This window comes from Nelumbo lutea, chromosome 5, assembly GCF_056320005.1.
Source record: "Nelumbo lutea isolate HS-2025 chromosome 5, American lotus-T2T, whole genome shotgun sequence".
NCBI lineage: Eukaryota > Viridiplantae > Streptophyta > Magnoliopsida > Proteales > Nelumbonaceae > Nelumbo > Nelumbo lutea.
Genome location: NC_142688.1, coordinates 26573466 through 26634413, shown reverse-complemented (window position 1 = coordinate 26634413; position 60948 = coordinate 26573466). Strand labels below are relative to the sequence as shown.

The following is a 60948-nucleotide window of genomic DNA, read 5'->3' as shown; positions in this document are numbered from 1 at the left end:
GGCTGAAGTTGGGGTTTCGTCAAAATTTAGATGCGCCTGGCCTGAAAACCCAAGCTCAATGCAGTGTAATATTAGACTTGCACCCGTACTTCCAAGTTGTTATTTTCATTGGCAAGTATAGATGCCAAGTATAGTCAAGTCTAGTCAGTTCGTACCCAACTGCCTTATTAAAAATTGATTCGGTTTGCTTCTCTCCCTTCCTAATTAATAATTGGTTTGGGATTGAAACATCTGTCTTGAACCAAGTTCAACTTGATAACTTCAATTACTAAGGTGGTGTTTGGCTTTATTTTCAGAAAAATGACAATGCAATGATGTGAGAAAATGATAATTTGTACATGTGCTTGATTCTATTGTCGTTTTTCGAGAAAGTGGTGCCACGTTGGAGCCATGTTAGTGATAATACATTGTGATGTTCTTGAGAAAGCAAGAAAATGTCAGAAATTATGTTTCTCAAAATGTTTTTTTTTTCTTTTTCTTGAAACAAATGATGAACCAATCAGCATATTACAAATTTACAATGCACTTTCTGCCATTCTTGAAAATATCTAATGTGGCTCCAATGTGATACCACTTTTCTTGTAAAACAACAATGAAACCAAATAAAATCGGATTTGCTCCTCACACATTTGGTCTTCACAACCCTTGCATCTGTGCACTGGGAACGTTTCTCCATGAATAAAACATGTAAGTACGGAGATGTTATAGATGCGTCTGGCTGCAAAAGCTGTGAGGACTGATTTTGTTAAGAGAAATTCAGAACTCCCAAACACTGTATCCTCTGCTACTGTTGGAGCTGCAATAAAACCTGCATCAGACCCTGCAACCATGGCATGGTGGCATTGATGGACTGCTACCAGTAAGCTGGGATTTCGGAAACTCCTTGATCTATACTGGAGGCCAATGCAAGATTGGAGCTGCAAAGATGGACTGTTGCCGGAGGTAAGGTGAGATTTGGCCGGAATTCCTGCAGAGTTAAAGGTTACGGCAACGGATCTGGTAGCAGCAGCCATGAAAGTTCTAGCAAATGTCCCAACGACAACTGTTACTGGGTTTATCACTTGGAACATCTTCTTCCCCTTCCAACCTTGTTAAAGCTTCCATGGGCTCATTTTCCCTCTTCTAGGAAAAGTAGCGACGTCTCTCTTAGCATCAGCGACTGTGGTCACCTTGAACGTTGAAATCTTCCCTGTAGCCCTTAGTATTCTTGACTGCACACCCCCTGTGTTCCGGCCAGGTGACCCCCGTCTTTGAGGCCGCCCCTATTCCTTCCTCTTCATCCTCCACTACCATCCATCGAAGCTTTCTAGCCAGTCTAGCAAACAATGAATCTGACCCTTATGACTTTTGCAGTCAGGGCCTCGGGGATCTCGTGTGCTGCCTCAAGGTCCCCCCATTTCAAGTTTTCTTCTACAACTTCGGTGAAACCCCACTGTTTCAGCGGTTCCGATGACTTTTGCAGTCAGATTTTCTTCTATAACTCTATTATTTGACAGTTACAGCGGTTCCAATGGTAACAACGAAGGAAATGAGAAGGAGAGGTGGAGAACCGGTGGAGGTTAACACATATCTGTTAACAGACGTTAACGATTAAGAAGGAATTACTTAATTATCAAAAACAATAGGGATAGTATCAGCCAATTTTCAAACAGTATTAATACACTTATTCAATTAATTTTGGGTATGGTTAGTCAATTACCTAAATCATAAGGGTAGTTTAAAAAATTTACCCTTTTATATGTCGGAGTTTGGCTCGGGCCTGAATGTATTTTTTGTTAATAAAGAGGCAAAGCCCGGCCGTGAAGAGGTCTCGTTGGTGGGTTGTAAGTTTTCCGGTATCATGTCCTTCCGGTTAACCGTTGATATCAAAAGGAGGTAAACGAGCTTCTTCTATTCAAAAGCCGACCACTTTTACGAGCGACCCTCACTGCAAAACGGTTCCATCCAGCACTACAACTGCAACCAAGAAACTCCACCCATAAGAGATTAGTAGGAGGGTGGTGGTGCAGGAATTCGAAATTTCTTCCATGAAACCAGCTCCCAACGAGGTTGCGAAGCTAATAGGCAAAGCACTAATATCAGCTTCGAATCGTTTAAGACCAATTCGGTCATGGAACCCTTCACTTGAGCAGACACTCCACCAACTTAGTTGTCGAGACTCGCTCACCCCATCACTCGTTGCCCGAGTAATTGACCCGTATCTCCTCGATCACCATTCACTTGCTGTTGGCTTTTTCAATTGGGCTTCTCAGCAACCTGGATTTTCACATACATCTGTTACCTATCAATCTCTCCTCAAATCACTCTCAGTCTCGCGCCGATCCAATTTGGTTGAAAAATTTCTTAGACAAATCAAGGCCCAGAAATTTGTTCCTGATTCTTCAGTCTACGGCTCTCTAATTGCTTCACAGATTATTAGTAAGAAATCTCGGAGTGCTTTTGCAATACTCAATGAAGCGAATGAATTGGGTCATGAAATTGGACACAACATTTGTAACTCACTCCTTGCCGCTCTTGCCTCCGATGGGCACATTGATTCAGCCAAACGGATGTTTGACGAAATGTGTAACAGGGATATCCGTGTGAGTACTTTTGGGTTTGGAGTTTTTATTGGAAGGTTTTGCAAAGTCGTAGATCTAAATGAGACATTGAGTTTATTAGATAGGATTAAGTGTGGTAGATCGGAACTTAATAGGTCAATTATTGCACTTTTGATTGTTGATGGGCTTTGCCGAGTGTCTAGGATTTCGGAGGCTTTTTCAGTATTGGAGGAACTTAGGAGCAGAGAATACAAGCCTGATTTTATGGCGTATAGGGTTGTAGCCGAAGCTTTTAAGTTGGCTGGTCAACCAATAGAAGCTGAGAATGTCTTGAAGAAGAAGAGGAAGTTAGGAGTGGCGCCAAGGGCGAAGGAATATAGGGAATTCATTTTTGCTTTGATTTCTGGAAGACAGATTCAGCAAGCAAAAGATTTAGGTGAGGTGATTATAAATGGGAACTTCCCAATAGAGGATGATGTTCTTAATGCTTTGATAGGATCAGTTTCAGCCAGTGATCCTGATTCAGCAATTCTGTTTTGCAAGTTTCTCATTGAGAAAGAGAGGTTCCCTACTATTCTTACATTGAGCAATTTAAGTAGAAATCTATGTAAGAATGGCAAGATCAATGAAATGTTGGAGGTTTTTCAGATTCTGACTTCGAAGGATTACTTCTCAGATGTGGATAGTTACAATTTGATGATTTCATTTTTGTGCACAGCGGGAAGGGTGAAAGAAGCTTACACAGTCCTTCAGGAAATGAGGAAGAAGGGATTCAGCCCCAATGTCTCTTCTTTTAATTCTCTAATGGAAGCTTGTTGTAAAGAAGACCTTCTACGCCCTGCAAAAAGGCTGTGGGATGAGATGTTTGCGAGTGGGTGTCATGGAAACCTAAAGACTTACAACACTCTTATCAGGAAGTTCTCGGAGACAGGTGAAGTTGAAGATGCTCAGCGGCTCTTTCATCACATGTTAGAGAAAGGGGTAGCTCCAGATATTATAACCTATACGTCTCTCCTCGAAGGGCTTTGCCGAGAAGCAAAAATTGAAGCTGCTTGTGAGATCTTTAACAGGTCTACTGAACGGGACATTGCACTTTCGCAAATGATATTAAGTACATTAGTCCGTTCTCTATGCAGGGAAGGTACATTCTTCATAAATCGAAACCATTTATTATGAAACATACCTTTGTATAGCTTACATTTATAGACTTTTTTGTACTTGCATTTTTTTCCAAATTATTTTTAATTTTTCTCATGAACGTTCTAGTGTTTAATAGAGCTAGATGTTCACTATCAGTTCTTATTATTTTTAAAATATTATATCCTCCATACAGGTTATTTTTATGTGGCTTCAAAGGTAATCCGTGGTCTGACGCCTGATATAGAAAATCATGACTCCCATGTGATTTTTCTAAAGTCTTTAGTGAATGCTGGAGAAATTGGGATGGCCGTTGAACATGTACAACAGATCAAGGACAATGCATCTACTTTGCAAGCAATATGCAATGAACTTGTTGCATCTCTTTCTTCTTCCTTAAGGCCAGAACCAATCCTACAGTTGCTTAGTCTAATGCAGGAAAAGGGTCTTGTTTACAAAGATGATGCTTGGATTGGTGTGCACAATAGAATGTTGGAGGATTTTAGACGAGAGCCTGTTAAATAAAATTCCACATGATCCAGTGCACAATAGAATTGGTGTGCACAATAGAATTGTTGTGACCAATTCCAGGTAATCATTTATTAATTACTAATCACATAGCTTTGTAGTGACACATAGCCATACATCTTTACATGCAAGTGTTCCACCAACAGCAACAAGGCTTCTAATTGATATTTTTGCAATAAAATTTGCTCCTACTTTTTTCAATGTTGATGTAAATCTTGCAACATTCCACCAGATGTAAATCTAAGAGCATGCACATTCACATATTAAGATTTTCAGTATTCTTGGAACACTGATTTTGTTCTATGTTTTAAGCATGATAGATAATTAGTGTATATTGACATCATGGGAAGTAGCAAGAAAGATGAAAAGTTTAGGCAAATGGCCTCATATGATGAGAAATTTGATGCATTGTATTAAATGGATAAGGAAGCGACAATCACAGGAAGAGAGAGGAATCTATGCAACCTTGACCATACCTGACAAAAAAGACAAATCAGACACCATCAGTGACTAAAGTCTAACTAGAATTTGCTCTGTTTGATTGTAGACAAGGGGAGACATGGATTTTAGTCAGGAATTTGTAGTGCTTGATGCCAATAAAACCACCAAGGCTACCTTTTCAACTTACAAGAACAACCAGCTTAATGGAGATTTCCCACTTTCGGGATCTAATGGAAGCTATTGGTTTTCCTTCCTGATATAATATAGTTGAATCATACCTTTAAGTTTATTGGGCATTTGGGGTTTTGGTTGTTGAATGATATGAAATATATTGGATTTATGTTCTGTTGATTTTCTAAAAAAGAAAAAAAAAAAGAGGAACATGGATTCAATTAATCCATCTCATATTGTAATATGATTAAGGGCATGTTTGGTTTTTGGATTTTGAGAGGGGGGAAAGTTGGTCAATGGGATTTTGCAGGTATAGAAGAATGCAGTAGCTCAGAAGATCGAGAAGAGGCCTTAAGATTTGAAGTTCCAGTCAGAAGACTTGGGGTTGATTTAGGCCAAAGAAGAACTTCTGATATCAAGGTTAGGGGTGATGGTGATCCTGAGACTTTGAGGAAAGGAAAAGAAACAAACGGGTTCCATCTTGTCCATGTGTCAAAAGTTTTCTCTCGTTTGAAAGATGGGCTTGTTGGTGCAGATCCCACGAAAAAATTTAAGAAAGTATATAAGAAGAGAGGTTCAATAGCTAAAGGTTCGAAGACGAAGATAACTGAGCTCTGAGTTGTTAAAAGTCAAGATCTAGGAGGGAAGGTTCAGAAGACACCGGTGTCTGAGGAAGGTTTGGTTCCAAGGTCAGAGACTGAGGATAAAAAGGAGAGGGGTGATCAAGGCAATGTGGAAAACTCATCTGTCTTCTTTAGCCATTGTAATTGAGAGGGGGGAGTGGGGATTAAATGTTTTGTTGACGGGGAGGTTAAGGTGGGCAAGAGTTTAGGTCTGTTCTTTTGGGGTGGAGAGGAATTCGCTAGAAGGGCTTTCGAAGTATTTGAAAAAAACAAGAGGGAGGAGAGCTTAGGGAAGATCACTGTTGGGAAAGGAGGAGAGGCATGGAATGAAGGAGATGGACAAGACAATTTTCTTGAAGAAGACATTTAAATTGCTGTGTAACGATTGGGTTTCTCCATTGTGACTTGGGTGACCAGGGCTCAAATCTTGGAAACAGCCTCTCTGTATGTGCAGGGGTAAGGCTGTCTACATCTGTCCCTTCCTAGACCCTGTATTGGCAAGAGCCTCATGCACTATGTTGCCCTTTTGTTTTAGATATGGGATTTGTAATTTAGGCTCCGTTTGGAAGGAGTACAAATACAAATATGTAGAGTGCAAAACCTTGTATTTTGTATGTATTTGCACTGTGCATATTTGCATTTGTACTCCTTCAAAACAGAGCCTCAGGAAATCTGGATTGAAGCCTCTCTATCCTAAAAGCTATAAATATTTTGGTTAGTTTTATCTTTCCTGGTAATTAGTCCATATATTTTCTCGATATCCAGGTTTATTTTCCAACAATACTACATTGCAAAAGTGCCTAGGGTGCATACATTAATTTTATGTCTATGCTAACGGGTATTTTATCCTCTTTAATCCATATGCTTCTTTCTTTATCAGCTTTAGTCACAATAGCACTAACCTTGCCAAATTCAGGTTAGAATCCTGATATTTCAGGTTATTAAAAACCTCCATGTTTCCTGTGCATTTATTTATTTAAATGTGTTTCGATTGTCTTAGTGATTGGATAAGTAAATGTGTTTCTCTAAAAGAAAGAAAGTCTGAGCTTCTACTTACCACTGCTGTGCTTCTTTAGACTATATGGAAATCAAGAAATTTTATTTTATTCGAAGATGCTAACTCCCCTCCCCTTTTGATATGAGCTATGTTTCTAGGCAAGTGAAGATATTGATAGAGTTTGAAGCAATACTCGCCAGATTCAATATCCAGAGACAATGGCAGTTCAGTTTTCCTTTTTGCGTCCCCTCTTGTAGCAGGGGTTGGTAAAACTTAATACAGATGGAGGTTTTTTTATTCCAAGTTTGGTGAGTTTTTTGTGTCATAGCCAGATATCAAAGTGGGGAAGCCTTGAGGTTTTTTTATTCCATGTTGGGCCTTAATTGTTCCACAAACAGAAGCTATAGTGATTTTGGAAGCCTTGAATTTAGCAAGAAGTCTGGGTTTTGACAGGGTGATTGTGGAATCTGATAGCAAGGTTCTGGTTACAAGCCTTAGGGCTAAAAGTTTCAATTTATCCCCAGAAGTGTTCTTTCTCGTGAAGCTGAAGTGCTCTCAGTCTCCTGTTTTGTTAGCAGGAAGCTAAACATGGTGGTGCACTCTCCGGCTAGGAAAGATCTGATTGATCAAGGTTCTTTTGTCCATCCTTGCCCGGACTGGGTTGAGGCTCTAGCTAGAGCAGATTTGATTAATTTATTGTGGTTTCTCTAGTTTTTGTCTATGCATTTTTTAGGTTGCTTTGTAAGTCTGGACCTCTGTTTCTTTGAAATGAATATTCAGGTGTTTTTAGTACCCCAAAAAAAAGGAATCGTAGGGAAGTATGGACTACTTCAAGACAGGAGGACATGATTCATTGTTTATTTTCCAAATATGTAAAAGTAAAACCAAGAGGAAATCTTCATGATACGCTTCTATGGTTGAGATTGCTAGTCCCAAGGTACTTTTGCCATTGTAGTAGAGGTCATGTCAAATATGTATCCCAGATTTACAAGTTTATACATTTGAAGAATTTACACGTTGTAATTTACAAGTTTATACATTTGAGTAATTTACTCTTCACTGGGCCTGAGAGCATTCAAATTTTGACGAATGTTCAACTTCAACTCAAGTCTACCCAAGTTGCATAAGATGATTTTATATAGAACATTTACAATAAATTCAAAATGCATAATAACCCACTATCACAAATTAATATGCATAATGCATCCAAACTTAAAGAATATGTTATACGTGAATGGCAAACCAATAGGTGATGGATGAGTGGTAAAACTAAGTCATATGAAGGAACTTGGGAGTAGCTCCAATAGGTGATAAAATGAGAGAAGGTAGATTGAGATGGTTTGGTCATATGCATAGAAGAACATCTACATTAGAAACATCCATCTGTTACAAGTTGAAGGGGCTAAAAGAGATAGGGACAGACAGAAAAGGACTTGATTGGAAATGATAATAAATGATTCAAGTGCCTATAGATAATGCAAGAATGGATGTCATATAGCACTGAAGAGAAAGAAATGGAAAAATAGGATTAATGTACTCCCGCCCTCTGATAAGTGGCATATAAGAGCTAAATTTCGAAAAATACAACTAAGATCCAGTGAACAAACCCTGTGTTCCATTTGCAGAGGGGAAATCTTCACTAGTGAGTACAGCTCAAGAGATCCACTAGGAGGTCAGTTCCACAGGCACGACCGCATGAGGCACCACATTTTGATCTGTTTCAAACAAGATTTTTAAAACCGAACCAGACAACTAACCATTCAGGGGTCTGGTTTCTAGGTCGAATGGTCTGACTGTTCAAACTGAACAGACTGTCCGTTCTGACAAAAAATAAAAAAATAAAAAACAGCCAAAAAACACTGGACAGTTCAAATGGTTCGAATGCCTGGGTTAGTGATTTGCTGACCAAATCAACGGTTTTTTGCCAAAATGATGGTTCTGGGGCAAAATGGACAGGTTCCCGGTTTTTCGGTCCAGTTTTGAAAACCATGGCCTCATGTGATCATTTCCAACAGTATGTTAGTTACAAACTTGTCTTGAGACCTCACTAAAAAGGAGATTACCCAATGTTGGTCCCCACTATCTGTCTAGGTCTGGAGACTTCATTCATGGACAGAAATATAGGTTTTATTTATGCTCTAAAATCGGACTTGAGGAAGAATTGAAGGTGGTTATTGATTGAGGATTGCCGGGGAATTGCAAATGACTCTGAACTGGAGACCAAATATTCTCATGTTATAGCAAAGCCAATCAACATGCTGATACAGAACTAATGTGGACCATTGGAGAAGCATTACTGAGATTTCTTCTATTTTGTAATTTCATTTTCATGTTATTGCTTTAGCCGACTCTTGGGGCTGATCTGTCCCAAAATATGTTTATTTTCCTTCTGTTACCAAAAAAAAAAGATGCCTTGCTAGACCATACATGCTTCCAACAGACTTTGGTGGCTGTTTTATGTATTTGGATCTTGTTTTTGTGAAAAAAAAAGTAAGGTAGTATTATTTCTGAAGAAACACGTACAAATGGAGGAGCATACACAACATCAGATGTCCATAAACTAACTGAATTTAGAATCGGAAACATGTTTTGATTGCTAAACTCAGGAACAACTGATAACTAAGAAGCAAGTTTAGCCACAATACAATTGATCAACTCATCAGAACTTTTACAAAGATCATTAAAAATTCTATTGTTCCTCTCAGACCAAATAGTGCTGACCACTGCGGCTGGAATGGTCCTCCAAATGATTTTTCCTCTTTTTTGATAGACCCGAAATATACCAGCTGTGAAGAAGTTCCTGAATCGATCCTGGCATCACCCAGTTAATGCCCATCACATGCAAGAAGTGAGACCAAATCCTTCAAGCAAAAGAGCAATGAATACATAAGTGATCCATGGACTCTTCCATTTGACCACAGATCCCACAATTTAGGTCATCCAAGGTGATTCTTCTTCTCATCAGACTGCTTTTTGTTAGACATTTCTTTAGAGTTGCAGCCCAAGCTAGGCAATTGATTTTGGAAGGGGTAAAATAAGATGCAAATGTAGGATGGAACTTCCTGTAAGTTGGGTAATGGCCTTTTTTTTTGTAAAAAATAAAAATTATTTTATGTTTTGATTTGATTCAACATTCTGTACGACTTGTGATACGATTATAATCTTTAAAACATTTAAAGACATGTTTGCTTTTGTGTGTCTAATAAACAGTTAGGCTCAGTTTGAAAAGAGTACAAATAAATACAAATATATACAGTATAAATTCATACAAAATACAATATTTTATACTCCAAACTGAGCCTTAATAATGTTGGTTGTCCAACTAATTGGATGTGTACCAACTCATTCAAAAGTTTGGGTCATCAGAGAATCTAGCCAGGTGGTGATTTGCCATGACATGTAATTTCTTGTCTCGTCTGTGCATAATTTGGATCTTGAGCAAGCAATGCCTGTTCATGCATCATAGGCTCCAACAATAACACAATCTTGTTATATATGCACGTTATCGCCCAAACACAATCTAGTTATCTCCTGTTAAGCTGTTTCTGAGTTCAATACTTAGAAAAGAAAACTACGATCGATCTCTTTTTTTTTTTTTTTTGTAAAAGTAAGGATGAATGGTGAAAAATGTAAGAGTGCTGTGAGTGTAGTCATATAAATTTGTGTATTGTAAATTGCAAAGAGTTTGGTTAAGAGAGTATTGTAATTGTAAATTGTAAATTTGCTCAATTCAGTACATTGGTGTAGGGTACTGTTGAACTTGAGATGGTTCTAGTTGCTCGCGCTCTCAACACTCAACCGTGTGCAGTATGCTTCGTGGTAATTGCTTAAATTAACCACTGTCGTAGCGGAATTTGGTGAGACAGAGGATGGTAGCAGGAGGGGGGGGGGGGGGGGGGGGGGGGGGGGGAACTTTTACCAGGAACATCCGGAGTCGCAAGTACAAAGTTAGAATTCGAAACCCACATTAAATAGAAAATTTTCCACACTTAATTCATCTGCATTCTTCGATTACGAACTCATGAAAGTATTCATTCACGAACCAATGAGAAAATATACAGCAGCTTCTACTCAGAAGGCCATAGAGGACGAAACCCTAACCCTAGAATCATATGTGAGAGAAGAAACTCTGTGCGTCAAGCTTTTTTCTTTGAAAAATTATTAATGAAAAATCAGATCAGATAAGCTTGAAGGGGAGAGGCCACGGAGTGGATCTGGGGACCTCGACCTTGTCCTTGATCCTCTCGATCTTCTTCTCCTTCTTCGGTCTTGCGTTGCCGTAAGATCCCTTGAACCGCTTCCCTTTCTTCGTCTTCTTGTCCCCTCGACCACATAGTACTGGAAATGGCGCTGCAGCTCGCTCCGTCATCATCATTCTCCTGGCTATCGCGCTACACCACTGCATCGCCATTTTCCGTTCCTCCCAACAACACCTCAACCGCAGTCTGCAGAGCTATACACTCACCAACTTAAGACCTGCTGTAACGTGCAAAATTGTAAATTAATAAATTTGGTTACTCGATGTAATTAATATACGAATTACGAAAGGGCACCGCCGTAGGATTATGGGTTCTTTCTTCCCACTCTCATCATCCGCCGTCCAACTTTATTACATCCTGCTCCTACTGTAGAAAACTTTGGAGCGAAGGCTGAACGAAGCGAACATTTATGAGATCCCGTTATCTGTTAAGGTCCGTTTGGTTTTTAGGAATAGGGGTTTGGAATTGGAATGGGAATAACCGAATAAGGGTTTCCAGGAACAACTATGATATCCTGTTATTCAGATTCCTATCGTTTGTTTGATAGGAACGGGATTCCGATTCTCATTCTTAAAGAGAACAGGGATTCTCACATGTGTATGGGGGATGTGATACTCATTCCATGATCAAGCAGTAAAGAACTCGTGATAAAAAGCCCACAAACCCTAATATTATTATTTTAAAATAATAAAATATTATTAAGGCCATGCTTGAAATTACTTAAAAAAATGATTATTTTAAAAATAAGGGTATATTTTTAAGCCCAATCAGATGGTAGACTAGGTTGATCTACCAGAGGAGGATAAAAGAACTCGGGGTGGCTAACCTGACGAGGTTGCTCCGATGCTTAAGTTAGCAAACTTGTTGCGAGCTGAAAATTGCTGGGAATATTAAGAGTTAGAGAGCAGAGAAATCATGCATACCTTGTGCCCTCGAGGTTGGAGCCTTTATATAGTTGAGTCATCGCGGGTTTCGCGGAGTGGTTCTGGGATCCTTGTCACGATGAGATCCATTTCCGCATTAATTGAGGGATAACGTTGCCAACTGATAAGGCTTATCAATTCCACCCGAAACCGGGCAGGGGGAAGATAAGGCTTACCATTACAAGGCATGATTCCGTGAAGCCCGAAATCCGATGGAGAGATTCCTAGGGTCGTCACGTAGGAGTCTGAGTCAATATCCCCGAACTGATGCTCTTTAGTTCCAAACTGGAGTGAACGCCGAAGTGCCTTGGGACCGAGGTGGTCCTGATGCGACCTCGTACCAAGGTGACTTCGTCCCGAGGTGAACCGTGCCGAGGTGGTTTGATTATCTGAGCTCGATCTGTTGCGGACTTGGTATGTCGGGCTGAGCTATCATCTATTAGTTAGGTTGTGTCCATGTGTCCCCCTATTACTAGGTCGGTCCAAATCACCATTCATCAATAATAATAATAATAATAATAATAATAAAGTACAAATAAAATATTAATATAATATAATTAAAGAAATAATAAAATATAGTAATAACAATATTATTAATGTAATAACAAAAAAAATAATAAATTAATAAAATATTCATAAATTAATGATAAATACTAAGATATTAATTACCAAATACTAATAAAATAATAATAACAAAGTACTAATAAATAATAATTATATTTTCATAAAATATTAATAAAGTAATAATAAAATAATAAATAGATTAATTGAAAATTTTTAGTTGATTCCAATTTCAACTCCCAATGGACCAAACAACAATAATTAGAATATGATTCCAATTCCTAATTGAACCATATAGGCATTATGAATAAATGATTCTTATTCCAAGGGATTTTGTTTTTGGTTCTGACTATGGTCCTACCCATGAACCAAATAGACCCTTAATCTCTAACAATCTAATAGTCCAAACCAATGTTTTAAAAAATGACCCGGAACTAAAACCATTTTGGTCATTGGTTTCCCGATTGACGGTTCGACTATCCAGTTCAAATGGATGGCTTGTTCTGACAAAAAAAAATTAAAATAAAAAATGACCAAAAATCATTAAATGAGTCGATGGTTCAACCACTCAAGTCAAACGATGGTTCGACTGTCCAGTTCAAATGGATGGCCTATTCTAAAAAAAAATTAAAATAAAAAATAACCAAAAATCATTAAATGAATCGATATTTCAACCACTCAAGTCAAACGATCCAACCATTTGGGTGCAGGGATCGTCCAAATCAGTGGCCTATGAAGTTGTGATCGAGAGATTTGAACTTGTTGGTCCAACAAGAAACACGATGAGCTCCTCTCCGGTCTTCTCTATTAAACATCCATTATCTAGAGTTTTCTAGCCCAACCACTCTTTCTCCTATAGTCCTATGTACGATTTTCAATTTATTGATAGTGCTCTACAGAGCTCCACCGCTTCAAATTCCTGGACCTGCATTACAAGTATCTAATCTTCTGCTATTACTATAACTTCTGTTAATTTTATATTTCTCGATAAGTTTTTACCAACTTACTACTTCATCTTGGGCGATAAAGAGGTCTAGGGTCTTCTATGTCAACAACACCAACTACAAGAGTTGATGTAATCAAGGAAAGGACTCATAAGGTATGTTATATGTTTTTTTTTATGTTAGGGTCCGTTTGGGTTCTAGAACAGGTGTCAGGAATCGGAATCGGAATCCGAATGACCCATTCCAATTCTAATTGTTTATTTGGTAGTAATGAAATTTCCATTCCAAAAACTAGAGACTAGTAAGAATTAAAGAACTCGTGACAAAACCCTCCAAATTCTAATATTAATAAAATAATAAAAATATTAGTAGATTATTAACAATAATATAAAATAGTAATAAAATAATAGTACTATTATTATAGACAAAAACGAAAACGAAATTTTCCCTATCACTCAATTGTAATATGATTGTTTCTTGTGCTAGAACTACTTGTGCCTAATGGGATGATTTTTGCCCGACTTCACCCCATTATTGAAACTGTGTCAGAAGTAGAGAAGGTGAATAAGCGATCAAGATTTGGAACTCAAATTTGAACAAAATAAAGTTAAACACAACGTAATGCATGAACAAAAGTCTTCAACTAAGCTTTGTCCAAGTTCCTAACGAGCTAGGATTGTCAATGTTTACTTGACCTCGGTTGGTGGAGTTCCAACCTCTACAGTCTGCCCCAAAATTAGATTAGAGTTAAAGGTATGTTGAAATTGATTGAGGGATAGTAATGAATCGCAAATTTGATTATCCTGACATCGTGAATATGGTTATGTATGCTTACATTAATTTTCCTACATATAAAAGAATATCTAGCACCCTTATCATTTGAATTTCAATCTTTAGTTTCCTCCGCTAAGACATTGCAAGTCACTCTCATATCCGAGTAAGGCTGTGCAACGGTTGGGTTGCTCCATTGTGACTTTGTGACCAAGATTCGGAAATAGTCTCTTTGTGTGTGCATAATCCCTCCCCATACCCCGTATGCTGCCCTTTTATCCTAGTTATTTAGGAAATCTGGATTGGAGCCTCTCTATCGTAAAATCTATAAATATTTTGATTAGTTTTATCTTTCTTGGTAGTTAGTACATATATTTACATATGCAATATCCAGGTTTATTTTCCAACCATATTGCATTAATCATTACAAAAATGCTTATGGTCCATTTGGTTTCCGAGAAATAGTGGGATGAGAAAGGATGAGATGAGAAAGGAAGAATTTATTTTCTAATTTTTTGGTCAGGTGTTTGTTTGTTGAGACCTACTATCCTATAGAATATGCTTCTAGCGTTTGATTGATGAGACAAATGGATGAAGAAATATTGTAGAACTGGAACAAATCCATGGGGCTAGGAAACAAAACCACCAGAAACATTACCTTTGCCAGAGAAGAAGACAATAACATGTCCTCGTTGTCTGAGATTTGAAGACAATAACTGCCAGAAACAAAGACATAACTTGTCCTTCATGTCCTTGCTGTCTTCGCCAGAGAAGACGAAGACAATAACCGCCGGAAATATTTCCTTCGCCAGAGAAGATAAAGATAATGACCTGTCTTTGCTGTCTTCGCCAGAGAAGACGAAGACAATAACCGCCAGAAACGTTACTTCGCTGGAGATGAAGGATACAGGTGATTGGAGTTCGGACCACTGCAAAGGTGGGAGATGAAAACAGTCCACCCCACATCCCATATTTTGATAATGATATTATCCCATCGCAGCATCTCTCACAAAACAAATATGAGAAAATAGGAATATTCCTCATCCAAGTCGTGCGAACCAAACATACCATTAGGTTACATACATTAATTTTATGTCTATGCTAATGGTTATTTTATCCTCTTTAATCCATATGCTTCTTTCTTTATAAGCTTTAAGCTTAGTTTGGAAGGAGTATAAATACAAATATGTACAATGCAAATCCTTGTATTTTGTATATATTTGTATTTGTACTCCTTCCAAATTGAGCCTAGTCACAATATCATTAACCTTGCCAATAATTCAAGTTAGGATCCTGATATTTTAGGTTATTAGAAAAGCACATGTTTCCTGTGCGTTTATTTATTTAAATTTTTTCAATTGGCTTAGTGATTGGATAAGTAAATGTGTTTCTCTAGGCCATGTTTGGTTTCAAAGTAGGTGAAAATAATGCAAGAAATTGGAAAGGAAACCAATGAAAATTGTATTTAGAATAGTAACATTATAGAATTATAGAGAAAACCAAGCCACTTATCAAAGACTTCGACTTGTCTAATTGTTCTAGAATATTCCTTGTAACAGATTTTACAGTTGTCCAGTTGGCTAGTCTAATACCCCCTCTCATTTGGTGCATGAAGAGTTTTAATGAGTAACTTGCCCGATAAGAAGGTGAATTGATCAACACCAAGAGCTTTGGTGAATAAATCTATTGGCTGGAACTTGCTAGATATGTGAAAGGTTTGGATATATTCACATTGAATATGTTCACGAATGAAGTAGCAATCTATGTCGATATACTTTTTGTTCATATGTGAAATACGGGATTTGTTGTTATGTGGAGTGTTGCTTGGCTATTACAATGGAGCTGTAAACGGGATTTCTAGGTCTTGGAAAAGATGTTTCAACCATAATAATTATGTGGTTGCTACAGCCATGGCACGATATTCAGCCTCAACCAAGGACCTAGAAGTCGTGTCTTGTTTCTTCATCTTCCATGAAATGGGCAAATTTCCAAGCATGATGATATATCTCATAGTAGATTGGCAAGTAAGTGGGCAATTGGCTTAGTCAGTATCACAATAAGCCTTCAATGTGAAGTCATTATCAGATGGGAGGGAAAATACCATGAAGTGGTGAGGACTTGAGGTATCGAAGGATGTGTAGAGCAACATCAAGGTGCTCTTAATGTGGGGCACTCAAAAACTAAGAAAGTGCATGGACAACATAGCTGATTTATGGGCAAGTAATGGTGAGATAAGTCGGTCGTCCAACAAGACGATGATAAGACAGAGGATTTGTAAGAATAGGACTTGAATCATCAATAAGATGTCGTTGTCATTCCATTGGTGATGAACATGACATGCAATGCAGCATGTTGGTTTCTTGTAAGAGGTCCATGAGGTATTTGTGTTGGACTTCAATTCCAAGAAAACAGATCCGGGTGCCCAAATATTTGAGAGAAAAGCAATTGTTGAGATATTGTTTGAATGAGGCGATTAGCTCAAGAGCATCTCCAGTGATAATAAGATCATCTATATACCAGCACAGCTAGGTAATGACCATTATGTCGTAAGGCAAATTACGAGTGGTCAACAACTAATTGGAAGAACATAGTCCCGAACAGTGTGGGCGAATTTCTTAAACCACATAAGAGAAGCTTGTCAAAGATTATATAGTAATTTATGAAGCCTACAAACTTGACGATCATTGGGAGAGCAGAAACTAGGTGGAATCACCATGTAAACTTCCTCATGAAGGTCCCCATGAAAAAAAACATTGTTCACATCAAGTTGATGAAGTTCTCGTCCTTTAATAGTAGCAAATGAGAGTAAACAATGAACACTCACAAGTTTGGCAACCAATGCATAAAGTCTCATGAAAATCCAAGCCTTCCACTTGGGTATAACCTTTGGCAATCAATCATGCTTTATAGCACTTAGTAGTTCCATTAGAATAGAATTTTATCTTATAAACCCAACATACACCAATGGGTTTCTTCCAGGTGGTAAGTCCACCAAAGCCCATGTATTATTTCTCTTCAACATTGTTATTTTTTCGACCATAGAATGCTGTCAATTGGGTCATTGACTACTTTTGAGAAGGACTGGGGCTCTATATGAAAAGAAACATGGTTGAGGAATGCGACATGAGATAGAGAAAGTTCATCATAATGTAAGAATTGAGAAATATGGTGGGATTCTGATTTTGTGGTTTGGGAGTTATTACATATGTAATCATGGAGCCGGATGGGTGGCTTATGAATGCATTAGGGTCTAGTGGATGGTTCTAGTAGGTGGAGTCCTTGTGAGTGTATTGGCTCAGTGGACCCAATGGGCTTAGTTGGCACAATGGTATGATGATTGTCAATGTGGCATGATGGTTCAAGAAGAAGGATGTCATCAACAAGGGGAGGTATAGGAATTGTAGGAGTGTTAGAAACAATTGGTTGTTGGTTCTAAAAAGGGAATTTTGTCTCATAATAAACCACCTCCCATGACACAAATATGCACTTAGAAGAGAGATCATATAGATTGTATCCCTTCTAACCTAAAGAATAGCCTAGAAATATGCATTTAGATGCATGGTCAATAAATTTGTCTCATGGTTTGGAGTGTTCATGGGCATAGAACAAGCACTCAAACACTCATAAATGATCATTAGATGACACCCAATCAAAGAGTATTTCGTATGGTGATTTCCCTTAAAATGTTGATGTGGGAGTGAAATTGATAATATATGTTGTTGTCAATACACACTCCCCCTAGAATTGAATAGGAAGAGATACTTGAGAACTTAAGACTTGAGATACTTCCAAGAGATGATGATGCTTACGTTTAACAACACCATTTTGTTGTGGTGTATCAACACAAGTGTTGATGCAAAATACCATGTTGAGCCAAATAATCTTGAAATGGGCCAAATACAAATTCAAGTCCATTATCATAATGGATCACATTAACAAAACAATTAAATTGGTTTTTCACCATATTACAAAAATAAATGAGAAATGAAATAGCATCATGCTTATATTTGAGAAGGTATAATCAGGTACATCTAGTAAAATCGTCCACAATGGTAGGGAAAAAAATTAGCACCCTACAATGGAGTCTGATATCCGCCCCAAATGTACATAAATCAGATGAAACGATGTTGGTGTTGTTGTGGAACTAGAAGAAAATGATGCCCATGTTTGTTTGCCTTTATGATGGATGTCATAACAGAACTCTGGAGCATAACTGGAAGGTAAACTGGGAACCAACGACATTCGATGTCGAGAGGCATGTTCCAAAAGCATATGCCATGTGCTTAAAGAAATAGCACTTATTGTTGAAGAAGCAACACGATTCAAAAGTTGTAAGGTGTAGATTCCACAATTAATTTCAGCATTTCTAATTAATTTATTCGATACTAAGTATTGAATGAGACAAGATGTGGAGAAGAACGTAATAACATAATTGTGTTGTTTGGTCAATTTACTAACTAGCAATAAATTGTAGTGGAAACCAGGCACAAACATGACATCATTAACAATGGAATCATTGAACAATAAAACAGAGCCCTAATGTTTGGCATATAGAATCGAACCATTCAATAACTGAACAAATTTAGGACAATCTAATTGAATAGATTAAATAAACAAGTTTGGAGCTAAAAATCATGTGATTAGAAGCTCTGTTATCCAAAATCTAGGAATGAACTAATACATTCTTACAAGAGACATCAGCAATGAAGATGACTTATTTGTCATTTCATAAAAGATTCTTGAGTTGTATGTATTCATCCATGGTGAAACTAGCTAACAACGGAGATTGAGCAATCTGATTTCCTGTGTAGTTAGCCTGAGCATATTATTCTCACGAGAAGATTTGTTATGATCTCTGTTTGGCAAATAGCCAATTAGTTTGTAACATCTATCTTTGGTGTGCCTAGTTTTGTTACAATGATCACATTGTAGCTTAGGTTTTCCATTGGAGTTTTGAGAATTGGACTTAGCGGTTGTTCCATATAAAGTTGTGAGCTCAATATTTGGATTACTATGATAGCACGGAGTGAGGGAAATATGCTTTTCTTCTTGAATTACTAGTGCATATGCACGATTAATATTAGGAAGAGGCTTAGAGGTTGTTGCATATAAAGCTGTAAGATCAAGATCCGAATTACTATGGTTGTCTAGAGTGAGGGAAAGATGCTTTTCTTATTGAATTACCAGTGCATATGCACGGATAATATTAGGAAGAGGCTCTATGCTCTAAATGTTTGATCTAACTATATTAAAGGCTTCATAGAGGCACATGAGAAATTGGCGCAGTTTCTCACTTTCCCAATCAATAAGAATCTCCTTCATTGCTTCACAAGAACACTCAAGAACAGGATTGAGCACATTTAGATGATCCCATAACGTCTTTAGTTTGGCAAAATAGGTAGCAACTAAGAAATTACCTCACTGAATGAGTGTTAAGTAACATTTCAACTGATGAATCCAAAGTGTTTTATTATTATTATTATTATTATTTTTTGAGAGTATCATTATTCAAGATCCTTCCAAATCTTATATGCCCTTTTAGTATAGACGATGCTCTCATGCAATTCTTTGGCCAATGAATTAAACAACCAAAATATGACAATGGAGTTGCATTTCTTCCATGCCAACTCTTGTGGTGAACCTCGATTTGGATGAGTGAGTGAACCGTCTATTTGCAAGCTAATAATAATCCACTACCACAAATTAATAATAATCCACTACCACATTTTAATATGCACAATACATCCAAACTTAAATAATATGTTATACATGTGAATGACAAACCAATTGCAAATTAATGCATACAAATATCTTATAGTATGGTTTACATACAGAGACAAAAAAAAGCCAGTTCTTTGGATTAATTATCCATGATTAATAAGGAAATTAAATAGGATGTTGTGTATAATAGAGTAGTCTGCATAGCAAGGTTTTAAAAACCAACCCAAAACCATAACTATTATAGGCACCGGTTTTTGGATCAATGGTTTGACTATTTCGTTCAAAGGAAGGGCCCATTCAAACGAAAAAAAATAAAAATTAATTAAAATAAAATGGCCAAAACCACTGAATGGGTCAACAATTTGACTACCTGGGTCAACATGTCATTGATCAATTCAACAATTTTTGGCTATGGGCCAGTTTTAGGGTAAAATAGAATCGGTTACTTGGACATGCTAGCCAATGATGTTAAAATATTATAAAATGGTTATGAGACCTACATTATTATGAGATGCTACATGCTAAATCTGCGTGCAACTGGTTAATGGACTAGGATAATGACATGCCTCCACATGCAACATCTTTTATGCTAAACCAATAGATAGTAGCCATGGGTTAGTGGGGTTAGGTGCAAAGTGTCAATTCATTAATTGGTAAGGTCTCTTTCTAGTTGTAGTAAATGATTTGAGTCGGCCTGCACCCAGATTTGAAAGGGGTCATGGGCATGGTTTTTAAAACTGACTCGGTGATCGAAATGGTTAGGGGTCTAATTATCGGGTCGAACGGTTTGACACCTGAATGGCCGGTCCGTTATGACAAAAAAAATTAGAAGAAATTTGAAAAAAATTAAAAAACAATCAAAACCGTTTGAATGGTTCGAATAGTTAACTGGCCGGTTCAGCGGTTTGCTGACCAAAATCAATGGTTTTGGGGAAAAGCGAAACCGGTCCTGATGGGCAATCCCTATCGTATAGCCTCATCTCATGGAATCAAAAAGGAAAAAAGGGCTAAGAAGAATAGGGGAGAGGGTTAAGCTGATAGAGATGCAAGTAGGAATTGGTGGCTTACACAATGCAAGATTATTCTTTTCCAGTGGAAGCCCCGTAGAGAAGATGCATGCAAACGGATTGAATCTTCTATACTTTTTCTTTTTCTATGCTTGTTACATGATGGGTGAGTCATAACTTGTCATAAAGACCATGCATATGATAATATATGAGTTTTAAACCAAGTCTTAGAAATCTATCACGCATCGATTGTGTAGTGTAGAATTCAAACTTTGAATAAATGGGATTGAGACTTAGGTGGCGTTTGATAACACTTTTCAAACCTATGAAGTCTAAAAATGTTGCTTTTTAGACATCAGATGTGTTTGGAAGTGTATATGAATTTGGGTCTGAAAATTATTTTTAGATATGAAATAATAAGACATGGGGCAGGCATTGAACGCATTCAGATGCATTCCAGACTTGGCCGAAAGTTCAAAATACCCTTAAAAATGTTGCTTGCGTCTCTCTTCTTCTTCTTCTTCTTCTTCTTCCCTTGCCATTGCAACCGAATAGTCTAATTTAAGGGTAAAATAGTAAAATTAGTGAATTTAAAATGTTAAAGGTTTAATCGAACACAAACAACCTTCTTTACCCAGAGCCTCTAAAAAGTCAAAAAACAACTGTCTCTTTTTAGATTTTAGACACTTAATATATCTTTTTAACTTTTTAGATTTATCAAACACCACCTTAGTGTCATTTCTTATCCTTTTATAAATGATTTTTCTTTTTATGGTTTAAGGTATCCACACTACTCACTTCCTTGTCATTGGTTAGTCTTGTATTTTGATGCTGAGTTGCTGACTCTTACGTAGGTACCATGGGATGAGTTTTCACATGGACTATTTGGGTCTAGATGTATACCCAAAACCAATTTTATTTCTATGTGAGGTAGTTGGGGGCTTGGGGCATTTGGACCTTTTACATAATCTAATTTTTATAATAGAGATGTTTTGTGATATAAAATTTTTTGGCAAAGTACCTCGTTATTCAACCCGGTAGTGGCGCGCCTTAGTGACGACCTACTTGGTGGCGAACTCCCTGGGGGAGAACTGCTTGGTGACTAACTGCTTGGTGGCGAACTGCCTTGGTGGTGAACTGCCTGGTGGCGAATTGCCTGGGGGCGAACTGCCTTGGTGGCGAACTGCCTGGGGGCGAGCTGCCTTGGTGGCGAACTGCCTGGTGGAGAACTCCCTGGTGGCGAATTGCCTTGGTGGCGAACTGCCTTGGTGGCGAACTGCTTGGGGGCGAACTGCCTGGGGGCGAATTGCCTTGGTGGCGAACTGCTTGGGGGCGAACTGCCTGGTGGCGAACTCCCTGGTGGCGAACTGCCTGGGGATGAACTGCCTGGGGGCGAACTGCCTGGCGAACTCCCTACTAGGCGGCTGATGCCTTAGAGAATGTTGGAGCTCCTTGGTGCGGTGCAATCCGACTGCCCTCATCATGAGGTGGTCTTCTTTCCTTTGTAGGCTGCGGGAGATGAGGGACCTGCGAGAACTTCATCTTTTCCTCCTCTTTGTAGGTGGCAGGAGCTGAGATACATGCGAGAACTCCATCTTTTCCTCCTCTTTGTAGGTGGTGGGAGCTAAGGGACCTCCGAGAACTCCATCTTTTCCTCCTCCTTGTAGGTGGCGGGAGCTGAGGGACCTCCGGGAACTGCATCTTTTCCTCCTCTTCATAGGCGACGGGAGCTGAAGGACCTGCGAGAACTGAATCAAAGGTCCCGGGGGTACTTTCCCGGTGGGGGCTCTCCGATGCTTAAGTTAGCACTCTTATTGTAGAGAGCTTTGAAGATAATATGAGAGAGCTAGAGAGCAGGGTTACTTCCCTTTCTTTTTCCTCCCCTTCTCCTTTGGGGGTGAGGTCTTTATATACCGGAGTCCTCGCGGGTTAGGTGGGTGAAAAGCCTCCAAACGGTAAGACTCGTCGCATCCTGTCATAATCGGGGTACGGTGGTGAACTCCTCGAGGTCATCAGGCTGGCGCTTGTGTCAGGCGGCCAGGTTGGCGCCTGGGCCGGGTTGTCAAAGGGGTGCCTGCATCAGTTAGTGGGTCAGTGTCTAGGCCAGGTCGTCAGGTCGGCGCCTGTGTCAGTCGGCGGGTCAGTGTCTAGATCAGGTCGTCAAGCTGGCGCCTGTGTCAGTCGGCGGGTCAGTGTCTAGGCCAGGTCGTCAGGTCGGCGCCTGTGTCAGTCGGCGGGTCAGTGTCTAGATCAGGTCGTCAAGCTGGCGCCTGTGTCAGTCGGCGGGTCAGTGTCTAGACTGGTCCAAGTCGGCTAGGCGCGCGTCAGGCCGCGTGCAGGTCGCGCCAGGCCGGCCAGACTGGTGCCTGGGTGGGTCACCAACTTCGTAAGTTTGTTGGCTAGGTGTTTTCCTAATTGTCACGAGGTGCCACGTGTCACAATTTTACTGGAGGGCCAAATCTGCCCTCATCAGGTCTAGATGTATACCCAAAACCAATTTTATTTCTATGTGAGGTAGTTGGGGGCTTGGGGCATTTGGAGCTTTTACATAATCTAATTTTTATAATAGAGAAAATTTATAATTATTATCCTGTATTTTGGGCCTAGTGCCACTTTGGCTCCCAAACTTTAAAATGCGACAAATCAATACCCAAACTTTCAAAACGTGCCAATTTGGTACCTACCGTTAACCAGCCCATTAAATAGCATTTGAAAAGATGCAAATGTTCTTCAAGTGTCATCTAAATTTCTTTATCAACCATCCAAACATTGATAAAAAATGAACAGTCCCGAATCATTGCCTCTTCTATTCAATAAAGTTAGAGTTACTAAAATGCCCACTGAGACTTGATCCCAACTTTCTTGAATAGAAGAGGGAAGGATTTGGGATTGTTCATTTTTTGTCAATGTTGACAAAGAAAATTAGATGACACTTGAAGGGCTGGTTAACAACAAGTACTAGATTGGCACGTTTAAAAAGTTCGGGTACTAAATTGTTACGTTTTAAAGTTTGGGGACAAAAGTGGCATTAGACCCAAAGTACATGGTACTAATCGGGAATTTTCCCTTTACAACATGTTGCCACACTTTCCATCATATGCAAAATTGATTCGTTATTTTTTCTTTCCCTCTCATTTTGCTCCTCCCCTCTTTCAATTCTTTATTATTAAGTCTTATATTTAAGGTATCAATTCCCATTATCTCTTATTAAATCGTATGCTTAAATTTGTTTTTCTCACCAATAAATTATACTATGGCATCATAGATGAACTCTAAGGTATATGACATACAATCGATACTTTTGAAAAACAAACAAAGAATGAAGCCATTATTTTGTATCATATGGCCAAAATGGGTCATATAATGCCATATTTAAACAATACAACTTTAAAATATAAATAAATGCAACAAAATAAAAATATTTATAGAAAAAATTGGGCATATCTCTAGCATTTTATTTTACACCAATAATCACATCATATGATAAATAAGAATTATTTTTATGTATGATAGAAATAAAATACAAAATTTAAAATCGGCCCAAGAATGAACTTGTTTTCTTGTTTGGTGGCGTGTTAATAGTTCAACAATAAAATCACATAAATATTGAAAATTCATATAAAACACTTGGATACATCTATGATATTATATATTTATTTCATTAAACAAAAATAAGTGTAATAAATAAAATTTATTAAACACATAGAATTATAAAAGTATATATAAAAAAGTATAGAAGAATTTATATATTATTATTATTATTGTTGTTGTTTTGTTGTTATTTTCATTTGAAATTGACATATACAAATTTAATATTATATATGTGTATATATTTGCGAAGAGGATTTGATCCTTCCACCCAATTGCAGGAATAATATGATCCTTAGTAGCCGGAAAACAGGGCAAGGTCCTTAGGCTATGTTTGGTTTGACTGAATGTTGAGGGATAGTTAAATAACCTGTACGGCTGTACCCATCTGATGTCCCTCAAAGGGATTGCAACTGCAGATGGGAAGGCGATGTGAATGAGGTGTCCAGTGTCCACCCAACGAACGTCGCAGATCCCTTGTGCGTTAATCCGATGCTGACGATATTAAATTCGCACTTCGAACTTACGACTTCCTAACTCGTCTCAGAGAGAGAGAGAGAGAGAGAGAGAAAAGGGGGCAGGCATGAGTGCTTCATACCTAGCGAGGAGGGCTGCTCAGAAGGAGCGGGTGAGGATCCTCTACAGAAGGGCTCTCAAAGACACTCTCAACTGGGCCGTCCATCGCCATCTCTTCTATCAAGATGTAAGAGCATTTCTTCCCCTCTCGCCATCCATGATGATTATTACCACACCTTTGCTCCATCTCTTTACCTACACTGCGATCTTTATCACGTTCTCTCACAAGAGATCCATCCCTCTCATTTTTTAATTTCAGAATTTGTTTATCTACGTTACGCGGTTTGGATTTTGTTCAAATTTCTCAAAAATTATTTTAACTCTTTCTACAATTTTCAATTTTAGGCATCCGGCCTCAGAGAAAAGTTCGAGGCCAACAAACATGTGGTTTGTTCTCTTGAATCCCGGAAATCAAGCTCTTTTATATTTCTAATGCTCTTTCTTATTTGTGTTTCATCAGTTTCTTGCACTCGACGTGCAAATAATGCATATTTGTGTTCTTTGTGCCGGTCTGGAATTTACTTGTAATGTGATAAATCAGTGTTTTGTCAAAGACTGTTAGATAATTTTCACTTTGGTTTCATGCTCCGAACAAAATTACGGTTTCCAATGGAATGGATGTAAATTCAGGTGCAACTGATACGAAATAAGTGTCAGAACTTGGATAAATGATAAAATTCTAAGTTGAACATATACTAGCGATAGCGGAACCGCCATCTTTATATAGATTCCATTAAACTCTTATGTAGTCTTTTGGTTTAAAATGTTGTATTCGAAATATGAATCAAATGTCATATCTACGTTGCCTAGTCGACTTGGGAACACTGCTTTCTTGTTTCTTTGCAACTAGTCCTGTTTGCCTCTATGTATATTGCAGCTTCCTCACTTGACTTCGTATCTCCTACTTCTGTGACCAAAATCGCTTTCTTCCTGAGGTGCTTAATGCACGTTACTGGACTTCAAAATTATAATACTGATTTTCCACAGAAGAAAGGAAATGCAAAATGATTACAATTTCTAAATTCTAGAAGGTATTCTAAGATAATTTCAATTGATTTATTATTATTTTTATAAAATGTCTGGGATAATGTAGGTATTGTATATATCTACGATAAGTATATACTTATGATGTTGAGATCTCATAAAATCCATTTGTCAAATGAACTGATTTTGAAGATTGTATTAGGATGGTCCTGACATTCGCCTGTGCTTCCAGGCATATGGGCTGATTCCCATATACAAAATTTAAATACATGACCACTAACTCACTATATCTCATGTAAAAGATGACTATAATATCATGTTAGTTGTTACAAAAATAAGTGAATTCAAGTTCACAATTATTATTTAAAAAAAGACACTCCACTGTGCGAGAGACAGAGAGATCAGCTTTGGAATGTAGTCAAAGATATGCTTGTCGCCTTTTATCAACAATTCACAAAAGGGAGCTAGGTTCCAAAGTATTTATGCCCCTTCCCCTGTGCTAAAGCCTTTAATAGGCCAAGCACCAATAAGTGAAACTAGATCTCTTAGAATGACACATTGTCTTCCAAACAGCCACAAAATTAAAAGATGTGAAAAAGCCTGAAGTAAATAACCACAATGGAAGGGTAGGTGTGTCATGTATTCCTTCTCATACTGACATGAGAATCATAAGTTGTTCATATCTCTTCCTACTCATCTCAACTCAACTCAACTAAGCCTTGTCCCAACTATATAGAGTTGGCTACATGAATCATGTTCTACCATTCCATTTTGTTCAGTTGAGCACGAAATGGCATTCAGGAGGTATTTGTTGGAAGTGTTCTTGGAAAGAATACCTGCGGTTTGCTCCAAAGGAAAAGACCAAGTTACCTCATTGGTGTATTCTTTGTAAGGCCAATGGAGAATCTTGCTATCACTTATTAATCTCTTAATCTCCTGCCCATTTATGTCTCCCATTTGGGACTGGTTTTTTTTCTTTGTTAGGGTGTAGGTGGAGCCCTCTACCAAATTTGCAAAATTTGTTTGCCTCTACATTCTTCAGTTGGCATAAGAAGAGGGGAAGGTTGTTATGGAGATGTGTAAGAGCTGCCTTAGTGTGGACCATCTAGGAAGAAAGCAATGCAAGAATATTTTCAGGCAATGAAGAAGCGGAGAAGCCATTGTCAAGTCTATCACTGTCAGGGCTGTTCAATGGGAAAAATCCTTGAAGCTCTTGGTTGATTTTTCAGCAAGTGACATCTTGAGAAATTGGAAGGAAGTTGCTAGTCCAGATCGTCATAAGCCTGTAACTAGTCCTAGTTGGTCTACTCTGCTTCATGGTTTCGTAAAGCTGAACTTTGATGGGAGTAGTACAGGGAACCCAGGTCTCCCTCAGTTATTGGCGGTGTTTTCAGGAATGAAGAGGGCAGCATTGTTGGTCTATTTTCTGGGCCAATAGGTGAAAGGGATTCATTAAGGGCTGAGATGTTGGCTATGGTGGAAGGAGTGCAAAGAGCAAAGCACATGAACATCAGTGAATTGATTATAGAAGGAGATTCAAAGCTAATGGTTGGATGGGTGCAAAAGGAAGAAGTTGGGCTGTGGATTTATAGCAATAAAAGGAAGAAATTTAAATGGTTGACACGAGTCATGGATGTGATAGTTAGCTGTGTTAAAAGAACAGTTAATGGTTTTGCTGATGCCTTGTCTAAACAAGTGATGGGAAGAAATCAATTGTAGTTTTGCTTTATATATATATATATATATATTTTAGGAGAGTTAAGAGTTTTTACCTATCCTCCTTTGTAATTTGCTCTTTCTGTTTTAATGAATTTGAAGTTATTGATAAAAAAAAAGAGCTTGGCAAAAAATTTAATGCCAGATGCTAGCCTAGCACAAGTTATACAACCCTCTTCTACCTGGTCTTGGGACAGTCAGTTTAAGACAATCTCAACACTGTTCATATCTCTTCCTCTAAGGGTTAAATGATCAATGGCAAGGATCTTGTCAAGATAGACTGTTTACATGAAGTTGGGGAAAAACACAAACTTTTCTCCACTGTTGCTTCATCTGTGACAGATGTCTAACATCAGAAAATTTGATGAAAAGAGAGATTGCACTAGACAACTTGAATTGCATGTTCTGTGACAGTTGTAAGGAATCGGCAAATCATTTTTTTGTCCACTTTTTCTTCCCGTCCAAATTTTGGATGAGGGTTCTGGGAATTTTTGGAGTACAAATATGCTTTCCAGAAACAGTACGACAAATTTTTGAAGCCTGACAGATTAGAGCTTGAGCAAAGGTCGTAAGGCAGCATGGGGAATGATACCTACAGAAGTATTCAGGGTCATCTAGGGGAAAGGAATGCTTGCATTTTTTGACAACAAAGCAAGCAAGGAGACAATGGTAGCTATGAAGATTAAAGTAATGTTATTGTCATAGGTAATTGTAAAAAAAATGTTATTGTCATAGGTGGCCTCACATTACTTGTTTAGAGGAGGATTTTACAATTCCTTTTTGATTCAGATTTTCTGTTTTATAATTACTTTCCCGAATACAACTATACTTTTTGTTAGTTCTCCAATGTTATGGCCCCTTTGTTGTACATGGCTGCTATTTTTTCTCCAATACTCTACCAACTAGAAAAAGGTGAACTTTGGGTGGTGTATTTGAAGATCATATCCATTGCAAAGTTGCAAGGGTGGGCCTTGGCACAATGGTTGGGTTACTCCATCGCGACCTGGGTGACCAATAGGGGTGATCATGGGCCGGGCTTATGGGCTTTCCGGGTCTATGACATCCAATGATAAAAAATTAATTATTTAAAAATTTAATTTTAAATTAAATTAAATGTAATATATGCAAAAAAAAAATGGCACAAGCCCAAGGTAAATTTGTCTTGGCTAAGCTTTGGGCCTATGCACAAAAAAAGGCATGGGCCTCATTTAATTCTTAGAGTTGGTTTGGTTTGGCTTACCTATCCTTTTATAGATGAAGGCAAAGCCTCCATTCCCATTCTTGAGCAATGTGGGACTTGGAACAACACTAAATAACGAATGCTACCATTGAGTGTTTTTCCAAGTCCCACATTGCTTAGGCAATGAGAAGGCCTTGCCTAGGAGGACAATTTACATACTTGGGTTGGCTCAAGTGTTCACACATGTATTGACATGTGTCAACTAATTAATATTTATTTATATTTTAAAACTTGAAATTTTTATATCTTATATAAAATAATAAACATTTAGTATAAAATAAAAGATACTTGTATATATATAACATATATAATATAATGTTATATATTATATTATATTATATTATATCATATTGTATTGTATTGTATTGCAGGCCAGGCCGGGATTGAAGTGTTGGGCCCAAGCCCGGCCCAAAATATTCTGGGCTTGATGTGGGCCTGAGCCGACCGGGCTTGCACACAAAAACCTGGGCCCAGGCCCTGAAATTTGTGGGTTGGGCTGGGCCAAGAATGATAAACCCTAGTGACCAGGAGCCTTGTGTGTAGGGGTAAGACTGAGCACATCTGTCCCTCCCCAGACCCTGCATAGGCAGGAGCCCTGTGCACTAGTCTGCCCTTTTTTATCCATTGCAAAATTGCAAAGCTTAGATGGATGAGTGGTAAAACTAGACAGGATATTTAGAAATGAAGCCATATGAAGGAACCTGGTAGTAGCTCCAACAGGTGATAAAATGAGACAAGGTAGATTGAGATGGTTTGGTCATGTGCATAGAAGAACATCTACAGCATCTGTTAGAAAAAGTCATCTGTTACACGTTGAAGGGGCGGGGCTAAAAGAGCTAGGGCCAGACAGAAAAGGACTTGATTGGAAGTGATAATAAATGATTTAAGTGCCTATAATATAAGAATGGATATTGCACTGAACACAAAGGAATGGCAAAATAGGATTAACGTAGCCAGCCCCGTCTAATTGGGACAAGGCTTAGATGATGACCCTTCTGTCCTCTAAAGGGTTAAATTTGGAAAAATACATCTAAGATCCAGTGAACAAACCATGTGTTCCACTTGCAGAGGGGAAATCTTCACTGGTTGAATGCAGCCCAAGCGATCCACTAGGAGGTCAGTTCCACAGGCATGAGGCACCGCATTTTGATCTGTTTCATGTGATCATTCCAGCAGTATCTTAGTTACGAATTTGTCTTGAGACCTCACTAAGAAGGCCGTTACCCAGTGTCTGTCCCCACATCTAGGTCTCAAGACTTCATTCATGGACAGAAATATAGGTTGTATTTATGCTCTAAAATCGGACTTGAAGGAGATTAGAAGTTGGTTATTGACTCTCTGAACAGGAAATCTAAGATCCCATGGAGCATCAAGGACCGGATTGAGGATTGCCAGGGAACTGCAAATGACTCTGAACTGGAGATCAAATATTCTCATGTTATAGTGAATCTAATCAACTTGCTGATTACCTAGCTGATGCGGGCCATTGGAGAATCGTTACTGAGATTCATGTTATTGCTTTAGCTGACTCTTAAGGGCTGATCTGTCCCAAAATCTGTGTAATTTCCTTCTGTTACCAAAAAAAGATGTCTTGCTAGACCATACATGCTTCCAACAGACTTGGTGGCTGTAAAGGGAACTTTCTGCAAGTTGGGGGCCTTTTTCTGTAAAAAAATAAAAATATTTTTATATTTTGCAATATGATTCATGATTTGATTTGGTTCAACATTCTGTACGACTTGTGATACACGATTATGAGCTTTAAAGCATTTAAAGGCATGTTTCCTTTTGTGTGTCTAACAAAATCAGTAAACAATTTATGTTGATGGTCCAACTAATTGGATGTGTACCAACTCATCAAAGGTTTGGGCTATCAGAGCATCTAGCCGGGTGGTGATTTTCCATGACATGCACTTGCAGACATGTAATTTTTTGTCTTGTCTGTGCATGATTTAGATCTTGAGCAACCAATGCCTGTTCATGCATCATAGGCTCCAACAGCAACTCAATCTTGTTATATATGCATGTTATTGCCCAAACACAAAGTGTAAGTTTCTATCTAAGTGAATAATTCAGGATTGCATTCTGATATGTTTCTTGTATAAAAGGCACTAATATGGTCATGTGAGCAGACAGGGTGAAATACTTCATAGTCTCTACTAGTGTTTTGTTGCTTTTTTACAGCATTTGGGCAATGTTTGTGTAAGGATTTGTTCTGAGTGATATATATATATATATATATATATATCGCTTTACATTTACATGGAATGCTTTGTTAGAAGTTGGATTAGATGATGTTTCAATACTTTGCCAATTAATTACTTACCTGCTTTCAGCTAAAGCTAACCATTTTAGTGAAGTGAATAAAAAAGAAATATTTGCCTGGTTCTGATTTTTTCTGGGATTATTTTTTTGGTAAATTCATAGGAGGATCTTGATACCATTGATAGAATGATTGCTGATGCTGAAGCAACCTATAACAAGTGGCGGCACCCTGATCCTTACATTGGTATGCATAATGCCGGAAACCCACTTGATCTCATACTGATCTCCAATTGACATGGTTGAACCCATCATTTTTCATATCCTGGTGCTGCCTGCAGTTCTTTTAGTTCTCAGATGCAAAGTATATTTTTGATGGTGGTTCTATTCCTTTTTGTCTGTAACTAGTGCGAATTGTCTTTCGTGTTTAATATGTAGATATGCTTGTTCTTAGATATTTGCATTGAAATTCTAATAGCTTATATACTTGCATGCTTACTCTTTCTTAAACTGACATGGATCAAATAATCGTCAGACATGGCTCAGAACTATATGGACATTGCCTAAGTAACTTGAAAAGTCTCCCATGCTTTAAATGTTCAGGCATGGTGGAAGACACCTTCAGGCTCAGCCTATAGATCATGTCTCAAAATTTGAAACATATACGATAAGCATCACTGGCGGAGCTTATTGCATTGGTGGTCAGAATGCTTAGATGATGAAAAATAAAAACACATGCTCATCAGTAAATTTTGTTTTACTAATTAATATAAATATACCTTACCTTAAAAAATATTGCGGACTTTTAAATTATTTTGAGCTCAATGTCAGATTGGATTTTCTCTGGTAAATCAATGTTGAACGTTTTTATGTATTCTATGACAGGGTTTTACGAGAAAAAATTCCTAAATTTTTTCTATTCTGAATACTCGTCATAAGATCCAGATGCACCCATCTCCAATCCTACAACTACTTTGTAGAATTTTCCTTTTATCCAAAGTGGTATTTGCTTGTCACATAAGATCCGGATGCACCCATCCTGCTCTAATTCCATTAACGACATTCTCCACAATCTCTCCTTTGTTATGGATTATAAGGCCAAGGTGATGCGAGACACATTGAGTTATCCATTCATCTCCAATCTTCCTCTTCTGAAATACTCCTCCAGATTATTTTTTACCTCCTTTGGAAGGTGGAGACAAGAAACAAGACTCCAAGAAAGTCCAGTGAAAAGTTGGTAGGTCGTGCAGTTGCAGACTTGATGGCTTAAGCTTGCTGGGGTTGTGGGAAAGAGAAACTTCGTTGTGTTGCACCTACAATGCCAGGAAATTCTTAATGATTTTGTATTCTTACTTTGTTAGCCAGTTTTGAGGCCATGTATCCCTGTTTCCCTTTACAGATGTTTTTCCCCTCCTCTTTGTTCCCTCTTGATAGAGCACAATGGCAGGACAGGACTTGTGTAGCTGACACCAAATAGTTGGGATTAAGGCTGAGTTAAGTTGAAATGAGTTCTCTTTGTTCTCTGAAATAATATTTTCCTGTTACTGATTAACATGCTTCCTCTATGAATTCTACTGAGCCATAAAATCCACTACTTTTGATATGACATGCTGATTGAACAGCTTATGTTAATCCTTTTTTAAGCAACATTATGTACCATATATATATGCATATTTCTGTAATCTACAATCTCCTAAATGCTGTTAAACTCTTGACAACAATTTTCTAAAAGAAAACATCTAAAACTAATACTAACAAAATAAATCTTAAAAGCTAAAACTAACAACAGTTAAAATTTAAAAAAAATAAATCCAATGATCCACAAATAGGCCATTGGTTGATTGCAAATTAAGATTTATCCTATTGTTAGAAACGGCATTTAATCACCAGAAATATATGTAGCACCACTTTCAAAATGGAACTTAATAAGAATGCTTCATATATGTCCTTCTCGAAGGATTTATAACCTCTATTACCACAGTTGTTCAACAACAGTTTTATTTTAGTTGTAGTAGATGTTTGGATTGCTGCAAGATCATGTTGTGAGCTTAAACAGTCCATCATTGTACATTGATACTTGATTCGCAATACTTGTATTTGTCATCCTCATAGCTTAATGGTTAATTCATCTAAAGTTGCATTTTCTCCTTTATTTTTGTTGTTATGACTGGAGTTTAAATCCTTTTATCTCTTCAATTATAACCATGGGACTTGACAGTTCTATTTTCTTTTGAACAGTTCCTTGGGCTCCTGGTGGTACCAAGTTTACGCGAAACCCAACACCACCTTCTGGGGTAAGTTGGCTATTTTCTTAGACCAAAAGAAGGGGAAGGTTATGCGTTATGTTTTCTGTTTTTCTATCAGTTTTTCTGCGTGCATTATTATTATTATTTTTTACTTCAACTGATAAGTTATTTGTAATCCTGCGCACAGCATTGCTACATTAGTTTATACTGTTTTTCGTTAATGATTACAACCTATTGTTATCAGTACTTGTGCACTAAATGCTTTATGATGAATGCCCTTGAATATGCATCTACTTTAATGTACTTTATTAATTTATTTAGATTACATTTCTAGACAGATAAGGAATCAAGGCATCATTTTTTTTGTATAGTCTACTGGTTGTTAACTTAGAAGATTCCTTTTCTTCTGATTTTTTATTTTTTAGAGGAATAGTGAAGAGTATTTACCAGGAGGCATCCTCCCTGTCTTTACATGTGACACTTCTCAAGATATTGAGTCCACAATCTGGCGACATTAGACCAGTTGGATGATCTTTACTATCTGATGATTATAATCCTGTTTAATGCTCAGAGAATATGGAAGATGGTCCCTTATAAAAGGTCTGCAGAGTGCTGATCAAATGGTTTTACCATCATTCGAGTGAAAAACTTTTGGCCCTGGAGATTGCCAGAGACCATCAAATAGTTGGTCCTGGTTCTACTGTATGTGGAAACCATGTGTTTGTTGTCTCAAGTAGAAGTTGCTGATCTAATTTCTATTGCTTCCTGGTCTAAAACAGGGCAAAATTTTTCGCTTACTAACCAAAAAAATCAACCTTTCATGCTACCTTCTAAGATTGTTTCTATCCATTTTGCTGGAGAATCTGTCTTTTCTAGTATATTTTTACACTATTGTTCACCATTTAGTTGTGGATATCAATTGTCCAACTTATTGTAATATATCTTGGGTAATATTTCTTGTACAAGGTTGCAACATAGGTGAAAATTGATGTCTTGTAAGTTAATTTCTTGAGTGACTTCAAATTGTCCTTTCAGAAGTTTTCTAAGAAAATAAAATCTCTTCCTCGTTTTTTTCTTTATTTATTAGTTTTATTTTATTTTTGGTGGTGGTTGTGGATGGATGGGGGTTCATTAATTGTAGGAATTGCAAAATTATAAAATATTTTTCAAGGTGGGCAGTAATGACTGATAATGATGGTTTAGTTTGAGTGGTAGCTAGCAATTGAAGAATATGGGATAACCTGAAACCTTTAGCTTCTACACTAGCTTTCAAATGGATTCAACAGAAATTTAACCAATGCCATGGATTAAAACTATAATTTATTGTTTATTCATATTTTCAAGCTCCTCGTAACCTTTGCCTTTTACTTAGATGTTGGCATGTAGGAATATAGGATCCTGCAAATTTTGACAAATCTTGTTTCATAGGGAGTGCTTGCAGGAATGTGTCAAATATTTTATTAAGATACAAAATGATTTCATAAAAGAGAAGCTTATTCAGTATAATCAGCCAATTATTTAGGTTCAAATATTTACAACTCAGGTTATCTGTATTAGTGTAGCTTAAAGGAACTGTACGATAGAATTGGTCTAGAAGATTGGCCTTGAGAACATTGTTACAAAAATATTATTTTTATCAGTCGGTGGTTTTATGTGATCAAGAATAAAGAATCTGGTAAAGAAAGTTGATTGTTCATGGGTAGCATTGATTTGGGGAAGAGGGAAGTTGATCATTCATCGCAACAGTACAGAAATATTTAGGGGTACCCGCTATGGTTCTTTTTCTTTTGACGAGGGTACACTCTTTTGTTACTAACAGGCAACATATTGATGTAGGCTGTTTATGCATACTTGACAGAACTTCTTGCTGTGATGAGCTGAGATGCATTCTGTTCTGTTTTGTTTCAATACAGTACCTTATCTTTTTTTTTTTTTTTAAAGAAAAAAATTAATTGATCACAGGATTTGGGGATATCCACAAGTTAAATTTCTGTTGACATCTTATATAGGCATTTATAGGTGTTTCATGTGATTGGTACTATTGTTTCAATAATGTTACTACTTTTATGAAAAAATGCCAACTCTATAAATTCCCTATGCAATTTCTCATTTGGAGTCCATTGAATCACTTTCTTGACAATGTCTAGCAAATCTTGACAGCAATGGATAGTGGAGACTAGGATCATTCCTTTTGCTTTTCTGATATTATGGTGTGCATAATTGACGTGGCCTGCTGATGGTAGAATCAATTTCCTGTTAACGGAATTAGGTGGATCTTCAAGGAAGGATATAAGGAGATTCCTTTTTTTTTTTCTTATTTGAAAACATTTTTGTGCTGAAAAAAAAAAGAGGAATGTTGGTTAAACAAGTCTTATATTTTAACTCTATCTTTGTAGGGGAACTGATGTACTAGAGGTTGGGAGGGTCATGCATTTCCACATTATTGTGTTTTGTCCATAGAAATCTTTCATTTTTTTTTTAATTATAGAAGGAAAAGTTTCATTTATTTTGGACAACATCTTTGTTCTTATAATTGTATCTATGCCTTTTCCCTGGCCTATTGTGTTCTGTTGTTTTTTCTGAAAACATTAAGGGGAGCTTAGAAGGGAAAGATATTTCTTTATAGTTTATAAGTTAATCTAATATGGATGAAGTTATTCAATTTGAATCCATTAGCTCATGAAGTTGAGATTTGATACAAAATTTGTGTTTTCTGTTTGGTTTTTAATAATCTTCAAAAATTCGCTTTTGATGCAGATCGAAATAATCTATGGTTATGGTCGTGAAGATAATGACTGAAACCGGCATGGTATTCTGTGGTAATTGGGATCCAAGCTTCGATGACTTTGATTTTCTCACTTGCATGTGCCATCTAGGGCTTCATGTTTTGTTGATGGACTAAGTTTATTCCATATTTCCCCATTTTATTTTAGCATCAACTGTTAAAGATGAGAGCCATAATCGTGCAGGACCTGTTACAATTCTGCAGTGTAAATGCTTGTTTATGATCCTTGGGAAATGTAGTCTGTCTGAAACCAGGCCTACAAAACAATTCCGTTAGCCAAACAGCGTCGTTATCCATCTCTTGGTTCTTTCTCCATACTTTCTTGGTTCATTATCTATTATTCATTTTTTTCCCTGTAGAAGAGCAACATATGTGGACGTTTTTTTACTTATTTGACCGTCTAGGGAACAAAGCTAAAAAACAAAGGGAGAATGAGTATCCCCCATCAATGAGTCACCCTTGGTCCGTGGCCACTGACCAAAAGGTCTTGCCACGTAAAGATTGGAAACATCCACCAAAATGATCAGGCCGCAAATATCCCTCCTTTCATTTTTCAATATTCAGAAGAATGCGTTTCTTTGTTGTCTCTGTCGCTCAACAATTTTTTTATTTTTCATGGAAAATTTATAGAAATAAATTTACAAATGTTCAAGTTCAATTCAAGTTGAATTGAATTGAAGCCCACCCAAGTTGCATAAGATGGATTGATTTGAAGCCCACCCAAGTTGCATAAGATGGATTGAATTGAAGCCCACCTGGGCGTGCATTCAAGTTTTGACAAATGTTCACCTTCACTTCAAGCCCACACAAATTGCATAAGATGATTTTATATAGAACATTTACAATAAATTTAAAATGCATAATAACCCACCATCACATATTAATATGCATAATACATCCAATTTAAATAATATGGTATACATGTGAATGACAAACCAATTGCAAATTAATGCATACAAATATCATGTAATACATTATGAATTTCTGATTTATACACAGCAAAAAAAAAAAAAAAAGTCGGTTCCTTGGATCAATTATGCACGATGAAAAAGGAAATTAAAGAGCATGTTGTGCATATTAGAGCAGTCTGCATAGTGGTTCAAGTGGAGAATGTGACGTGCCAATGGAGTTCACATCTCCACCCCACAACAGGCCACCCTACAACATCCCACAGTACATTCCCGCCGTGTATTGGGAACACCTCTTGATGATGACATCATTAGTTCTAATACTATCATCAGAAGATGTTCCCAATACACGCCAGAAATGTGCTGTGGGATGTTGTGGGGCGGAGATTTGAACTCATGCCAATGATATTAAAATATTATAATATGGTTATAAGACCTGCATTATTATGAGATGTTACATGCTGAATTTGTATGCAGCTGGTTCGTGGATTGAGATAACCACGATGCCTCCATATGCAAGTATGCTAAACCTATAGATAGTAGCCACATGTTAGTGGGATTAGGTGCAAAGTTCCAACTGGATCCCACCTGCACCCTGATTGGGAGGGGTCATCAGTTTGGGTGATCCGGTGATGGGCAATCCCAATAGTATAGCCTCATGGAACCAAAAAGGAAGCGAAGATTGTTCTTTTCCACTATACATCTTCAATGGTGCGATGGAAGGGAAGCCCCGTGAAGAAGATGCACACAAACAGACTAGATCTATTAAACTTTTTTGCTGTGCTTGTTACATGATCGATGCTTCATAATTTGCTATAAAAACCATGAATATCATAATATATGAGTTTTAAACCAAGTCTTAGAAACCTGTCACACATTGACTATTTAGTGTAGAATCCGGACTTTGAATAAATGGGATATTGAGACTTTGAGAGTGTCATATCTTGTCCTTTTATAAATGATCTTTCTTTTTTATGGTTTAAGGCATTCACTTTACTCGTTAGTCTTGTATTTTGATGTTGCCTCTTAGGTGGGTACCATGGGGCGAGTTTTCGCATGGTTGAAGAGCTTTTTGAGCTATTTAGGTCTAGATATATACTTGGAAGTTGGAACCAATTCAATTTCTATGCGGGGCAGGCTAGGGCATTTTTTACAATATAATGCCACACTTGCCACCATATGCGAAATTAATTCATTTATTTTCTTTCCCTCTCAACTTGCTCCCCCCTCTCTCAATGCCTTCTTATTAAGTCTTAAATTTAAGGTATCAATTCCCAATATCTCTCATTAAATCATATGTTTAAATTAATTTTTCTTATCAATAAGTTCTATTATGGCATCATAGATGAACCCTTAGATCTATGACATAAAAACTTATGCTTTTTAAAAATGAATCAAGAATGAAACCATTATTTTGTCTAGGTAGTGGATAAGCAATCCAATCATATGGGCCAAAATGGGCCATATAATGTCATAGGTAAACAATAAAATTTTAAAATATAAATAAATGCAATAAGATAAAAATATTTCGTAGAAACATTTGGGTATATGTATAGTATTTTTCATTAATAATCATATAATATAATAAACAAGAATTGTTTTTATTTATGACAGAAATAAAATACAAAATTTAAAATCGGCCCAAGAATGAACTTGTTTTTTTGTTTGGTGGCAGGTTATTAATTCAACATTTTGGGTTAAATGTTCCAGCCTTGATATCATAATTAAACAATAAAAATTATAACAATAAAATCACAAAAAATGCTGAAATTTCATAGAAAACATTTGTACACATCTATGATATTATATATTCATTGCATTAAACAAAAAAAAGTGTGATAAATAAAATTTATAAAGGTATAGAAAAAATCAGATAGATTATCATCATCATCATCTTCACACACACACACACACACACACACACACACACACACACACACACACAATATATATATATATATATATATACACATATATATATATATATATATATATATATATATATATGCATTTTTGTTATAACTTATTGATTTATATTTGTTAGAGATTAAACTATTATTGGATATTACACTATTTATTGACTAATTTAATATAGTTTTAGTATTTATTGTGTTTTCATAATTATTGTATTATTTGTATATTTATTAGTTATTTCTTGTATTTTTATTATAAATTTATTTTAAAAAATTGTTTATTTTTGCTATAAATTCTCAATAATTATTGGAAATTAAACTATTGGTACTTATTAGATATTAAACTATTAATTTAACTAAAATTAGGAGTGCTCATAGGCCATTTTAGTTCAGTTGAAGGTTGTTTGGCCAACTAAACCAACTTGGTTGGGTTGGGGAGTTGGTCACCCAAAACTAGATGTTCATGGGTTGGATAGCCCAACGGGTTGGCCTGGCTCAACCCATTCTAAATTGGGTTTGGTCAACATTTTAAGCCCACAGGCTTAGGCTTGGCCTTTAAACATCAGGTCTAACTATTTTATGGGTTGGGCTCGGGCTTTCCTAAATAAGCCCGACCCAAGCCCAAACCGGTAATATGATATATAGTAAAAAATATAATATGTATATTAATAATACATAAGCTATATATATTATATAATAAAAAATAGTAATGAAAAAATGTATTATATATTATAATATAGAATATTATAAAATATATAATATATTATTAATAATGTATAATTAATATAATATATAATATTTGTTTAGGTCAGGCTTAGACTTATGCCTGGTCATTTTCTATTTATAAAGAAGAAAAAGCCCGACCTAGGCCTACTTGTGTATAAAGAATAGTAGGCGTGTTCTTTGAAGGTGTGAACACTGGCAGGGTGGTCAATGGTCTAGAGCTTGATGATGTCATCCCAGGATGAAGTCAAGAAAGAGTCAGCAGAGTGGACTTCACGGGAGTGTTCATGGAGGGAGAGAATAGGGTTAGTGGTGGGTGGAAGAGCAAGGTCCCTTCTTGTTTGCAGACAAAGTGGACTTTGTGGGAGTGTTCATGTAGGTTATACGCAAATCGCCTAAGATGGCATGTTGAGGCAAGTGTACTATTATACAACAAAGCAGCTAGGTGTAGTGCCCCAATATTAGACAATGACAGCCATGAGCGTCAATCTCAGACGAGTAGCTACCGCCGCCGTTGCTGGGGTGTTGAGTCAAGAAGGTAAATTGGTTGTGAAGCCTTCCCAAGGTTCTCTATGATAGTGCGAATATGATCTTCAAAGGGTTGTCTTTGATTTTAGTAGATGGTTGATAAAGAAAATTAGATGATACTTGAAGGGCATTTGTGTCTTTTTACATGCCACTTAATGACTAATTAACGATAGGTAGTAGATTGTCACGTATGAAAGTTCGGTTATTGGATTGTCGCTTTTTAAAGTTTGGGGACTAAATAGTCACCCGAGCCAAAGTGAGGGGTATTGATCGAGAATTTCCCCTTGTTTTTAAAATCCGTATTTCCAAAAAAATCTATTATTTTTTTCCTAAATTATCTATAATTCCTATTTATCATTTTTATAATCTAATCTAATATATTCTTTATGTATACTAAAACAAGGGAATGTCTGCCTTTTTTCGCCATGTTTTATTTCATATATTTTTAATCCACATAATTTTATAAATGTCCAATGAGAGAGATGTTCTGTATTCTAAATGTCCACACATATATACAACTTTTAAGTTTTAAAGAAGAGTGAACAATAAGGTGAACATTCTTTTAAAGAGGAGACACATACAGGTCTACGGTTGGCGTTGGACCTTGGTGGGTCAATATGGGTGCGAGAAACTGGAACACAAGCCTGCAGGTTTCTGGAAAACAAACATTTAAATGCCCCTCTTAAATTTTTGGCTAACGGCCTTTTTTGTATTAGGGTCTGCTAAGTGTCTTAGTATTTAGTTTTGTATTGGATATTATTATATCTTCTAGGAGGGGTGGCGTTGTTAATTGAGATGTTGTCCTTCTATCAATTCATTTTTCATTAAATTTTCTTTCTTTTGATCTCTTTTGTTTTGCTACAATTAGGTTGCATCGGGTTGGGGCTTATAAATAGGGTAAAAAACAAAAAAAAAAAATATTTAAATATAACTTAGAATAAAAATTAACAAACATTAATAGAAATTTATCTAACAATAAAACCCAAAAGTAACGTCAAGGTTGGAATGGGTTTGACATTGCCCAATTGAAAAAAAAAAATCTTTAGTAGCCACGAAAAAATGGGCAAGGTCCATGGGCCATGTTTGGTTTGACAGAATGTTGAGGGAAAGTTAAAGAACTTGTACCCATCTGATATTGGAGATGTGCGGTGTCAGATATAGCTCGTAGGGTGTTAGAATGTGTTTCGTTGGCAGGAAATCCCAACTCCCATCAAAGGGTTTCAAACTGTATATGGGAAGGTGATGTGAATGAGGTGTCCACCTAATGAACGTTGCAGATCCCTTATGTTACGAGTTCCCTAACTCGTAACAGAGAGAGAGAGAGAGAGAGAGAAGGGGGCAGGCATGAGTGCTTCATACCTAGCGAGGAGGGCTGCTCAGAAGGAGCGGGTGAGGATCCTCTACAGAAGGGCTCTCAAAGACACTCTCAACTGGGCCGTCCATCGCCATCTCTTCTATCAAGATGTAAGAGCATTTCTTCCCCTCTTGCCATCCATGATGATTATTACCACACCTTTGCTCCATCTCTTTACCTACACTGCGATCTTCATCACGTTCTCCCACAAGAGATCCACCTCTCTCTCTCTCTCTTACTTTCAGAATTTGTTTATCTGCGTTATGCATTTTGGATTTCGTTCAAATTTCGCACAGATTATTTGAATTCTTTCTGCAAATTTCAATTTCAGGCATCCGACCTCAGAGAAAAGTTCGAGGCCAACAAACACGTGGTTTGTTCTCTTGAATCCCGGGAATCAAGCTTTTATACTTTTAAGTTCTCTTTCTTATTTGTGTTTCATCAGTTTTGTACTCGGCGCACAAATAATAATGCATATTTGTGTTCTTTGTGCCGGTCTGGGATTTACTCATACTGTGCTAAATCAGTGTTTTGTCAAAGACTTTTTTTTTGGTTACGACGAGTAGACTTGTACCTAGGAGGCTAGTGTTTTGTCAAAGACTCTAAAATGCAGAAGGTGTCCTGAGCATTTCACTTCATTAGTTTAAATAGATGCAGACGAAGGTTCGAGAATCAAGAAAAAGCAAGAAGAAGCACGTGGAAAATCACAAGAAATAGGCCACGTGGTGAATACATGGACAAGTGTTCCACCGACCCTGATAACTGATTAACAAACTCAAGCCTAGATGTTACAGTACAGACTTACAAATAATGCCCCAACCTGGATCGTGCTGCAATGAATTGATCTTTGCCAAGGGCCTTAGTAAATATGCCGGCTGGTTGATTCTTTGTAGGGAGGTGAGAAGTAACAATGAGTCCCGATTGGAGATGGTGTCTTATGAAGTGGCAATCGATTTCAATGTGCTTAGTACGCTTATGGAATACTGGATTTGTGGCCATATGGAGTGCTTTTTTATTATCACAGTAGAATTCCATGGGTTGAGAATGTTGTAGGCCTAAATCTCTGAATAGACGATGAAGACATCTGGCTCAAGGCGATGTTGTTGCTCCATTGGAAAGGGGCACTGCTTGCGGGCTAACATACCAGCACCTTTTGAGTATATCAAGTGTATATTTCTTCTGGCAGAAGAAGAATCCATCATTTGTTCTTGAGACATCAATGCCCAAAAAATATTTTAGTGGGCCAAGATCTTTAATTGGGAATCAGTTTTGAAGATATTGTTTGAGGGCTGCAATTTGAGTAGGATCATTACCCACAATAAGTAAGTCATCAATATAGACCAAAATGGCAAGAGATGAGTTGTGATTGAAGGATGTAAAGAGAGTGGTATCAGCTGTGGACTAGGTGAATCTTTATTGTTTGAAGGCCCGGGCTAAAGTATAGAACCAATTTTGTGAGGCTTGTTTGAGACCATAGATGGACTTATTGAGGTGACATACACGAGGGTCAGTAGAAGTGAGCAAGCCCAGAGGTCGTAACATGTAAATGTTGAGGGCTCGTGAGTAGGATCTAGTCACGGGGCGATCCACGGGAAAACCTTCCTGTTTTCCCTTGTCTCTTCCCTTGCGTGAGGTACCTATCTTGCTCTTCTTGGGCGGAGGTGATTTGTTCAAGAGATCACCAACTCTCCTACTTTCTTGAGACTGAATATTCGATGCCTTTAATCCTCACTAGGGTCTCCTTAAATAGGAGAAGATTACAATAGTCCCACTCCTAGTTGGTCATGGAGACCTTCTCCTAATCTAACAAGAGTAAGTCACTTCTTATTCCGATCTAACAAGTAAGTCCTAATCTAATGAGGTAACAAGATAAGATAAGTGCTGTCGAAGTAGGTGGGATGGGGCCCACTACTGCTGCCAAAGTAGATGGGCTGAGTTGTGCCGAAGTAGATGGGCTGGGCTTACTGTTGCCGTTGGCGACGCTGGTGAGTCTTCTCAGTAAACGCGTCCATAAAATTACACCCCTCCTGGACTAAGAGCTTGTTCACAAGCTCGAAGTCAGGGAAAGTCTCTTGAAGTTCGACCAAGGGAACCCAAGTGGCTTTGGTTGGGGGTAGGTTGGCCCATTCGACCAAAACTTCGGGAGTGCCTCCAGTGATGCGGGAGCGGAGCAAAGTCATTGATTCAAGGATAAGTTTGCCTTCCTGTAGGGGCGATAGGCTGGGAACCTAGTCTGGAGGGATGCCTATAAATGGTTTCAGCAGGGAGACGTGGAAAACATCGTGAAGCCGACTGTTTGCTGGTAACTCGAGCTGGTATGCAATCGAGCCAATCCGCTGTAAGACCTTGAAGGGCCCAAAAAATTTAGGGCCTAGTTTAGATGTGGCCTTGTGGCGTAAGGAGCGTTGCCTATAGGGCTGCAGCTTCAACCAAACGTATTGCCCTGGTTCAAGTGTTAGCTCCCGATGGCGTTGGTCATAAGTGTGCTTCATGCGGAGCTGGGCTTGTTGTAGGTGAAGGTGGACGTCGGCGAGAAGGGTGTCGCGTTCTTGCAAGGAGTGGTTAATTGCCTCCAAATGGGTAGAGCCTGGTTCGTAGGACAGTAAACGAGGGGGGTCCTGGCCATAAACGATGCAAAAAGGGGTCATGCCGAGGGAAGAATGGTAGGCAGTGTTGTAGCAATACTCGACCCAAGGCAGCCAGTCCACCCACTGTCGCGGTTGGTCACCCACGAAACATCGAAGATACATTTCTATTGTGCGGTTTACCACTTTCGTCTGACCGTCGGTCTGTGGGTGATATGCAGAAGAGAAGGCCAAGGTGGTGCCATGAAGACGAAACAATTCCCTCCAAAACACACTAGTGAAAACCGGGTCCCTGTCGCAGACAATGGATTCAGGTAGCCCGTGTAACCTGACAATGTGTGTGAAGAAGGCGAGGGCGACGGAGGCAACACTGTATGGGTGTGAGAGGGGAGTGAAGTGGGCGTATTTGGAAAACGGTCTACCACCACGAACATGACTGATTTGCCACCTACCTTGGGCAGTCCTTCGATGAAATCCATGGATATGTCGGCCCAGATCTGAGTGGGATCGAAAGGGGCTGAAGGAGGCCTGTCGGGTGCAAGTTCTCCCATTTATGCTGCTGGCATGCGGAGCAGTTTTGGACAAAATCCCGGATAGAAGCTTTCATACCAGCCCAATGGAAATCAGACTGGACACGATGCAGTGTCTTCTGAACGCCCTCATGGGTGGAGTTGTGGATGTTCGAAATGATGGAGGAGATTAAGGGGAACCCAGGTGGAAGGTAGACCCGTCCCTTTTATAGGACCAGGCCATCATGAAGGGACCAATTGGGATTGGTAGTTCCAGACTGTATTTTCTGTACAAGAGGGTTCCATTCGGGTGACTGTGGTAGGGCCTTCTTGATGTCGTCCAATAGAGAGAGACGTGGTTGGGATAGCCCATACAAGGACATTCCTTCCTCATCGCGTCTGGAAAGGGCATCGGCTGCGCGGTTTGAGGAGCTCGCCTTATATTCTATGCGGAAATCGAACCCAAGCAGCTTGCGAACCCAGTGCTGCTGAGGGGACGTGGTGAGCCGTTGTTCCAACAAGTACTTGAGACTGTAGTGATCGGTTTTGACAACGAATGATCGTCCCCACAAATACGGCCTCCAATGTTGCACGACCCTGGCTAGTCCGATTAGCTCGCGCTCATAGGCTGGTAGCTTCATATGCCGATCGGCCAACTTGCGACTGAAGAAGGCGATCGGGTGTCCCTACTGTTGTAAGACGGCCCCAATACCCCTACCGGATGCATCACATTCGACGGTAAACTCGAGGCCAAAGTTTGGTAGTCGTAGAACTGGAGTGGAGGTCGAGCGTCTCTTAATGTCACGAAGGCTGCCTCCACTGTATTGCCCCATCGGAAGGAATTCTTCTTGAGTAGATTAGTTAATGGGGTGGCTAGCAGTCCATAATTTCGTACAAATTTGTGGTAGTAGCCGGTCAGCCCGAGGAACCCGCGCAAAGCCTTGACGTTTTGGGATCGTGGCCACTCCTTGATAGCCTGAATCTTGGAGTTGTCTACTGTGACCCCTTGTCCGTGGATGATGTGGCCCAGGTACAGCACCTGCCATTCTCCGAAGGAGCACTTAGGTCGTTTGAGAAAGGTCTGTGTAGTCGTAGGAGCTTGAATACGGCCCGTAGATGATGTACATGCTCCACCCATGATTTACTGTATACGAGGATATCATCAAAGAAGACTAAGACAAACTTGCGCAAATGGGGCTAGAATACCTCGTTCATCAGTGACTGAAACGTGGATGGGGCGTTTGTGAGACCAAACGGCATGACTAGGAATTCAAAGTGGTCGTGGTGGGTGCGAAAAGCAATTTTTTCCACATCTTCAGGAGCCATTCGGACCTGGAAGTATTCGGACCGGAGGTCTAGTTTGGAGAAGTATTGGGCCCCATGTAGTTCGTCGACCACCGGAATGGGAAATTTATCTTTGATCGTCTGGCTGTTGAGTTCCCTGTAGTCAACGCAAAACAGCCATGATTCATCCTGTTTTGCTACCAAAAGGATTGGTGATGAGAAGGGGGAATGGCTGGTTCGTATAATCCCTTGTTTCAGCATCTCAGAGCATTGTTGTTCGATCTCGTCCTTCTGTAGATGTGGGTAACAATATGGCCGAACGACGACTGGTTCGGAGCTTGCTACCATAGGGATTCGGTGATCGCAAGCTTGGGGAGGGAGAAGGCCCTTTGGTTCTTGGAATACATCTGAAAACTCAGCAAGGAGTTTTTCCATGGCTGTTGTCTGCATGGTTTCTGCTTGGAGTGCATGAGCCTGTGGTATTTTTTCCTTTTCCTTACAACCTTGCCACGAGACTTGCTTTCCATTCAAATGGAAAGTCATGGTTAGTGCGCTGAAGTCCCATAGAATTGGGCTTAGGGTGATCAGCCATTTGATCCCGAGGACAAGATCGAACCCATCCAAGGACAGTACAAATAAGTCGGCAAAGAAGAGTTCAGAGTCCACCTGTATCTGGACATTCTTGCAGATTCCGGGGCTATGGATTCTTTCGCCATTTGTGACGGCTACTTGGAGCTGTGGACGGGGTTTGATTGGTAGATTGAATTGCAGGGCGGCGTGCTCACTCACGAAGTTGTGCGTGCTCCCTGAATCTACGAGTATCCGTACTGGTTTGCCTATGATCCGGGCCTGCAACTGCATGGTTTGAGAGTTCTTAATGCCGGTAATGGCATGGAGGGAGATCTCTGGCTCGAATGTTGCGGTTTCTTCGTCGTCCTCTTCTTGCTCATCTACTAGGAGGCAGAAGAGCCTCTTGCACCGATGCCCGATTGAATAGAGGTCGTCGCAATTAAAGCACCGGCCCTTCGCCCCGTCGTTCGGCCATCTCTGCTCTAGACAATCTCTTAATGGGAGGAGCCACTTCGCTGCTCCCCACGCTTGTCGCTGGTCTGGAGGTATTACTTGAGTGGGTCTTCTGTTTGTTGGCCGAAGGGAATTTGCTACGGTTGATCTCGGGGGAGCCCATGAGGTCGGTGGTCGCCCCGGGCTGATGGTCCCGCGGCTGAGTTGCAACTTGCGCTCGAATGCACGGGCTAGGTTCATGGCTGTTACTAGATTTGGAGGGTTCTGCATCTCTACATCCACCCTCAGAGGTTCTGATAATCCGACTGTGAACATGTCTTTCTGCTGGTCTGGATGCACGGATGATGCTCTGGCGAGGAGGGTTTGGAACTGGCGTTGGTACTCTGCCACTGTTCCCGTTTTTTTGAGATTGATCAGCTCGCCCAAGGGGTTACTTGTTAGCGGAGGTCCGAACCTAAGAAGGCAATATGACTTGAATTGTGCCTAGCCGAGCTCGGGTTCTTCTTGCTCCAATCGGTAGAACTAGAGTTGGGCTTCTTCTGTTAAGTGGAAGGCGGCCAGGCTAACCTTGTCGCGGTCATCAGTCCGTTGGTTGCGAAAAAACTGTTCGCACCTGTGCAACCAACCTAGGGGATCTCTGCTGCTGTTGTAGGACGGGAACTCCAATCTGCTATATTTTGGAATAATGGTGGCTCCCTGACTGGTGGTCTGGTGTTCATTGGATGATTTCGACGGGTCTGGTTGGCGATTGCTGGTGGCTGCTGCTCCGTCGGCGTTCTTTCTCTGTTAGAAAGGAACAACTCCATCAGGCGCTGAAGCTCTCTGATTTCATCCTTGATCTCTCGGACCTCGGAATTGGTTTCTGTGACGCGGTCTTCAAGCTCGTGGACCCGAGATGGTAGCTGTTTTGGATCACCCATGACGCCTTGCTCTGATACCAGATTGTTGAGGGCTCGTGAGTAGGATCTAGTCACGGGGCGATCCACAGGAAAACTTCCTGTTTTCTCTTGTCTCTTCCCTTGCGTGAGGTACCTATCTTGCTCTTCTTGGGCGGAGGTGATTTGTTCAAGAGATCACCTACTCTCCTACTTTCTTGAGACCGAATATTCGATGCCTTTATTCCTCACTAGGGTCTCCTTAAATAGGAGAAGATTACAATAGTCCCACTCCTAGTTGGCCGTGGAGACCTTCTCCTAATCTAACAAGAGTAAGTCACTCCTTATTCTGATCTAACAAGTAAGTCCTAATCTAATGAGGTAACAAGATAAGATAGGTAGGTAACAAGATAAGATAAGTGCTGTCGAAGTAGGTGGGCTGGGGCCCACTGCTGCTGCCGAAGTAGATGGGCTGGGCTTACTGTTGCCGCTGGCGACGCTGGTGAGTCTTCTCAGTAAATGCGTCCATAACAGTAAATCTCTTTATGAAGTTCATCATATAAAAAGGCATTGTTCACGTTCATTTGATGGGCTTCCCATTTACAAATCACAACTAAGGCAAGTAAACAACGGATTGTTACTAGCTACGCAATTGGAGCATAGGTTTCATTGTAGTCAATTCCCTTAGCTTGAGTGTACCCTTTGGCCACTAGACAGGCTTTGAATTGCGCAATTGAACCATTGGGTTTCTATTTAGTTTTGTAAATCCATTTGCACCCAATAGCCTACTTATTGAGGGGTAATGTTGTAAGGTTCCAAGTGTTGGTAGCTTGAAGGGTATTGGGTTCCGCTTTCATGGCTTGTCTCCAACAAGAATGCTTTTGGGCTTGAGAGTGACTGGTAGTCTCATTGTATTTGTAATAGGCAACGATATGACTAGGCCCAAGTCCGGTCCATTGTCATCTTACATTGATTTTGTATTGTAGGGAAACTGATCTTCAAAAAATACAACATCACATGACACAAAGAGTTGATATGTCTCAAGATTGTAGAGTCTGTAGCCTTTTTGATCATGTGGATATCCAATGAACATGCATTTAATAGATCTTGAGTCAAATTTGTCTCGTCCTCCACAAAGAGTCTGAGCATAACATAGGAACCTGAAAACCTTCAAATGATCATAGTTAGTTTTGAAAACCTTCAAATGATGTGGGCTGTAGTGAGTATACATTCTTCCCAAAATGTAATTGGCAAATGGGCTTGAAATCTGAGAGCCCTTGCTATCTCCAATAAGTGCCTGTGTTTTCTCAATGACCCAATTCTGCTGTGGGGTTTCAACGCAAGATCTTTGATGATCCATTCCATGTTCATGTAAGAAATCATCGATCCAGATAAGAATTCTGAACTGTTATCTAAACATACACATTTAATGGTAGTGTGAATTTGGTTTTGCACAAGAGCTGAAAACATGACAAAGTAAGATTTAAGCAAGTACACCAAGGTGGCTCGAGAAAAACCATCGACTATAGTGAGGAAGTAATGAGCACCACTAAGATAGGGGGTATGATAACCACCCCAAATATCGCAATGGATTATTTCAAACAAGGAAGAGGTGCTACTGCTACTAATAAGAAAACTGAGTGTTATTTGTTTGGCTCTAAAGCAAGTATCACAACATTTATTAAATAGTGGTACAATTCTCAAACTAGGTATCTTTAACAGCCGTGAATAGGAAGCATGTCCCAATCTTGAATGCCATAGTTGAGAATTCATAGTAGTGGAAGAATGGAAAGCCACAATTGTTAGGGTAATTGGGGGTGCAGTATGAAAGTAATAGAGGCCATCATGCATAGTACCCACCCCAATTAGTTTCTTGGTTGCTAGGTCCTGTAAAACGCAAAAGGTGGGAAAGAAAACAATGACATAGTTTAACTGTGATGTAAGTTTACTGACTGAGATTAATTTACACTTGAAATCTGGTATGTGTAACACACCTCTTAAGGTCAGATGAAAATTTAAGGGCACTTGGAGTTTAGAGACAACAAGTAAAAGAGCACCATAAGGCAATGGAGCCGGATTGTGATGATTAGCTGAAAAGATGGTGTCAATGAGCCAAGATCTTGAATTAATGAGAGCTATTGAACTAGAAATCTTACCTGCAAAGTGTAGATGTCATGGTGGTGGGCTGATTTTCACCATTAAGAAAGTTAACTGGTTGGCGATATTAAACCAGAGACTGGAGACTTGGGATTGAATCCCGCCTGCACCTAGGTTGGGGGATGGGCTACCCCCCCGTTGTGTAGCCCTTCAAAAGAAAAAAAAAACTAGGGATTGGAGACTCCAATGGAGTACTTGTTTTTGCCTGATTGGAGGTAGACAACTGTTTCTTGGAAGCGTTTTTGTTGCTGGTTTTGTTCTTAATCTTCCAGTCTGGTGGATAGCCAACAAGTTCATGGCATTTTGCTTTTGTGTGCCCGATCTTTTTACAATGATCACATCGAGGGTGAGGCTGGTCTTTTTGCTATTGTGGATTCTTGGATCCAGATCCACTCACATAGAAGGCTGCACTCTCTATAGTTGGTTGTCTGCTACCACTTAAAGAGAGGTAATTTCTTCCTATGATTAAGAGCATATACTTTATTGACATTTGGTAGTGGTTCCATGGTGAGAATACTTGATTTGATGGTGTTAAATCGGTCACTGAGTCCTTGGAGGAATTGGTTATTTGGTATACTTGTTCCTTTTCTCTTTCAGCCAGGATATCTTTGGTGGCACCATCACAAGAACCATTTGGAGTAGATGAGTATGTAGAGATCGCCTCCCACAGGCTTTTGAGTTTGGTGTAATACACAACAATTGGTAAACTTTCTTGATGAAGTAGAGACAGGTCTCACTCTAGTTCAAAGACTCATGGAGCATTTCCTTGTGAATATCGATCCTCCAAATCCTTCCAAATGTCTCTGGCCATCTCTGCATAAGCAATGCTCTCATGCAGATCTTTGGCCATTGCATTGAAGATCCAAGAGATCACCATGGAATTGGATTTCGACCAGGCAAGAAATTCAATATGATTTGTTGGTTTAGGTTTTGGAATTGAACCCTCAACAAATCCAAACTTGTGTTGGGTGTTGAGAGCATTCAACATTGCTCGTCTCTACGTTGCATAATTGTCTCCGGTCAGGGGACAAGAGACCTGAACAACTCCCGGGTTGTTTGAAGGATGAAGGTAATATGCAAACGCCAGATCTGGAAATGTGGTGATCATTCCTCCGGTGGCGGTGTTGGATGCCATTGAAGAAGTGAATAGAAGAAGGAAATTTCAGACGAGTTGAATGAGGATCGCAAAAACAGAGCACTGCGGCTCTGATACCATATAAAATGCAGAATGTGTCCTGAGAATTTCATTTCACTAGTTTAAATAGATACAAATGAAGGTTCAAGAATCAAGAAAGAGCAAGAAAGAAGCATGTAGAAAATCACAAGAAATAGGCCATGTGGTGAAATACATGGACAAGTGTTCCATTGACCCTGATAACTGATTAACAAACTCAAGCCTAGACTGTTACAGTGCAGATTGTAATAAAGACTGTTAGTTAAGTTTCACTTTGGTATCACGCTCCAAAGGAAATTACAGTTTCCAACGGAATGGATGTAAATCCAGGTGCAGCTGATACGAAATAAGTGTCAGAACTTGGATAAATGGTGAAATTCTAAGTTGAACATACACTAGTGAGAGTGAAACCACCATCTTTGTATAGATTCCATTACACTCTTATGGGGCCTTTTGATTATAAATGTTGATTTCGAAATATGAATGAAATGTCATATCTAGGTTGCCTAGTTGACTTGGAAACACTGCTTTCTTGTTTCTTTGCAACTAGTCCTGTTTGCCTCTATGTATATTGCTGCTTCCTCACTTGACTTTGTATCTCCTACTTCTTTGGCTAAAATCACTTTCTTCCTGAGGTGCTTAATGCATGCTACTAGACTTCAAAATTATGGTCTTGATTTTCCACAGAAGAAAGAATTGTAAAATGACTACAATTTTCAAAATTGTAGAATGTATTCTAAGACAATTTCAACTGACTTGTTATTATTATTATTATTATTATTTGATGATTACTGACTTGTTATTTATTTTTATAAAATGTCTGGGATACTGTAGGTGTTGTATATGTCTATGATAACTATATGCTAATGTTGAGATCTCATAAAATCCATTTGTCAAATTAAGTGATTTTGAAGATTGTATTAAGATATTCCTGACATACGTTTATTCTTCCAGGCATAATGGCTGACTCCCATATACAAAATTTAAAGATATGATCACTAACTCACTATATCATGTAAAAGATTGTCTATCTGAACACCATCAGGAGATGGGAACATAATATCATGCTAGTTACAAAAATAAGTATATTCAAGTTCACAATTATTGCTAAAAAAACTCCACTGTGCGAGTTACAGGGGGGTCATTGGAATGTTGTCAAAGATATGCTTGTTGCTTTTTTCAACAATTCACAAAAGGGATCTAGGTTCCAAAGGATTTATGCCCCTCCCCTGTTCTAAAGCCTTTAATAGGCCAAGCATCAATAAGTGAAACTAGATCTCTTAGAATAATGATCCATTGGCCATTATCTTCAAAACAGCCATAAAAATAAAAGATGTGAAAATAAACACAATGGATGAGTTGGTCTGTCATGTATTCCTTCTCATACTGACAGAGAATCATAAGTTGTTCATATCTCTTCTTCGTTCTCAACTCAACTAAACCTTGCCCCAACTATATGGAGTCGGCTACGTGAAACCTGTTCTACCATTTTACTCTGTTCAGTTGAGCATGAAATGACATTCCGGATCCATGTTGTAAGAGTTTGGCAAAAAAAATTAATACCAGCTGCTAGCCTAACATAACTGTCTTCTATTTGGGCTTGGGACAGTCAGCTTAAGACAAGCTCAATACTGTTCATATCTCTTCCTCTAAGGGTTAAATGATCAATGGCAAGGATCTTGTCAAGATAGACTGTTTACATGAAGTTGTGAAAAAACACAAACTTTTCTCCACTGTAGCTTCTTCTGTGACAGATGTCTAGCATCAGAAAATTTGATGAAAACAGGGATGGCACTAGACAACTTGAATTGCATCTTCTGTGACAGTGTAAGGAATCAGATAATCATCTTTTTCTCCACTGTAGCTTCACCTCCAAATTTTGGATGAGGGTTCTGGGAATATTTGGAGTACAAATATGCTTTCCAGAAACAGTACAACAATTTTTGGAAGCCTGACAGATTAGAGGCTTGAGCAAAGGTAGTAAGGTAGTATGTGGAATGATACCTGTGGTAGTATTCTGGTCCATCTAGGGGAAAGGAATGCTTGCATTTTTTGACAACAAAGCAAGCAAGGAGACAATGGTAGCTATGAAGATTAAAGGAATGTTATTGTCATGGCTGGTCTCACATTGCTTGTTCAGAGGAATAACTTACAATTCCTTTTTTATTCAGATTTTCTGTTTTATAATTACTTGTCTGAATGCAACTATACTTTTTGTAAATTCTCCAATGTGCAAGCTCTTGTTGTGCACAGCTGCTTTTTTCCCTTTAATACAATACTTTACCAGATAAAAAAGGCAACCTTTGGGTGGTGTATTTAAAGATCATATCCATTTCCGAATTGCAAATGCTTAGATGGTTAGAAATGAATTCATATGAAGGAACCTGGGAGCTCCAATAGGTGATAAAATGAGAGAAGGGTAGACAGATGGTTTGGTCATGTGCATAGAAGACCTTCTACAGCACCTGTTAGAAAAAGTGATTTGTTACATGTTGAAGGGGCTAGAAGAGCTAAGGAAGACAGAAAAGGACTTGATTGGAAGTGCTAAGAAATGATTTAAGTGCCTATAATCTAAGAATGGATATGGCACTGAACAGAATGGAATGGCAAAATAGGATTCATGTAGCTGGCCTCCATATAATTGGGACAAGGCTTAGATGATAATTATCCATTGCCAAGGAAGTAAACTCTCCTCCCCTCTAATAAGTGGCATAGTAGGGGTAAATTTGGAAAGATACATATAAGATCCAGTGAGCAAACCCTTTGTTCCACTTGCTGGGGGTTGGGGGATCTTCGCTAGTTAAATGCAGCCCAAGAGATCCACTTGGAACTCAGTTTCACAGGGCACCACATCGTGATCTGTTTCATGTAATCGTTTCCAACAGTATGTTAGTTACAAATTTGTCTTGAGACCTCACTAAACTAAAAAGGCCTTTACCCAATGTTAGTCCCTGCTATCTGGGTCTTGAGACTTCATTCATGGACAGAAATATAGGTTTTATTTATGCTCTAAGATCAGACTTGGAAGGAGATCCGAAGCTGGTTACTGTCTCTGAACAGGAAATCGAAAACCCCATGGAACGTAAGGACACCATTGAGGGTTGCTGGGAAATCTCAAATGACTCTGAACTGGAGATCACATATTCTTATGCTTATAGGGAAGCCAATCGACTTGCTGATTACTTAACTAATGTGGGCCATTTGAGAAGCATTCTGGGATTTCTTCTATTTTGGAATTTCATTTTCATGTTATTGCTTTATCTAACTCTTGGGGCAGATCTGTCCCAAAATCTGTGTAATTTCTTCCGTTACCAAAAAAGGATGTCTTGTTAGACCATATATACTTCCCGCAGACTCTAGTGGCTGTTTTATGCATTTGGATTGTGAAATAAGATGCAATTGTAGAAAAGGGAACTCTCTGTAAGTTGGGTAATGGCCTTTTTTTGTAAGAAATAAAAATAATTTTATGATTTGCAATATGTTTCGCAATTTGATTTGATTCAAGTTTCCTTATGACTTACAATACGATTATGATTTTTAAAACATTTAAAGGCACGTTTGCTTGTGTGTGTCTAACAATATCAGTTAATAATTTATGTTGGTTGTCCAACTAATTGGATGTGTGTCAACTCTTCAAAGGTTTGGGTTATCGGAGCATCTAGCTGTGAGATGATTTGCCATGACATGCACTTGGAGACATGTAGTTTCTTGTCTTGTCTGTGCATAATTTAGATCTTGAGCAAGAAATGCCTGTTCATGCATCATAGGCTCCAACAATAACTCAATGTTGTTATATATGCATGTTCTTGCCCAAACGCAAAGTGTAAATTTCTGTCAAAGTGAATAATTCAGGATTGCATTACAATATGTTTCTACTTGTATAAAAGGCACTAGTATGGTCATCTGAGCAGACAGGGCAAAATACTTTCTACTAGTGTTTTGTTGCTTTTACAGCATTTGAGCAATGTTAGTGTCAGGATTTGTTCTGAGTGAACAATTTTTTTCTTTACATTTACATGGAATGCTCTGTTAGAACTTAGAAGTTGGGTAAATGATGTTTCAATACATTTGCCAATCAATTACTTATCTATTTTCAGATAAAGCTAACCATTTTAGTGAAGTAAATCAAACAATATTTGCCTGGCTCTGATTTTTTCTGGGATGATTTCTTTTGGTAAATTCATAGGAGGATCTTGACACCATTGATAGAATGATTGCTGATGCTGAAGCAACCTATAACAAGTGGCGACACCCTGATCCTTACATTGGTATGGCTAATGGCAGAAAACCACTTGATCTCATACTGGTCTCCAATTGACATAGTCAAACTCATCATTTTTCATATCCTTATGCTGCTTGCAGTTTGTTTAATTCTCAGATGTAAAATATATTTTTGATGGTGGCTCTATTCCTTTTTCTGTAATTAGTGCAAATTAGCTTTTATATTTAATATGCAGATAATATGCTCGTTCTTAGATATTTGCATTGAAATTCTAGTAGTTTATATCCCTGCATGTTTACTCTTCTTAAATTGACATGGACTAAATAATCTTCATACACGACTGAGAACTATTTGACATTTCCTAAGGAACTTGAAAGGTCTCGCATGTTCTAAATCTTCAGACACTGTGGAAGACACCTTAATGCTCAGCCTATGGGTCATGCCTCAAAATATGAAACATATATGAGAAGCACCACTGGCACTGACAGAGTTTATTGCAGTGGTGGTCATAATGCTAAGATGATGAAAAGTACACACACACACACACTTCATTGTTATATTTTGTTTTACTAATTAATTCAAGTATACCTTACCTTTAAAAAAACATATAGATGACTTTTTAATTATTCTGAGCCCAATATCAGATTGGAACTTCTCTGGTAAATCAATGCTGATGGGTTTTGGACCCTCTGTTTTGTTATGTACTTTATCTGTAACAGTTTTATTAAAAAAAAAAATCCTAAAATTTCGCTCTTCTGGAATACTCGTCATCATCATTTAAGCCTGGTCCCAACCATATAGAATTAGCTACATGAATCATGTAGCTTTTCAGTTTGCCCCTAGCTTTTCTAGCTCCTTCAGCTTGTAACAGATCACTTCTTCTAATGAGTACTGTAGATGGTCTTTTCTGCACATGACCAAACCATCTCAGTCTACTTTCTCTTATTTTATCACCTACTGGGGACCCATGCGATGCATGGGATTTGTCAAGGAAAAGTGAAACAACGGAAACTGATAACTATTTAATAGGAAGGAATGCAATGTTGTTTAAAATAATCAATCTTTATTTTAGTAATTTGTTACAAAAATAATTTAGTAATTTGGACTAATTATATTAATAATTTTTAACAAAAACAATAAACTACTGCCAATTACTTAATAAAATAATTATTTCTTTTTCATATTACTGTTTGTGTTCTATTTTATTTATTTTACTTTATTAATGATGAAATGTTATAGTTTTTTGTAAATGTTACTTAAATATTAGTAAATTTATAATTTTTTTGATAATTATTAGTAAATATCTAAAGTTAGGTTGTAGTCATAATTAAATTAGTCTATAGATTAACCTTTTTTGTCATAATTAAATAATCTAAGCCCGAGCTTGAGGTTTAAGACTTTGGGTTGGGCTTTGGTTGATCCTCAACCTGACCCAACCCCCTAAGTTGCACCCCTAAGAGCAATTTGACATTCATAATTAGATTGAACGAAACTGAGAACAACCCTTGCATGCATTTTTTTTTTTTTGGTTTTTAACTATTTTTATAAAGAAACTATTAATATTGAATCCAAATGAACTATGGGGGATGGGCTACCTCCATTGCGTAGCCTAATGAACCAAAAAACATAAAAGATCTCGGGCCAGATTTTGATAGTGTATTAACAATTTTATAGGTTGCCTAGCCCAGCCCGGCCCACACCCCAAGCGTAATAATATTTGTCTAGGCTTGGGATGGGGACACATTTGCTCGTGTTAATTATAAAACTATGATTTTTTTATAAATTAATTTTAGTTTATTATAAAAATATAGAAAATTTTCTTTCTATATATTAGTATAAAATTTGTTATCTAAATATATATGTATATAGCTTCCAATTTGAGCTTAGGCGTTAGCTTGGGCCCTGCATGCTAGGGCTGTTAATGGACTTCAAAAATCTAAAAGCTGATTTGACTCCAAATCTTCTTATCCTAGATTTGGATATTAGAACTTGCATCCAATTAACCTTTGTAGAATTTGAAGCAATGCCAAAACATTGTCCAAATCTGACTCTTTGATTCCATTCTTGAAGCCCAAATCCCATTCAACCTCAGGACCCAAATTGGAAGAAGGTAAAAAGTGGATAAAGGCTCATTTTTGTAGTTGGAAATGGAGAACAAAGAGTGTAATTGGTCTTTTAATGGTGAACTCCTCACCCAGATATGTTCCCAAAACTTTACTAGATTCCCAGAATGGCATGTATAGATTTCCAAGGGGCAATAAAAGTAACTTGAGCATGTACTTTCTGCTTTTACCATACTCATTTTTGGGCATGTTGTTTCTTAACTGCCTACCTTTTAGCCAAGGCGGTATTTTCTTTTCACATAAGATCTGAATGCACCCTCCATTTTGCCCATCCTGCTCTAATTCCATGAACAACATTCTCCTCAATCTCTCCTTTGTTGTGGATAGTGTTTTAAAAACCGACCCAACGGCCAAACCGTTTTTGCCTTCGGGTCACGGGTTCAACTGGTTGGGTCAAATAGTTCAGACCGTGCCATGTCAGTGTCTATATATATTAAGTAAATACATACATACATACAATATATATATATATATATATAATGTGTGTGTGTGTATAAATACATATTTATCAATAAATAATGTATAATTATCTTTTAGATATGATATATATTGTTTTATATTTAATTTATGTTTTTTAATTTGGTTTTAATTTTTTATTTATTAAAATATTAAAAATTGAGATTTGAGGCCAAAAAAGTTTTTTCCCCCGCAAAAATAGCAGGGCAAGGCACCTATGTCACCTTGGAACGCATAGATCTCGAAAAGTTACTAAAAAAAAAATCACCTCAATCGGACATTGGAATGCGAAGTTATGGCCTCCTGAAGTTCGCATACATAGTATGCAACCCGTGACCCGGTCACCGGGTCGACTGGGTCAATGGTTCAACCTTCTGGGTCAGACTGTTTTTGACAAAGTCAACGGGTTTTACTCAAACTGGACCCAGAATCTTAGAATCTTGACCAGGTGACACTTCAAATGGTTCAACTGGCCGAGTCAATGACAGGTTGAAAACACTGGTTGTGGATTGTTAAGCCAAGGTAATGGAAGAGGTCACATTGAGTTATCTCTTCATCTCCAATCCACCTCTTCTGAAATACTCCAGATTATTTAGAAGGCGGAGACAAGAAACAGGACTCCAACAAATTCCTGTGAAAAATTGGTAGGTTGTGATGTTTCAGACTTAATGGCTTAAGCTTGCTGGGGTTGGGATAGAGAAATTTAATTGTATAATGCCCACCATGCCAGGAAATTCTCAATGATTTTGTATTGTTTCTTTGTTAGCTTGTTTTGAGGCAATGTATCCCTGTTTCTCTTTACAGATATTTTTTTCCTCCTCTTTGTTCCCTCTTGATAGAGCACAATGGCAGGACAGGACTTGTGTAGCTGATAGCCTGACACCAAATAGTTGGGATTAAGACTGAGTTAAGTTGAATTGAGTTCTCTTCCTCTTATGACTTTACTGACCCATAAAATCCACTACTTTTGATATGACATTGCTGATTGAACAGCTTATATTAATCCTTTTTTTAAAGCAATTTTATGTACCTTACATATGCATATTTCTGTAACCCAAAAGCTCCCAACTGTTGTTAAAGTCTTGCATATAAATGTAAAGGCTTTAAAACTTTCTAAAACTCTTTAAAATCCTTGGAAAAAGGTAGATATATTGACCCATTACAAGGTTGACTACGATTTTCTAAAAGAACACATCTAAAACTAATACCTAACAAAGTAAATCTTGAAAGTTAAAACTAATAACATCTGAAGTAAAAAACTTTCAATGATCCAGAAATAGGCCATTGGTTGATTGCAAATTAAGATTTATCCTATTATTCAAACAACATTTAGTCACCAGAAACACATGTAGCATCTTTTTCAAGATGGAACTCAATAAGAATGCTTCATATATGTCGTTTTGCAAGGCTTTATAACCTCTATCACCATAGTTGTTTGTTCAGCAACATTTTTAATTTAGTTTTACTTAATTTTTGGGTTGTTGCAACATTGTGTTGTGAGCTTAAACAGTCCATTATTGTACATTGTACTTGATACACAAATACTTGTATTTGTCAACCTCATAATTTAATGGTTAATTCATCTAAAGTTGCATTTTCTCCATTATTTTTGTTGTCATGACTAGAGTTTATCCTTTATGGAATTTGACATTTCTATTTTCTTTTGAACAGTTCCATGGGCTCCTGGTGGTTCCAAGTTTACGCGAAACCCAACACCACCTTCTGGGGTAAGTTAGCTATCTTCTTAGCCCAAAAGAAAAGAAAATTTATGCCTTCTGTTTTGTATATTTCTATCAGCTTTTCTGCATGATTATGATTATTATTGTTATTATTATTATTATTATTATTACTTAAACCGATTAGTTGCTTGGAATCTTGGTCACAGCATTGCTGAATTAGTTTATACCGTCTTTCGTTAATACATATATCCTATTGTTATCAGTACTTGTTCATTAAATGTCTTATTATGAATGTCCTTGAATATGATTATTTTATTTGTTTATTTAGTTTACATTTCTGGATAGATGATGAATGAACGCATCCTTTTTTGTATACTCTACTGGTTGTTAACTTAGAAGATTCCTTCTTGTCTTCTGATCTTTTTTTTGATAAATAACAAAGACTTTTATTAAGCTTCTGATCCTTATTTTATTAGAGGAATAGTGAAGACTTTTTACCAGGAGGCATCCTCCCTATCTTTACATGTGACACTCCTTAAGATATTGAGTCCACAATCTGGCAATGCTAGACCAGTTGGATGATCTTAACTATCTGATATAGGGAGGAGCAACTTTGGCCAAAGGAGCAATATTGGCTGGAAGATGATGGCAGAATTAGGGAGTGTGAGCACCCAATTGATTTGGGACTCACTCCATGGAGTAATTTGAATGGAGCCGCCACCCATCTATTAAAAAGCATGGGAGTGATGGGCCTCCCATATTTGAAAACATAAAAAAACAATGACTCTCATAACTCAATTAGCAACTCTAGGCATCCCAGTGTTTTAAAAGCGCAAGGGGCAATTTGCACCTGAGGCGCAAGGTGAGGTGCATGCCTTTTTGAAGCAAGGCGAAAAAATAAAAACAAAAGATAAAAATACAAATGTCAGAAAATTCAAAAAATGCCAAAAAAAATATTAAACATAATTTTAATAAAAAAATATAAACTTAAATTTTAAAACAAATGTTTTAAAAAACCTATTATCTAAAATTAGAATACATAAACATAACATGTAAAACATATTCAAATGAAAATGTAAATTTAAAATCAAACATATTTAGCATTTTCAAGCATGTAAAACCCATAATCTCCTTTTTTTTTCCTCAATTGCATTACTTCAATGTGATGTAAAACATATTGCATTTCTGATTCCATGAGCTGCCTTTGTACCACACCCCTCAAGGCAAGCCCAAACAAGCCCATGTTAGGATCTTTAATTCTTAATTCTCATATAAAAAATAATAATTTTATAACTTTAATTGCCTTTTAAGAAGATATTTTATTAGAATGAGTGAATGAATAACCCTACATAAGTGAACCTTGGATATAAGAATTTTATAACCGTACTTTAATTTCCTTCAAGTAGCTAATGAAT

At 38.1% G+C, this 60948-nt stretch overlaps 4 protein-coding genes across 6 annotated transcripts in view; 3 read left to right on the top strand and 1 right to left on the bottom strand.

Annotated features, from left to right (window-relative positions):
* Positions 1 to 431: 431 nt before the first annotated feature.
* LOC148851200 (Tetratricopeptide repeat (TPR)-like superfamily protein) lies at positions 432 to 7496 on the top strand. Its single transcript, XM_088942571.1, has 3 exons — positions 432 to 3681; positions 3874 to 4268; positions 6596 to 7496. The coding sequence occupies exons 1-2, from the start codon at positions 2028 to 2030 to the stop codon at positions 4200 to 4202; spliced, it is 1983 nt and encodes a 660-aa protein (XP_088798697.1). The 5' UTR covers positions 432 to 2027; the 3' UTR covers positions 4203 to 4268; positions 6596 to 7496.
* A 2908-nt stretch (positions 7497 to 10404) lies between these two features.
* LOC148851199 (30S ribosomal protein S31) lies at positions 10405 to 10950 on the bottom strand. Its single transcript, XM_088945315.1, has one exon. It carries the CDS (start codon positions 10846 to 10848, stop codon positions 10615 to 10617), a length of 234 nt encoding a protein of 77 aa, XP_088801441.1. The 5' UTR covers positions 10849 to 10950; the 3' UTR covers positions 10405 to 10614.
* A 13510-nt stretch (positions 10951 to 24460) lies between these two features.
* On the top strand, positions 24461 to 36337 carry LOC148851198 (NADH dehydrogenase [ubiquinone] 1 beta subcomplex subunit 9-like). 2 transcript variants are annotated; one of them, XM_088945313.1, is made up of 5 exons: positions 24461 to 24914; positions 25133 to 25174; positions 31155 to 31236; positions 33228 to 33283; positions 35993 to 36337. In XM_088945313.1, the coding sequence occupies exons 1-5, from the start codon at positions 24795 to 24797 to the stop codon at positions 36032 to 36034; spliced, it is 342 nt and encodes a 113-aa protein (XP_088801439.1). In that variant the 5' UTR covers positions 24461 to 24794; the 3' UTR covers positions 36035 to 36337. The 2 variants fall into 2 exon arrangements, with proteins under 2 accessions (XP_088801439.1, XP_088801440.1); XM_088945314.1 differs by lacking the exon at positions 25133 to 25174 and having other exon boundaries at positions 24472 to 24914.
* A 4884-nt stretch (positions 36338 to 41221) lies between these two features.
* Positions 41222 to 60948, top strand: part of LOC148851197 (NADH dehydrogenase [ubiquinone] 1 beta subcomplex subunit 9-like) — a 20581-nt gene continuing 854 nt past the window's right edge. Inside the window, exons 1-5 of one of the 2 annotated variants that reach the window (XR_016099357.1) lie at positions 41330 to 41556; positions 41778 to 41819; positions 55240 to 55321; positions 58659 to 58760; positions 59526 to 59581. Coding sequence is in view for 1 of the 2 variants with exons in the window: in XM_088945312.1 (XP_088801438.1) it covers positions 41437 to 41556; positions 41778 to 41819; positions 55240 to 55321; positions 59526 to 59581 (300 nt within the window). In the remaining variant the exon portion in view is untranslated. Of the gene's footprint in view, positions 41557 to 41777; positions 41820 to 55239; positions 55322 to 58658; positions 58761 to 59525; positions 59582 to 60948 lie in introns of both variants that reach the window. The other variant, XM_088945312.1, reaches the window with a different exon arrangement.

Bases quoted from the DNA above. Each gene is read 5' to 3' on its own strand.
- LOC148851199 (XM_088945315.1), bottom strand. From the start codon at position 10,848: ATGGCGATGCAGTGGTGTAGCGCGATAGCCAGGAGAATGATGATGACG.
- LOC148851198 (XM_088945313.1), top strand. From the start codon at position 24,795: ATGAGTGCTTCATACCTAGCGAGGAGGGCTGCTCAGAAGGAGCGGGTG. The intron at 24,915-25,132 runs GTAAGAGCATTT...TTTCAATTTTAG, and splicing joins GCCATCTCTTCTATCAAGAT to GCATCCGGCCTCAGAGAAAA. The intron at 25,175-31,154 runs GTTTGTTCTCTT...GTAAATTCATAG, and splicing joins TCGAGGCCAACAAACATGTG to GAGGATCTTGATACCATTGA.
- LOC148851200 (XM_088942571.1), top strand. From the start codon at position 2,028: ATGAAACCAGCTCCCAACGAGGTTGCGAAGCTAATAGGCAAAGCACTA. The intron at 3,682-3,873 runs GTACATTCTTCA...TCCTCCATACAG, and splicing joins CCGTTCTCTATGCAGGGAAG to GTTATTTTTATGTGGCTTCA.